The following is a 72,089-nucleotide window of genomic DNA, read 5'->3' on the forward strand; positions in this document are numbered from 1 at the left end:
ACCAATGACTCAACTACAGGCCAAGGACTCACAAGTTCCACAACAGACATTTCATAGTTATGAGGCCTCCAAAAGCTATTTCCTGGCATTACACATGCTTATTCTCCGACAAACAACTTAATGACTGCACTTAACATGCTCAGCCGAGAGTTTATCTACATGGGAACACATGGACTGTTTGAAATTTCAACTACTCTTACGCATGATCTGCTGATTTTAGTGTTAATGAGATACTTTCTTGCTGAGTGCTTTGTTTATTCACATGGAGGCCATACAGAGCTAACACTTGTCACTAGTTGTCATGGTGATTGGTGTGATAAATATGTTCACAGATGTTTCATCACCCACTTCTCATACAGCTGTTTGAACCCTAGCCACACGGTTTGACCTCAGATGTTATGTAAACACACACACACACACACACACACACACACACACACACACACACACACACACACACACACACACACACACACACACACACACACACACACACACACACGCGCGCGCACTCTCAATTTAATTAGCATTTTATGGGTTACCCCATTTGGAGTGTAATAAAGACAGAATCTAAATGCTAGAATACCAAGCAGTCTTCCTGAAGATACCAGCAAGGATCCTTCTGTACTTTGCCTTGAGGTAACACTGCTGTAGTGGCTGGTTGAGAGCAAAACACATGCGAGCAGCACCTCTAGTCAGACAACAATAAAGAGGTTAAAGCAAACACCTGGGGAAACTCCTGCACCGAGAAAAGAGGTCAGATCGGTTTATTTTCCCAACCTTACACCGGTTCCCCCAGTGGGGTCTGTGTGTTTGAAGATGTACCTCTTTGTGAAGTCTTTTCCTTAACCCCCTGGGTCATGACCTTTCGCCCCACCTCCCTTGCCCTGACCTGGCTGATCCTGTTTCCCGGGACAGGATCAACTGTTGGCCTGCAGCTGTGGGCCCCCCACTCCTTCCTACTCCTCCTCTCCACACACTTCACACACACACACCACAACCAGCACCGCCCACCTTCCTCCTCCCCCCTCTTCCGCTCCCGAGCAATACACTCAGGCCTTTCTTCTAATGTTTCATGTAAATATGACAAGCGGCAGCATGGCTTGTGTCCTTTCTTTTCTTTCTTGTCTGATAGCCTCTTGACCCTGACTGTTTCACATGGCCCCCTAGTCTATATACATGACTTGGTAATTATTCATTAAAGACTAATAGGCTCAATGTGCAGAAAGGGTGGAAACAAGAAGAGAAAAATACACACTTACTTCATGAGTACTGATCAATGATAACTATTTTTTAAAGCTAACCTACTGATGTCTATGTACAAGCATGTAAACAGGTCCAATGTAATATTCATGATGAGTGAGAGTCCCTGTAGTCCACAGAGCAGGCTGTCAGCTTGAGGGATCTTGGCTGACACTGAAAGAACATGGATGATATTTGCCATGTCAGATAAGCACAAGGGTAAATGTTTTACAAAGTGGCTAGGGAAAAGTAGCAGTGTCAGTCTCCTGCCTGCCAGTGTCTTCTAATGCCACTGATCATCTCCAAAGCTTTCTCTTGTGAATCTTTTTACGCAAGTTCTTGCTCACACATCTGGAGGTTTTGATTGGTGAAGAAAGGAGCTAATCCCCTCTGTTGATGTTTTCAGAGGCAATGAAGTTCACTCTTGACCCAACTGCTATGTTTTCTCAGTTTAGACCCTAAGACAGGCAAAGAATTAGCCACCATCTCACTATTTCCTGACCCTCTCATGTGAAAAATGTCACCATCAGGAAATGTATTTACCACTAATTTCCTGTATGTTTCGTTAGAAACGACGACACTGTGGTTGATCTGCAGGGTTGTGAACTTTTCAAGTAAACATTTCTGAAAATCCCCGGTAGAATGAGAGAGGGCAGTTCAGTGTCAACCAGTCTGGCTTAGACCAGCTTGGGATGTGAACTTTGTGCTGCGGGGGCTAAGGGCCATTTAGGACGAAGCATGCCAAATTTAACTCTGTGGAGTTTGCACTCTGATGTTCCGCTCAGTGTGAAGTCATACAGAAAAAATAATAAAGCTGCATCTGGCATTCAGGAGGGATTAGTTACTGCTCAGGAACTTAAGATGTTATGCTAAGGACATTTTACAGTTGGACAGTGGGATGCAACATTTAGAAGGACAAACAATCTGCAAAATATGAGGAAAAACAGAAATATGCTACTTTGCTATTGTTCGGTATTACACAGTACTAGATACAGTGTGATAGCTCCAAAGTGTAACTGCTGTCTGTCATCTAACTGCTGGCATCACTCAGATTTTAATCGTTAACTTCTGGTTATTTGTTGTTTTTAGCCATGCCAGCAGCATGTGTGTCTGTTGGTCGGTCCAGCATAAATATCTCAACAACTACTGGATGAACTGCTAGAAAACTTTGTACAGGGGTTGCATTTCCAAAAGGATGAATCCTCCTGATTTTGATGATCACCTGATTTTCCTGCTTGAGAAAGTTTTCACTTGTCCAGCTTAAGTCTTCTCCAGTCATTCATTAAACCCCTAAAAACTTGTCTGTGTATCAAAGTTAGATATTGGGTTTTTTTTTCCCTGTGATAACCACTACCTGCTCTAAAATGGCTGAGATGTAGCTCGACACAGATCTATGAGGCCTCCACCTCTTTCTCCATTCAGCGCTTTTTACTCACAGCACCATGAGCACACCAGCTCACCTATGACTCCGCTCAAACATTGTCAAAATACTCTGTGCTATGCTCATGGCAAGTTGTAATATTGGAGTAGTTTAGCCATACAAATTTGAATCACAAACTAATTCTGAATAGTAATTAAGATGCAAAAAGTCCCAACCTGCAAATTCACAATATTGTTTCTTTCAGTTTGTTGCATGTTAAACCCTGAAAATCTGAATGAATGTTTTTGAGCCAGTCATCAGTGCACCGATAGAATGGCTAAAAGGTGGAAATACTTAGCCATGAGGTGTTGACTGTTTTTTCAGTCATTTCCCATGGCCATGTTACAAGGTTAAGAAAATCTATTTTCACTGGAGTGAGTGTCAACATCTACTGGATGAACTGCGATGGAATTTTCAACAGAAATTCAGGGTTCATCCTGTTGTATCCTAATGACTTTAATGATTCATTTAGCAACACCATCAGGTCAAAATGTTGTTGGTTTGAAACCAAAAACCCGCAAAACTAATGGTAACCCTAAGCATACTCAATCTTGCTTAACATACAGTGCTTAAATGCTAAATTAAGAGGGTGAGCATGGTTACATCATTCATACTAAACGTTAACATCTTAGCATGCTGGTGTTGGACTATTATGGTTAAATATTGTAATGTGAGCGTACGTTGCCTTGATTTAAGGATGACTTTTTTCTCTATTTTAAAACCATTCAAAGGACACATGATACGCATTTTGAGTGATTATTATAGGTTAAATAATAATCAGATTCTGACATGTAGTTTATTACTGAAGAGGACTGATTAGTGGGAAGTGATGAATTTCAGGCATCATATGGGATAGAAAACACAGAAAATGTCTGAAATCCTCAGAAAACTAAGATCTTGTCAGGATGCCCTACATTGAGTCACGACTGGCTTTAACTGCTTCATTCTTTACACTGCCATAAAATCAATGCTCATATTACACTCTAAGGTAAAACAAACAGTAAAGGGACACAATCAGTGTTGTTTAAAATTAAATGTTGTATTATCGATGCCATGACTGTTTCCGACAAAATAACCAATACAGACATATATTCACTAACTATAACCCTTCCAGTGCTGTGATGTCTGCTTGTATTGTGTTCATATTATCTGTATCACATGTTAACATCTACAGGAGACCATTGCATCTGTATGTGATATTAAATATGAGAATCAGCCACCAGGATCTCTGTGCAGCACTGTAATTTCCCCTGACCGTAAAACACGTCTTATCTTGCTTATTTGAAGACCGAGACCTCTATATGGTTCCATGCTTTAGTCTGAAGAGAACTGCTTTCAGATGACCCATCAGTTTTTATGGTTTCATATCTTATAGCAGATAAATATTCTGTTGGGAAACAATAAGTCAGCATGTTGGAAATAACTACTAGGGTGTGAAAAAAGACTGCATTTGATTGATTTATTGATTAATTGGCTACTTTCCACTGCAACTTCTAAAGATGTAATGTTCTCAGTCTATTGTATTTTCTTTTCTAATTACAGACTAGAATCATGTGTAATTGGATAACTAGTATTAAGATTTACTAATTAGGCACTTTTACTCTCTATGCCTTTAACATTGTGAAAGATGCATGCTTTCAGAAACTGGACTCCTTACAGTTAGATCAAATTTCATGCTGACTGTGCCAGCTCATTTGGACTTAAAGCAAAAATGTGATAGAATACACTCATAAAAATGATCACAGTTCAGTGTCATATAGTGACCAGCACAGTGGCCTAATCTAGAGTGGGTGGATGATATCGGGTGATGCTTTGTCGGCCCAATTCAGAGACATGTAACTGCCTTCATAATATATACACACTAATATGACAATAACTCTGCAGTGTCAGTATCATTGTAGCCTTGGAGCCTGGCCTGTGTCTCAAACCCCTGAGTTTGAGACACGGACAGTGAGTAAAACCTGGCAGGTGCATAAACAGACTGAAGAGGGCAGCACATGGGGGATAGCCATGGATATATTTCAAAATGTTGTTTCCAAAACATTTTAGCAATATAGTGGGCATACAGAGAGACTGCTTGGAGTCAGCTCAACCTGGTCTGTTTGCAAAGGGTCTTATTTTAGCCATAGACCAGGCACCACGATTGGTATCATGTTTAAAGATGAGACATTTGAGGAAAATGGCCTCATGTCAAAACATTTTTATCCATCCATTTTCTACTCCTGCCTTTTCTTTTCCTGGGGGCTGGTATCTATCCAAAGCATCCATTGGTTATAATAAAGTCATACCCAAGCTAATAGCTTAAGAATTTAAAACACACACATTGATACATTTAAAAAGGAAAAAAATAAGTCAATTTAATCTTTTACTCTTTTATTCAGCTGAGATTCATCTGCAGGATTTATACAATTGACAGTAGTTTTTCCACCGCAAATGTGCCCTTTTATAAACAAACATAAAAAATCACATCACCTGAATTTGTGACTGAAATGTATCCGCTTGTATTGTGTATTACAAAATCAAGTACTACGTATTATTAGGTATAGCTAGTGTGCTCCTACATTCATAAATGCATACACTACCAGTCAAAAGTTTGGACACACCTTCTCATTCAATGGTTTTTATTTAATTATTTTATACATTGTAGAATAATACTGAAGACATCAAAACAATAAAAGAATACGTATGGAATTATGTTTTTACTCTTCAGTACAATGTAGAAAATAATGCAAATAAATAAACATTGAATGAGAAGGTGTGCTCAGATTTTTGACTGGTAGTGTATGTCATTTATTTGTTCAAAACAGCACTCCTGTAATAAACAAAGAATATTTGATGATGTTTACTTTCATTTATTTTCTAAATTTAAAATAAAGCGCAGTTGTGATACACTATATTTGTGCCGAATTACTGAATAAGATACAAAGAGGGATTTTAAATGTCCTGGTGTGAGTGACACTATCATCATACAGCCCTGAGGCTCGCTTTCAGGATCCGTTTTGATCTTCAACAAACAAGTCTGAGCTCTTTATATCAGCTTGTCAGTGAAGGATCTATTCAGACTGCAGCGGCAACTGTTTGACTTTGCCAATTGATTCATCAACTTCTTTTCTGATTGGTTTCCTGACAGCCTCCCAGATTCTTTGACTCTACTTCTTGCCTTGAGGTCAAACTGTGTGATGTGTCTGCCCAGACAAGAAGGCAGTTTAAAGAGGATGCTCCGAGTGTTTAAGGTAACCTTCACACACTCTGGTGGTCAGTCAGTATTTCAGTATGGTGCACATAGAAGTATAAAATATTAAATAAGACGCAGGGATGAAAATTGAAAACGGACTTTGTGATTTACAATGCTACTTGATTTACCAAGTGGAATCATTTTCATGATTCATTTCCTTTTGACTCTCCTGCTGCTTCTCTGAGGGTCTGTCATTATGCAAGCTGGTGCTCCAAAGGAGGATGTTGCCATCTGCTGGAAAAAAAGATGAAGGACTGGATTCACTGTACAGCTGAGCATTAGGGCAAAAATAATGTGTTGATGTCATCGATACGTTTATACGTATTAAAATCAAGTTACACGCATCGATATTTTAATACCATTATTATTATAATGAACTTGCAAAATCTCCACTGATGAAATCTTCCTATTTACACTACTGCTGCGAAATTCTCCTCCCAGTAACACCATAAAGTTCTGACTATTCCCATTAATATTTATATGTACTAGTTAGATGACACAGTTCATGTTAACAAAGCATGCTGACTGCTTCAGTTAGAACTATTACAACAGTGCTATTCCTGAACATCTAAAGGATGACCCAGTTCTGTGTGAGAGGACTGCTCTCTTCCATCTTGCACTGAATTAATAACAGCTGACAGCTCTGAATGCCCAGTGTTTGGATGTTGGTGTTATTTTCTCTCTCTGAATAATTAGGCCACAATTTGGACAAGTGAATTCAGTGCCTTTTTTACACAAATGACAAAACCCGTGTTGTTCAGCTAATGAGACTCTTGAGCTTACAATACGCTGTCAACAGGACACAGTGATGCTTCTAAGATACACGCTATGAAATAACAGAGAAGTAAAGCTGGTAGAGGTCAAGAGATGTGAACGTGACATACAGAATCAACCAAAAAAGTAGAAACGATTGGAATTTTGTCAGTTCTTGAACACATTGTGGTCAGTCATATCTATCTTGACAATGAAATGTGAATTGGATTCATTGTGAAATCACTAATGCCATTCATCCTTGATTGTGGGGAATCAATCTGCATATTTGCTTCAGAATTCAAAATTAAACCAAACCTGCTCAGTATTTGAGGTATGGAAGTTTCACCGTTATGTAATCATAAAGGTTTTGTGCTGTTGTTATAGCACCTCCTAGAGGCCAAATGTCTGCTCTCACCTTAAAGAATGTAAGGTTATAGGGCAAAAGAATTGCCTGACACGTCCACAACACTCTCAAGCATGTAAGTGAACATGTTTCCTTCTTTGCAATGGAGAGAAGACCAGAACCTCAGAAGATTCATCACACCATGCAATCCCTTGGTAAACCTAATAAACTGAGTGAAAAGACTGCAGTTAACAAAGCCATCCAGAAAGAAACCAGCAGAGTTGTGGAAGATGGTTCTATGGAGCAATGAAACAAATATCAACATCTATCAATATGATTGGAAGAATAGAAAAAAGGAACAGTTCATGACCCAGAATACGACATCATCTGTTAACCATAGCGTTGACATGTTAGAGCCGGAACACTGAAATTTAGTAATGATTTTCACACACTGGAATCACATTTCATCATGCAGCTGTTCAGCAATCATTAATATACAACCAAAGCAACCAAAGACCTTTAATAGACTGAAGACGTGAAACATCGTCACCTGAGCCGAGTCAGTCAATTCATCTCAAACGTTAACACTGATTTTAAAAAAGCAATAAACAAGGACTGAGTGAGTTAATGTGTTTTCATGTTGCTGGTTGTGTTTCCAATTCAGCCACTGTTTACATTCTCATTTACATATTTTGTGTTATCAGACAATAGAAGGAATGTCATAAAGCGACTAAAATGCAGCCCATTAAGACTACATATTAATCAGCAACCATATCAAGGGATTTCCATGCTGTGGCTCTTCACCACCAAAATACAGATATTATAACTTCAGCAATGTCTGACAAATTCACCAGACACGAGTTACAAGCAAAGGCTGTGCCATGAATTGGATGATACTGCCATGCAAAATGATCCCTCAGAGAGAAAGTGAGAAGTTATTCAAAGTCCTTGTCTTGCGTACTAACTTGCATTAAAAACAAAGAGAGTCTTCTTCCTGAAGGGGTGGCAAACAGCAGCAGCTCAGCTGTTATATGGGTCATTCCAGAATTAGAGGACATTTGGGCTTCAAAATTTTTGAAAAATAAACCTTCTCTTTTACAATTTTCTGCTACATATTCATCAATATTAGCTAATAAACTATCAAAGGCTTGATTAGCACAGCTTACACATCAATGGTACTATTTTTATTCCATTTTTATTTGTTGTTTGCTAACTAGGGTTGCCACCTTTCAGAAGTGAAAATAAAGGCCGCCCACCACGGCTCCTTGGGGCCACAGTTCAGTAAAATCGGAAAGATATTCACAGATTCAGAATTCCACCATCAATAACTCATTATAAATGATGCCTCTTTTCCATCGCTGTAAGGTAGACAATGTGCTACAAGCCTAGTTTTATCAACAGTAGCTGTCTTTCAAGCTGCAGAAATAACATTGGTGTCAACAGGAGCCAGTTGAAGGCTGCAGTGATTTTGGTGACACTACAGTGTATCAGAGAGAAGCTATTGAATATTTGTGTCTCTCTTTGCTGTTGCAGCAGTTTTGCAATTTGCAGACGGTCCCTGTTCACTCCATAGACATCAGCATCGGCATATGGGTTCTGTAAAGCGTCTTGAGACAATTTGACTGTAATTGGCGCTATATAAATAAAACTGAATTGAATTGAAACTGAATTGAAACCTACCTTTTAGGTCAACATTCAAAGATTTAAGGTGGAATATTCCTTTAAACCAACCTAAATTTCATGTTTTGATCATTATCAAGTGAGAAACCTCAATCCAGACTCCTCATAAAGACATTTGAGATTTATGCTGCTGTTATTTGTTTAGTCCAGACTAAATGACAGAAATCCACAACTGTAATTTTATTTCAGGACTCGGTTATTAAATGTCAAAACAATCCATGTGACTCTAAAAACTCAACAGCTTTACAAACTTTACAAAGATTAAACTCTCCACAAGGATCCAAAATAAGTTGGACTTCTACATGAGAGCTTTAATTATTCTTCATCTACTTCCTGAAAAGTTTGGTCAATAAAAAAGACAAAAACTAATATTTTCAGCTGAACTAAAGACAGACTTTGTGATTTTTCTGCTCACATGTGTTGTTATGAACTTCCTCTTTCAAATAAATAGCCGCCTAACCCCCTGGAAACCAGCATTTGTCCTGTTTTTGTGTTGCTCCTCTGCAACCCTAGACAGCTGGGTCCTAATGTTTTTTGAGCAACACACCATACTATGACGTTTTTACAATGATGGTTCTACTATAGAACCAGTTTGACACGTTCAGGTGTTCTTTGTGTGAAAACTCAGAGATTTCAGGTATCAGAAGGTGGTTTTCAACTTTCTTTGTTAACTTTCTGCTTCAACTTTAAATTAAATTTCCTTCACTAACCCAGCCCTCTGGACTTCCAGTAAGCTGTGTTCCTATTGGCTGTCCAGGTGGCTGCTAGGTGTTATCAGGAACACCTGAGCAGCTCAGTGTCTTCCTGCTTTATTTAGCTGCATTCAAACATTTCCTCTGCTTCTCTTCCCACTGAACCGGGTTTGGCTCCATTGCTTTAGTTTGTTTTTTAGGCGTTGGCTTGCAACTTCCAGCAGTAAAATCGTCTTTAATGTGTTTCTTGGTGTGTTTTAGGGCTTTGTACTGGATAGTTGTCTTGGTAGATGTGGTTCTTTAGCCACAGTTAGCACATGGTGCTAATGTGTGCAGTGATTAGTGGATTTGATACAGCTGAGTTGTGTCTGTATCTTGGCTGTAGTGAGTCTTTAGAGGTTTTTGGTCAGACACATTCTGTATTCTTGCTTCTGAACCAGCGTTGGTTGTCCAGAAGGTAAGAGTTCCTGTCCTGATTCTCTGTTCTCAGAGGTTCTCTGGTAGGCTGCAGGAGACTTTAGCGTTTGGGTTGTGCTAGTTTGGTTTTTGTATGGTTTCATTTGGACGACTATCTTGAGGCCCATCCATGTGGTTTAGTGAGGTTTTCTGCAACAGTTCTACAAAGCAACCTGCAGCAGAAGAGACTTTGAAAGTTTTTAGGAAGTTCTGGAGACCAGACTTTAGAGCAGCAGAAACATTTGTCAGCAGTCTGAGCAGGAGAAGGTGAGCTTCAGAGTAGAAATGAGATGGAAACCTTCTTGACCCGTGTGGTGAGGTCCTGTACCAAGAGTTTGAGCAGGTTGTGAAGAGTCTGTAGTTCTTTGGTCTGAAAGTACAAGAAGAGTCGACTCATTAAAGGAGAAAACAGGAGATATTGTTGGTTCTTCTGTCACTCTGCAGTTTCCTTAGACTGAATATCAAGTTTATATTTTAAATGATTTACCATGTGAGCCCAAGACTTCAATAAACTCCCTCCATCCCCTGGACACAATATATTTTATTACCATGTTAAATCTTTTTTTTTTTTTTATGTTTTTGAGTTTTAATCATAGTTTTAGCATAGTTTTTTTTCTCTTTGATTGTTTAGATTTGTCATCTGTGTGAAAGGTGCTGAACAAATAAAGTTGAATTGATAAACTGAATAATTGACTAACTCATGATTGTGATAACAGAAGTATTTTCGTTGTGATTTAAGGGTTTGTTTCTTTTTTAAGATTGGGGTTAAAATCTTGACAGAAAAAAAGATTAAAGAAATGCACTACATTTCAAAAAGCAATTAAATCAAAGAAAAATATTTAATACAATAAAACTTTTAAAAAGAAAATTAAACAATAAATACAATTAAATTATATTAAACACAAAATATTTAATTAGATAAACAGAAGATACAAAACATGTAATTATGAAATTAAACAAAAATTTTTAAACAATATTAAACATTAAAGATGCAATATTTCAGATTATTAAACATTTAAAAAATACAATTAAACAAGAAGAATATTAAACATTTAAAAAAATACAAAACATTTAATTAAATTATTAAACCTCTAAAAAGACAAAACATTAATTTAAAAAATAAATGTTTAATTAGAAAATTAAATCTTAAAGACAAAACTTTAAATAGAAATTAAACAGAAAATACAATGAATCATTTAAAAATAAAATTAAACATTAAAAGGTGGTAAAACATTTAAAAAGAAAAACTTTAAAGATTTAATTGAAAAATGAACCATTGGGAATGAAAAGGAAAATTTTCAAACAAGCCGACAATTAAACATTAAAAAGACAAAACATTTGGAAATCAAATCAGTGAGGTGAGAAAAGAGCAAAAGTAAACATTTAAGAAGAATCAAACTAAAGACAAAACATTTGAAAAGACACCAGTTAAACTTTACAAGATCAAATTAAACAGAAGAGACAATAAAATGTTCAAAAAGAGCAAAAACAGATCAAGGTCTTAAAGTGTTTTCTAGTCTGAAATGAAAACATCAAGTTGTTTCTTCAAACATTTCCTCTTTCTATGTTCTTGGTTTGATTGTGGACAGATTTACTAAGAACTCATTTCAGAAAACTGCTTTCCAGATAAAGTCTACTAGTAGTTAAAGGCATTGATCAAACTAATGTTACCTTCTGATCTCCACAAACTTTACTGTTCAGTGAAGAGAATCAAAGTTTGTTGAGGATTTCTAAAAAACCCACAGGTGAACGTCTGAGAAGAACTCAGATGGATGGTCTAAATGTGAAATCAAGACTCATGGTCACAAGTTTTAAGGCTTCAAACTAACAGAGAAGTACAGAGAAACTTTTAAAACTTCAGTCCTCAGACTGTCGGAAGGTTCAAACTAACAGAGAACTACTGTGGGACTTAGAAAATATCAGCCCTCAGACTGTCTAAAGGTTCAAACTAACAGAGAACTACTGTGGGACTTAGAAAATTTCAGCCCTCAGACTGTCTGAAAGCTCAGGTCCTGGGGACTCGGGAGGTCTGGAGGCTTTGGAAAGTCTTGGAACTAAGGGTTCAACCCTCCAGCACAAAGGCTGAAGTCCAACCCCCTGAGAAAAACGGTCGAGTTGAGACTCAAATTTAAAAAATAAAACGAAAATGGCAAAAAATAGATGATAAATGCGCAAAAAAAAGAAGAATTAGTATCTGAGCAGATAGCTCAGGGGATAAGAAGACAGACTACCAAGTGGAAGGTCGCAGGTTCAAGACCCACCACTGGCCTTTTCTTTGTTTGTCTTTGTCAGGATTTTGAGAAAATTTAAGAAGTGTCTGGTCTTGAACCAGCGACCTGCAGCTCCATAGGCAAATCCTTAACTCACTGAGCTACAGATCAGATAAAAAGAAATAATTTCGTCGTCCCTTTGGCATCGTAGTTCCAGAAGTGACCACATGGGCAGAGCCAAGGCGGAGTCTGGGTGGAGTCAGGGCGGAGAGTAGGCGGGGAGGTGGGTGGTGGCCTCCCCCCTCTACTCCCCCACCTCCCACCACCACCCACCACACCTTCCCCCGCCCGACAAGTTCTTCGAGTCTCCACGAGTTCTTCCAGTCTCCACGGGTTTCCCCGAGTTTCTGGAGTTTCCACCAGGTCTGAGGCAGAACAACTTGTCATGAAGAGGTGCTGAAGTCGGCCAGGATGGACTGACTTTTTACAGCGACTAGAAGGAAGATGACTAGAAGAGCAGGTCTTTAACCACCATCCATAAAATCCATGGAATCGCTCCAGAGAAATGAAGGAAGGTCAACTTTTATCAACCTCCATCCAGATGTTCAACTTGTTATCTTTACTTTGACATTTTTAGCACCACAAACCTTTAGTATCACACTTTATCATTTATTAGGACTTTTACGGAATCCACCAGCAGATTTAGTTTTTGTTGACAAACTTTATTCTTGTCATCATGGGACTGCAGTATTTAAAACTGTTCCTTCTATTTGACCTCATGTTTATTAGTTTTAGTGGAGAAAGTTATTTTAGTTGTCGATTAGTCTCTTAAAAACCAAATAATAAATTGGATTAGTCAAGAGGTTTAAATTTCTTACTTTGTCATATTTTAAACATGACAAAAAAAATATAAAAATAAAGCATCGTGAGACAATTTGACCTGTAATTGGCGTTATATAAATAAAATTGAATTAAAATTGTATCTATCTTGTAGTGTTGGAGTAATTCAGCCATATATGTTGGAAAACACATTTTCTTTGTCCATTAATCTGTTGATTGTTTTCTCCACTAATTTATTTCTTCTTTTGGTTTATAAAATGTCAAACCCGAATATATTCAGTTTACTGTCATAAAAACCAAAAAGATTTACATTCATGATGCAAGAATCAGGCGGTTTTTCACTTTTTATCTTAGTTTAGTCAGAAAGATAGTTGATAATGTGTGAATTGTTGCAACTTGTGAGCCGGAAAAGGTTTTAATCTTTGGAGCCGAGTGTCAAAAAACATTTAGAAACCAATATCCACGAAACACTCAAAGATTTGAACATCATTAAAGGGAAATCCAACTTTTGCATGACAATGTCTAATGAAAGGACATTTATTTCCAACGTAAATGTGTGATATCCATCCTCTGGAGCTTTCTCTTCACATCGTCTTCCACCTGGACTGGTTTGGTCAGGAGCATGTGCAACAAACATTTGAAAAACTGCACTTTAACATCAATTAATGACACTGAAGTTTAATCTCTACATAAATGAGACTGAGTCTGGATGTGCTGCTCTGTCATTAACTCCTAAGTTTAGGGAAAGTTCAAACAAAAGAGGATAATTCAGAGAAGACTTGAGCATGAGCTTATTTTGAACAAACATCTCAGACTTTCTGAGCTTCAGCACCTCTAGCAAGATATTTTAACAAGCAACTCAAGAGATCCAGAAGTTGGAGAGAGTTAGCTTTAGCTGAGCCAAAGAACATGTGGGACGCTAACCTAGCAAACATTTCAGACTTTTCTCTGTGAATTCTGAGAAATAATTTCCTATTTAATGACAGAGCTACACATCTTAACTCAGTCTCACTAAAACAGACTCTAATTCAGTGTCATCCATCCATATTAAAGTGCAGTTACCCAAAATGTTTGTTGCATGAGCTCCAACAAAACCTGTCCAGGTAGAAGGCCACTTTGACAAACAGGAAGTGGAAGATTCCAAGCAGATTTATAGAAGAGGGAACCAGACTGTACTAAGTGTGCTCGAGTATAGAGGGGTGTTTTGGGGGGTTTTAAAGCTGATAATGATTATTAGTGAAACATTTGGAGTAGATATTCATTTGCAGTAAATGAAAGTATTTAAAATCTTGGAGTTAAACTTAGAAGAACACAAACTCTAACAGAAAACTTTGTTGATACGTTTTTGTTTTGTTTACAGATGTTAAGTTAAAGGAGTTTTATTCGTGATGCATAACCAATCAAATCACTCCAGAAGACAGAGCGACCACAGGTAGATAAAGATTCAGAGCCAAAGTAGCACCATTTTTAAATTGATTTATTACCATAAATCAGTAAAAAATAAAATACTGATAATCAGTAAATCAGTCAGCCCACAATTACTACAATTCTACAATGTATGTCTCTTTCCTTTGACTTGTTATTTGTACAATATACGATGTATATTATGGTGTTTTTTCATACCAAAGGCTCTACTATGATGTTTTCTAAGAGACATACGATGCTACTCTGGTTGTTCTGGCCCTGGGCCACTGCTCTCCTCCTCTGTTGTTTTCTGGATTGTACTCAGCTGCATGCCTTCGTCCACCCGGCCTCCGTTGACTCGTCCCGCCTGCCGTCTCTGGAGCTGAAGTTGGATTGGAACAGACCAAAGTACAGTCCAATCACGATGCCAGCTGCCTCTCAAAAGGCTCCTTCATCTGGCAGGTGGCGGCACTTCTTCTGAGGGGAAGCTGAGCTGGCCCTGCAGAACTTTGGAGATGTGTTCCAGTGGTTGGTGGATGTGTGGGGAGATAGAGAGGGACCTTTGAATTGTTCAGAAAGGAAAACAGGGAACCCATTGGTAGTTTTAGTTTAGGGTGCTACTGTGGTGTGTTTTTGGGTTTTAAGAGGTGAACAGGAAGAGTTGTTTTTCGTATTGATTATCTTTTACTTTGTTCATGGTTGGAATGTCCATCAATGTCAACGTGAAGTTCACTTTTAGTTCTGTTTATTTATTTTTAATTTACTAACACCCATTTGCTTTTAACCCCCTCATATGTTGTGTTGTTGTAAACTTAGTCTTTCAAATAAATACTCATCTAACCCTCTGGAAACCAGTGTTTGGACTGTTTTTGTGTTGCTCCTCACTTACTTCAGACAGCAGGGACATAACAACGTTTTGTGGACTAAAGGCTTTTCTATGACATTTTCTGAGCGACATGCTATACTATGACGTTTTTAGACCAAAGGCTATACTATGACATTTTAAGAGCGACATACTATACTATGATGTTTTTTGGACGACATGCTATACTGTGACATTTTAAGAGCGACATGCTAAACTATGACAATTTTAGAGCGACATGCTATACTATGACGTTTTCTGAGCGACATGCTATACTGTGATGTTTGTTGGACGACATGCTATACTATGAGGTTTTAAGAGCAACATGCTAAACTATGACAATTTTAGAGTGACATGCTCTACTATGACGTTTGTTGGGCCAAAGGCTATACTATGATGTTTGTTGGGCCAAAGGCTATACTATGACGTTTTTTGGACCAAAGGCTATACTGTGACGTTTGTTGGACGACATGCTATAAAATGACGTTTTAGAGCGACATGCTATACTATGACATTTTTAGACCAAAGGCTATACTGTGAAGTTTTTAGAGCGACATGGGACACTATGACGTTTTAAGAGCGACATGCTATACTATGATGTTTTTTGGATGACATGCTATACTGTGAAGATTTAAGAGCGACATGCTAAACTATGACAATTTTAGAGCGACATGCTATACTATGACGTTTTCTGAGCGACATGCTATACTATGACATTTTTAGAGTGACATGCTATACTATGACGTTTGTTGGACGACATGCTATACTATTACGTTTTTAGAGCGACATGCTATACTATGACGTTTTTAGAGGGACATGCTATACTATGACGTTTTTAGAGCGACATGCTATACTATGACGTTTTTAGAGCAACATGCTATACTATGACATTTTTAGAGCGACATGCAATACTATGACGTTTTTAGAGCGACATGCTATACTATGACATTTTTAGACCAAAGACTATACTGTGACGTTTGTTGGACGACATGCTATACTATGACGTTTTTAGAGCAACATGTTATACTATGACGTTTTTAGAGTGACATGCAATACTATGACGTTTTTAGAGCGACATGCTATACTATGACGTTTTTAGACCAAAGGCTATACTGTGACGTTTTTAGAGCGACATGCGATACTATGACGTTTTAAGAGCAACATGCTATACTATGACGTTTTTTGGACGACATGCTATACTATGACGTTTTTAGAGCAACATGTTATACTATGACGTTTTTAGAGCATCATGCCATACTATGACGTTTTTAGAGCGACATGCTATACTATGACGTTTTTAGAGCAACATGTTATACTATGACGTTTTTAGAGTGACATGCAATACTATGACATTTTTAGACCAAAGGCTATACTGTGACGTTTTTAGAGCGACATGCGATACTATGACGTTTTAAGAGCAACATGCTATACTATGATGTTTTTTGGACGACATGCTATACTATGACGTTTTAAGAGCGACATGCTAAACTATGACAATTTTAGAGCGACATGCTATACTATGACGTTTTTAGAGCAAAGGCTATTCGATGGTGTTTTTTGGACGACATGCTATACTATGACATTTTAAGAGCAACATGCTATACTATGAGGTTTGTTGGACCAAAGGCTATACGATGACTTGTTTGAGCGACATGCTATACTATGATGTCTTTTGGACGACATCCTATACTATGGACATTTTCTGGACCAAAGGCTATACTATGACGTTTTTTGAGCGACATGCTATACTATGACGTTTTCTGAGCAACATGCTATAGTATGACATTTTTAGACCAAAGGCTACACTGTGACATTTTTTGAGTGACATGCTATACTATGACGTTTTTTGAGCGACATGCTATACTATGACATTTTTAGACCAAAGGCTATACTGTGACATTTTTAGAGCGACATGCGATACTATGACGTTTTAAGAGCAACATGCTATACTATGATGTTTTTTGGACGACATGCTATACTATGACGTTTTAAGAGCGACATGCTAAACTATGACAATTTTAGAGCGACATGCTATACTATGACGTTTTTAGAGCAAAGGCTATTCGATGGTGTTTTTTGGACGACATGCTATACTATGACGTTTTAAGAGCAACATGCTATACTATGACGTTTGTTGGACCAAAGGCTATACGATGACTTGTTTGAGCGACATGCTATATTATGATGTCTTTTGGACGACATCCTATACTATGGACATTTTCTGGACCAAAGGCTATACTATGACGTTTTTTGAGCGACATGCTATACTATGACGTTTTCTGAGCAACATGCTATAGTATGACATTTTTAGACCAAAGGCTACACTGTGACATTTTTTGAGTGACATGCTATACTATGACGTTTTTTGAACGACATGCTATACTGTGATGTTTGTTGGACGACATGCTATACTATGAGGTTTTAAGAGCAACATGCTAAACTATGACAATTTTAGAGTGACATGCTCTACTATGACGTTTGTTGGGCCAAAGGCTATACTATGATGTTTTTTGGACCAAAGGCTATACTGTGACGTTTGTTGGACGACATGCTATAAAATGACGTTTTAGAGCGACATGCTATACTATGACATTTTTAGACCAAAGGCTATACTGTGAAGTTTTTAGAGCGACATGGGACACTATGACGTTTTAAGAGCGACATGCTATACTATGACAATTTTAGAGCGACATGCTATACTATGACGTTTTCTGAGCGACATGCTATAGTATGACATTTTTAGACCAAAGGCTACACTGTGACATTTTTTGAGTGGCATGCTATACTAAGACGTTTTTTGAACGACATGCTATACTATGACGTTTGTTGGGCCAAAGGCTATACTGTGACGTTTTTAGAGCGACATGCTATACTATGACATTTTTAGAGCGACATGCTATACTATGATGTTTGTTGGACGACATGCTATACTATTACGTTTTTAGAGCGACATGCTATACTATGACGTTTTTAGAGGGACATGCTATACTATGACATTTTTAGAGCGACATGCAATACTATGACGTTTTTAGAGCGACATGCTATACTATGACGTTTTTAGAGCAACATGCTATACTATGATGTTTTTAGAGCATCATGCCATACTATGACGTTTTTAGAGCGACATGCTATACTATGACGTTTTTAGAGCATCATGCCATACTATGACGTTTTTAGAGCGACATGCTATACTATGACGTTTTTAGAGCAACATGTTATACTATGACGTTTTTAGAGTGACATGCAATACTATGACGTTTTTAGAGCGACATGCTATACTATGACGTTTTAAGAGCAACATGCTATACTATGATGTTTTTTGGACGACATGCTATACTATGACGTTTTAAGAGCGACATGCTAAAGTATGACAATTTTAGAGCGACATGCTATACTATGACGTTTTTAGAGCAAAGGCTATTCGATGGTGTTTTTTGGACGACATGCTATACTATGACATTTTAAGAGCATCATGCTATACTATGACATTTGTTGGACCAAAGGCTATACGATGACTTTTTTGAGCGACATGCTATACTATGACGTTTTTTGGGCGACATGCTATACTATGACGTTTTAAGAGCAACATGCTATACTATGACGTTTGTTGGACCAAAGGCTATACGATGACTTGTTTGAGCGACATGCTATACTATGATGTCTTTTGGATGACATCCTATACTATGGACATTTTCTGGATCAAAGGCTATACTATGACGTTTTTTGAGCGACATGCTATACTATGGATGGTTGTTGGATGACATGCTATAATATGGACATTTTCTGGACCAAAGGCTATACTATGACGTTTTTTGAGCGACATGCTATACTATGGACATTTTCTGGACCAAAGGCCATACTATGACGTTTGTTGGGTGACATGCTATACTATGACGTTTGTTGGGCAACATGCTATAATATAGGCTTTTTTAATTGACATATTACTATGATGTGTTTTTTTGTTTGTTTGTTTTTTAGCAACATATAATAATTTGAACAGTTTTAAAAATTACTATACTTTTACTTGTGCAATGAAATATTATTCTTTTTAGGCAAAGGCCATGTTTGATTACATATAGGCTATTAAATAAATGTTTATTAAAAACTAAAAAGTATTTTAAAAAAATAAACAACTTAGGCATTTACTGAGTCACTAAAATAGTGTAGAGTGTACGGCCACATCAGCATTATTATAAGCATCCTCTGGTAAAGTCACAGCCATATACTGTAGGAAATCTAGCTGATCTCATCATGATGTCTCTTACCATATGGACTTCAGGAGATGATTAGATGATGATAAACTGTGACCTGCTGGTTGGGTTCTCTCTGTTCTCATATTTCCTCCATGTTTGTCTCCTGATGCTGCCTTACTTCAGCCAGTCCATGAGCAACAGAAAACACAGTTTGCCTTGTATCCATTGCCAGGGGTTCCACTCTTCCCACTCCAGTCTGTACATTTGCAAACGTTTTTGCTTCTTTAGACGTGGTGGAGTTTCAGGTGTAGACATTTTTAAACGTGCGGGTTCAGCAGCGTCTTTAACCAGGCAACCAGAGACAGGACCGGACACACAGAGACGTCTGAAGTCTGTCCACTGGACCTGGCATCGGGTCCTCGCTACATGGGTCCTACGAAGATGAAATTGGCTGCCCTTAATATTTCCTGTGTTTTATTTTATTCATTATGCAGTTTTGATGAGCGTGTGACAGACGTGTACGGGGCATTTATGAAAATACGGAACAATTTGCGTCCCGTATTGACTCAATACGGGACGCAACAATTAATTGTCAAATAAAGGACGTTTCCGTATTTTAAGGGACGGGTGGTAACCCTATTGCTAACCCTACTCTAATCACAGGTTGCTAATCCACGCTAATGTTAGCTTTTTCTCAGGAGTAGAAGCTAGATACTTAGCTGGCTGTTACTGCTGACCAAGAGGACAAACTTACTGATGAAAAAAAGTAAAGAAAAAAGGTAAAAAGAGTTTGTCTTATCCTGATAATATGCATAACAGGGCTGCATGAGGTAGACTGAGACATTCAATCAAGGCTGACAATGTTATGAAAATATTAAAAATAGAAGAGAGGACATAGCTTTGCTCTACCCATTCTTCTGGACAACTGTTTGATGATGTTAATTCCAGCGTATCATGTGATTCACTGTTTTCTTCTTCTTCTACCAGCTAAAAAGTTTATACTAACAGGGTTGTGTGCATGTTGTGGGACACATTATCCATGCATAATAATAATTATTTAAAATATTATGTTGATTACAAAAAATCCAAAAATGACAAGAGACATCAATGAAAAAAAAATACCAAAAAAGGATATTTAAATTTCATTTTTTCTGTTTTATTTGAGATTCAATTTGGTCATCAGGGGGGTGGGACAAGAGAAAAATGGCATTTTAGGGGAACTCCAGATTTATTTGGTATTTAGAAAAATATTTTCAAACATTCTTTTCCCCTAGTTTTTTTTTTTTTTTTTTTTTTTAATAAATTTGGTCTCAGGACAAATGAATTTACCCAACTGCATGCTTTAGTATTTTGCACATAGATTATTTGAAATTTGATGGATGGGATGGAAAATTCTGGAATGACCCATATATCTAGTTGGCAAGATATTCACAGATTCGGACTTAGGTAAAGTTGGCAAGATATTCACAGATTCGGACTTCCTCTTGCCAACTTTACCTAAGTCCGAATCTGTGAATATCTTGCCAACTTTACCTAACTCATATATCTCCTGACACTGAAGCAGACTGTTTAGAATAGAAGTTATACAGCAATGGTGTAATCAACCATCTTTGCGGTGTTTAGAGATAAAAATTGAAAGATGCATTATGGTCACGTGAGACTTTCATTAATTTGCTGAAAAGGTGCCCAATGTGGGACCTCTACATTTACGTTATTATGCGTTACAAGGCCTGTATCTTCCACACACATCTTCCTATATTGATGTAAACCCATTTTAAATCAAAGCTGAGAGTTGGTAATTTGGTGCAATATGTGTTAGTTTTATTAGAAATTGCTGAGACGTTGAATTACGAATCTTCAGGAGAAATTTTGTTCTCTGGAAAGTGACAGTCAAGTAAAGTACAATAAACTAAATACTGAAAAGTGAAGATACTACAAAGACACAGTGGCAGGACAAATGTGCACATAAATATATCACAATTCTGAGGGTAAGATTTGCTTTTCTTATTTATAAATCCGTTTCTCCAAAAGTCTGCTCTGTGACGTAAATGCAGTTCAGACAGACGTGAGTAATCGATCCCAGCTCTGAGGCAGGGCAGAGCAATGTTTTCATGCCTGCTGACGACTTGCGCTAGTCACTCTGCCATGGCGTCCGTAATGTCGCTGATTAAGGAGGGGACATCGTAGCATCTTGTTTCAGTTCGCTTTGGTGATAAGTGTCCAGTGCGTTTTGCTACTCCTGGTTTGAATTTAATTACGTTCACCTCCGAACCGGCCATGACCGTGGAGCAGAATGTCCTCCAGCAGCATTCTCAGAAGGTAAGCTTACAGAAGATAACTTGGTGGCTAGCTAACTTTAGCATAACTGCATAGCTACATAGTTTTAAGGCTCAAAAAAGTCACAGCGTCGGCTAACCAGCTCCGCGGTTTGTTGGATTAACCTTGACCAGTTGTTTAATAGAGTTGTGGGTCATCTGCCCGCAACGAACCGTTTGTAAATCCAAAGTAATTGTGTTTAAGCTAGGCCTAACGTTATCCTAGCTTAAAACGTTATCCAATATTTTGCTAGCTGTTTGCTAGCTGACGTTAGCTAACGGTTCTACGTAAAGTTGAGTTAAACAGTAGCGTCGTTTGCCCAATTTGGTTAATAAAATCTAGCAATTTCTACGTATTTATACGATACTCTTCTTGGGAACGTTAGCATCCCGAGCTGTGTCGTCAACTGAAATAAACAAGGCCAAGTGACAGGGACAGATTTCACATTAGCGCGTCGTCAACTTCGTAGTAAGTAAAGCTTGCGTTTCTACGGGGTTTGTAGCTGAAGACTGATCATAGTCTAGGTCAGCGATAAGTATAATGTTTAGTTTGAAGAAGTAGTTACTCCGTTTTTGTGTGAGCAAATGTTTCCCCGGTTGCTCATCACATATCCGATAGCTTTGTTTACAAAGCATGGCCAGCGGCGAAGGTGGAAACACACCCGAACCGTGACGCTTGGCGGGGATTGAGTAGTCAGATAGTAAGCCAAGCGGGTGACGGATCATAAGCGAGAAGGCAGATGATTATGTTACATTTGACAACACTCCCGTTTAACGAAAGTGCGTGAAGACTCGACTCCACTGCTAAGGCTCGTAGTTGTGGGATTTACTCTATGGCCACCATACCCAGCATTGCATAGCTCTGGTTAGTTATGTAACTACATGACTGATGTTGCACAAACGTAGGTTAGATGTTTGCTCCGCTTGTCCACATAAAAAGACATCATATTTTTGCATAAGGGTTATATAATCACGGTGATGGTTTACTACACTGCATGCAGTTCGGTACTTCTGTTCTGCCCTGAGTTAAACTAAATCTAAAGAATAATTTTCCTAAAAATATGACCACGAAGTGTGAGGCAAATGATAGACTAATGACAGAAGTGTGGTGCATAGGTACAAATACATACTTAGGCTTCTGTAGATGACTCAGATTTAAGTAGCTGTGTAACACAAACCGTATTATGCAGTCTGACCTTTTCAGTGTCTGAAATTAAACCAAGATTAACAACACCACAACCGTTAGGATGGGCTAAAAGAGTCTATTGCGTTTTAGGGCGTTTCAGTCCACTATACATAACCCAGTTTTGTAAACACATGCAAGTAACTGTTTTAGAGTTCATGCTAATCCTTATTGTGATTCGTAGCATGCAAAGAGCAATGTTCAGGTCTCATTTGCTTTGATAATGGATTAGCCTGTTTTAGTATCGCTATAGTCGTAAGTGCAGGGTGTGGTGCTGGTTTTCGTGTAGTGACCTGTAACTAGTGAGATGAGGTCAGATTGAATGACTTCAACCCTGTCTGTGCAATGTGTTTTTTGTTCCAAGCTCACTGACGTACAGTCCAGCATTAAGAACCTGTTCACAGATTTACTCCAAATGTTCCTGTTTGTAACCACTTGCAGAGCCTCTAAATTGTTCCCTGTGCCATGCAAAGCATTCCATGGGGTTCTTCACAAGCAGCCACTTAAAGGCTGATGACCAGTGTGTCAAACAGCTATTCCAGACATGTCACATGGAGATGAGATGTATGTGTGTGCATGTCTGACTAACCGCTCTTGTGGTTGACTTGTCCCAAATCTGTCAGAGGTCTAGCTTCCCTCTCACTTCACTGATGCTGGCATCCTATGTGCAAACATACCTGCATCCATCAGTCTGTCTGGCCAAAGCACAGTGTCAAGTCAATATGTAGCCCAATATCACAAATTTGCCACTGGAGGCTTTATAAATTGTACACCATACCACACCCTCTATCTTCAAATCCTTGATTCAGATCAGGAGATAACTCCTTTAATCACTTTATCACAGGAGAAATGCAAAAAAGAACACCTGAGTAGGAGTTGCAGAGGGGTGATTGTCTTCCTGGATGGACAGGCATACAATATTCAGTATGCGTGCAGAATAGCGCAGCATAGTTAAATTAAAGTATGAATAACCAGAATAACAAACTATAGATCTTACTGATTGCAAACCTGTAGTAGTGGATCTGTGCTCAGTTCTCATCTTAATGTTTGTTTGTCCCCTTTAGTTGAAGCATACCAAACACATGAGCCACAGTGCTCTGATTACCTTAGTGATGGAGCTCTTTTGCATCTTCAAAACACAGGCAGCCATCATAACTACTGGCCTGCAAAGCTGTATTTGTTTCAGTGATAATTCACTGTTACAAGTATTGTTCAGAAATGTTTGAAGAGCAGAATAATGTAAATCAAGTTGTAAATGAACATATTCTGACGTAAGGTTTCATTTAAGACATGGGGTTTCTCGTAACTTAATTCTCATATTTTTCCATTGTAGTATTTGTCATACTTTACAGTGATGCGGCACTAGATAGAGTAGTACTTCCCCTGTGATGGTTGTAGAGAACATGAGTATTGGCCTCAACTGCTGAGTTGTGTAAACTGGGAGCACTGCTGAAAATGAGTTGGATTTAAAGCATATGTTGCTAAGGCATTAAGTTTTTTCTGGTTCTCAACAGCGACTGTAAAAAAAAAAACAAAAAAAAAAAAACAACTTGCCCCTTGGGTTTAAATGAAGCACACAGAAAGTCTTGTAACTGGCAGCAGAATAGGACTTTGTTCTCAAACCAGGCACAGACAAGCTTCTGCAGGAACTGAGTACTTAAGGATAGTACATTTATTTGTAAATGCAAGTTTTTCCAATGCTTTGTTTGTTCTGAAGATAATTTGATTGTAATGACACATACAGTTTTGAACCAAAGCTTTCAAATGCTTGTAGGGTATTAGTGTATGTAAATATATAGTATGGATATCATGACAGCCTTGAGTTCCTAATGACTCCTAAGACTCCTAATTTTCTGTGATGGAGTGATTGAAACACATATTTCTGGTCATTGTCAAATCATTAAACTTTTGCTTTATCTGACCACAGAACTTTCCTCCAAAAGGCCTTTTCTTTGTCAGTGTGATCAGCAGCAAACTTCAGTTCGATGTTAAAATGCTGCTTCTAGAGGGAGCGTGTCCTTCTCGCATGGCAGCCTCTCGGCCTACGGCGATGCAAAACATACTTGACTGTGGACACTGACTTCCGTGTTGCAGCAGCTTCTAATTCAGTGTAGACCCACTTTTCGGAGATTCTTAGTTGACTCTTTACCATCATGACCAGTTGTCTTTCAGCAGCAGGTGATAGCTTGTGTTTTCTCTGCCATGCACTTGTTTGCACAGTGGATTTTTTTATCTATAGCTGCTTGAAATGACTTCAAGTGACTTTCTCTACTTGTTCAAGTCAGTGATTTGCTTTTTCAGATCTGTATTAAACTCCTTAAACTTCCCCAAACTAGTTTTTATGTCTGAGTCTAGTGAGTGTATCAGATGGGCCTTATTTAAATTGGCTCAGAGAAACCAGCCAGCCAGCTGTAGTCAATTGTAAGAACTCACAAAAAGTTAGGACCATGCCCCTAAGAAAATGTGACTAACACAACTGTCTACAACAACAAAATTCATAATTGAAATTATGGTATGTATATTTTTGACCAAGCAAATTTCTTGAAGACCTATAAAACAGTTATAAAGGAACCAAAATTTATGATTGTTTTTTTGTGACAAAGTGTGTGCTTCAGTGATTCCATTATAGAAAATTAGGAGTTATTGGAGTCAGTGTATGTAAACTTTTGTTGACATCTATACATGACATGATGTGTATTCTTTAGTAAGCTAATCTGTTTTTAAAATTCACATTCACTAGTTTAAAACATGTTTTATTGAGCTAGTATCTTCAAAGAATTACTGTAAAATAGTTTGGATTAGTTTGTGTTCACAATAATTTAATTTTCTCTATTACATATGTAAAAATCAATAATGTTTCAAGACATTATCACACCATTCAATTGTAACCATATTAAAAGGGACACTGCTGTTTATTTCCAAGACACATATCAGTCTGAAAATACTTGCTTGGCACAGTGTTTTGGTAACATGAATGATTGCTCTGCATAACTGTAATTTACTTAACTCTGTAAACAACAGTCAAGATGCTACATGAAGATTCTCTAGGTATGTAGTATGAGGACAGACAGTTCAGTGTCTGCACTGCAAAAATATTCCATCACTGTAATGTCACCAGGATGGCAAGCTCCTTCCTTGCCACTCTCAAATTTATTCCTGTCACCCCAAATAGTCTGAAAGCCATCATTGTTAATAGTGGAATCCAGGGTATTTTCCTGTAGCCATAACTCGGTGACAATCAACGCTAGAATCTATTTTGTAAATCATTGTTACACTGCTACTTTGCATTTTGTCAACTGTTAATGTGTTGTAACGCTGCAGAAAGTGGGTGAGGGTAATAAAGAGGATTCATTTTATATCAGTGCAAGCCATGTTCAGGTTTAGTTCATTTTCCTAGATCTGAGAGTTGAGATTTCAGAACGTGTGCTGAATTGTGATATCTGATTTATAATCAAGGTGAAGCCCGGGTTTGTTTATTTGCATAGAATGGTCAAACAAAGCATAGTATAAAACACATGTGGGATGAAAGCCCATGTTGTTTGGTCGTTTTGGTGATGCTACTTTTGACATATCATGTTTCCTAGTATAATTGTTTTTCGTTGTCTGTTGTGTAGAGGCTGAAACAACCCCATTAAGTATTTCAAAATGTTGGTGGCATAGAGTATATAGAATGTAGAGTAGAAGAGCCATTTGAACTGATTTTCTTGTCTGTTGCCTGCTGCACCTGTGTAAGCTACAGTCCGTGTTCCTCTCACTCAAGACTTAAAACTTCTGCCTTGGTTACAGACACTAAGTGCACTCCCCCATTGTTTATAGTGCATTTATTCAAGCAGTTGCATTGCGGGTTAAGTGTGTGTGGTAAGGCCATGCTGTCCAGCTGGCTTTGACATCAGTAGTTCATCAGACTTTGGTGAACTCATTTATAGGGTTGAAAATTGACAGGCACACTACGATTAGGTACTGTATCATTTCCTCTAGTACAAATAAGATATGTATGGCAATTTTTAAGATTGTGTTAAAGATTTTTTCCTGATTGATGGCTATTTTAATGCAGTTGATGCAGATGGCTGATACAGCAAAGTTTCCACAGTCTGCAGAATATAGCAGCAAATAGAATTATTTTTCCCTTTCCACATTCCCTGTGGATGGTGTGGATCCAGATACAGCCTAATGTTCTGTGCACATCTGACTATGCTCTGATTTAAGATATTGATAGTTAATCAGTTTTAAGTTCAACACTGTTGAGAATGTTATTCAATCAAGAACATACACTACCAGTCAAAAGTTTGGATGCACCTTCTCATTCAATGCTTTTTATTTTTTGTATTTTTTCTACATTGTAGGTTAATACTGAAGATTAACACTTTTTGTTTACACCGTGATTTCATATGTATTCTTTAGGAGTTTTGATGTCTTCAGTATTAATCTACAATTAATAAAACTGCTAAATAAAAACCATTGAATGAGAAGGCGTGTCCAAACTTTTGACTGGTAGTGTATTCAGAGTGCAAAGTTGGTGTGACACTGTGTGGTGCATTCCCACATTATTTTCATTGTCACTTAATCTGCTGATTCTTTTCTGTATTGTTTTGTCCACACATGTTGCAAAATAATGAAATGTGTCAGCACTGATTTTACAAAGTCCAAGATGATGTGTCCACATTGCTTGTTTCATTGAACCATCTAACAGGCCAAATAATAGTTTACAAAGACGAGGAACAATCCCCACCCTGGTTTCAGAAAAGGCAGCAAATGTTTGGAATATTTGTTCAAAAATAATTGTAACAATGACCGCTATTATTAAAACAGTGGCAAATTAAATAACTAATTATCGCCAATTTTTACGACTTAAAATTATTACAAAGGAATTCTACATAAGAAGTATCACAACTAAAGAAATTATTACACCTTCTGATGTAGCCTTGGATAGAGATAGTTAACTTACTGTGCTGCTAATACATCAGGCTGCCACGATAACAGTGTATAAAAGCTTTATGACTAAGTATATTATTGATTTAGTGGAATTGTTAGCTTTTTCACCCACAAAATTGTGGTCCACGTATGTCCACAGCATTTTTCTTTTTTTAGGAACCTGTATTACATTACTTCCTTCACTTCCACAGATTGTGATCGGAACTGCATTTTTATCTTTTCTCCCCTTCCACAGCACCAGCAGACGCTACTAAACCAGTTGAAGGAGGTCACAGGCACAACAGACGTTCAGCTGCTTCAGCAGGCACTGCAGGTACAGCATGAAACACATAGGTTACAAACTCTAATACCCGACACATAGTGTGTATATGCACAATGTTTGCTTGCATTAAAAGACAACAGGGGATTTTCTATCTCAAACCCACGTTTAACTCATCTATAAAAAACTGGTGGCAGAGATTATCCTGTGCTTATCACTGTGGACTAATAGTGTACAATTTGTTCAACATATGTACCTACAAAACCATACAATGACATAATTTTACATTAGACTAGACAATAAGAGTTTTTTGGGTTTTTTTTTTTTAAATTGCATACACTTAGTTGTTTCTACTGGCTTCTCCAGTCTATTATTTCCACTTGTCATTTTTTGTGTGTTGATACCCTATCATCAGCCTAAACAAACACATTGTTGCTGCAGGTGAGCAATGGAGACCTGGCTGAGGCTGTGGCCTTTCTGACCGAGAAGAACGCTAAAGTTCCTCAGCAAGATGAAACTACCTACTACCAGACGTCCCAGGTGGCCAGTGACAGATATATCAGTGTGGGCAGCCAAGCAGACACAAGTGAGCAGCGCACTTGAACATTCAGCAAAGTTTTATAGACCTCACCTTGATGATTAAAAGGGAAAAAAAAACATCCGCTCGGTTTCCAATTTAATAACATTCTCAATCTGCATTACAGTTCCTTATGTACATATTAATGCATAGAAAAATAATTCTTCCATGTTTTACATTTGTTATTGTTCTGTTGTGTAACTCATGGCATGAATAATTCACAATACATTTTAGCTTTGAATACTAAATTTCCTACATATAAACCATGAAGGTAAATTTGGTGTTCAATCAAATAATGACCTGCGCGTGTTTTCTTCTTGCAGACGTGATCGATCTGACTGGGGATGATAAAGATGACCTGCAGAGGGCTATCGCCCTCAGCCTGGAGGAGTCCAACCGGGCATTCAGGGAGACGGGCATCACTGATGAAGAGCAGGCCATCAGCAGGTGAGCTTAGGGCTATGACTGATCCCTGTTGGAATAAATACCATCGGACCATATCTTAACAGTATATGTTATGTATCTCGTTGTCCTGTCTAACAGTAACTCTTTTCTGCCAAATAAAGTAATTTATGTTAAACAACCTATCTAACACTCTTGAAAGAAACTTCGTTTTGAAAACTGATCTTCTGATATTTCCAGCATTTCCAGTCTAGATTTAATGTCGTGTCCTCCCCCCAAAAATGAAATTAACAAGTGAAATTAAAATCTTTAAAAAAAAAAAAATAAATAAAAATCATATCTTAAGAACTAGAATTGTACATGAAGGCAGATCTGGCAATGCTGAGATCTTGTGGAAGAAAAACAAAGTGCATTCTCTTTATTTAAATTAGTTTGTGTTATGCTTCCCTCTCTTTTCTTGTGGGTTTTTAGAGTTTTGGAGGCCAGCATAGCAGAGAACAAGGCAAGTCTGAAGCGTACCCACACAGAAGTATGGAGTGATTCACCCAACCCACATGACAGGAAGAGGATAGACAACTGCCCTGTGGGTCTGAAAAATGTTGGCAATACCTGCTGGTTCAGTGCTGTCATACAGGTGGGCACACACAAATACACCAACTTACTAAGGGTCCCAAACCAAATGAAATGGATTATTTAAAACTCAGTCTACTGTATCCTGCATATTTTGTAAAATCCCTTTTTGTTTGTCAGCGTTGCTGTTTGCAGTTGTGCTTAGTCTTATGAAAGCATGGAGGCCTTGACTTTTGCATTCCTCAGTGCATCCCTATTTCGTTCCATGTGATTGTAATATTGCAGAAATTATTACTTTAATCTGCTGCAGTCACCCTAAGCAGCTGTAGATGGGAGTCACTGAAATGCTTATATACTAGCAAATGGTAGAAATGCTTGACAATTTCTGCACAGCTTTCACAAAGACCTCATTTCTTGTTTGCTAGCGGAGTTAGTGATAGAATGTGACCTAAGCTGAAATATGCCAGATGAACACTGGATACACCATCACATGGCACTTGGCTCCTGTGTGAAATGTTACCCCCACCCAGGAAAAGATGGCACTGCTTGAACCAGCTCCAATTGGCTGAACAGGAGTAAACAACATTAGTTTTTCTAAATAAAATGTCCAAATCTTGACCAAGTCTATGTTCACATTCATGTAGAAAGTGGAAGCTAAACATCATGGCTTCAAGTTAAAGCGATGAGCACAAGTAGCTCCTCTTTATTAGAACATTATTGGCCTCATTATGTGCACTTTTTCTAGTCTTCTGACAATTAAGTGTTATTTTTCTTGCTATATATATTTTTAAAACAATCCATTACCCATGGAGGAGTTTGTGCTCCTTTTTCTATCTCTTCAGGTTGTTTTTTTTATTACTTTTTATCATGATACCTATTTCTGAATCATTTTGCTTTGATTAGTGCTGGTAAAATAATGTGACACTGGTTGAAGGGGGTTATGGTCACCAGAAGAGAAGTAATGATGTAATTGCAGAGAACATAAGCTTTCTATGAAAAAAAATGTTATTATTTAGGGAAATATAGCAGCAGAGACAAAGTGACTGAGAAGCATGCATGTGAAATGTACCAAGTAGTATGACTAGTTCAAAAAAGTTGAAACCTTATGAGAGTTGTAAGAGCTTCCATGTTTAAATAGTCTAACATCACACCTTGTGGGAGGTCTTGAGGAATGTTATGACTGTTACTGAGAAGTGCTTTGTACATTAAGCCTCTAGACACTTTTCAATCCATTTAGTTGTGTTTTTTTTCTGTCATGAAATGATGTATGTGGCGCACGCAGGTTTTTTTTTTTTTCCAGTTAATGTTAATAATGTGTCTTCGTCCCTCTTCAACCTCAAGTCTCTGTTTAACCTGCTGGAGTTCCAGAGGCTTGTGCTCAACTACTCACCGCCAGCCAGAGTCCATGACCTGCCTCGCAACCAGAAGGTGAGACTCCTACGTATCCTTCTAGGTCCTCAACAGAGGAAAGTGAAAAGGCAATAATGAAGCCGATGTGTGATGTTGTTTAAGGCTTTTTACTTCAGTCATCTGTGTGCAACCTCACATCTGCCCTGTCTACATCCCATTTATATCATAGCAGCGCTTCTACAGTCTATCACAGCTAGAAGTGTTTTAGCTCTGAGGGTTTGACCTTCTTAGAGACATGTGCCATCAGTCAGCAGCTGTGCAGTTGTGCCCTATGGTCACAGCAGCTTATCATTTTTGCCCCGGTATGTTCACTTAACTCACTGCTTGTAAGCTACAAGGAGTACCAACTAGTGTGAAACATGTGATGAAGCTTTGGTTTTTATCCACCAGGACTGAGATCAACATGCAGAGAGTGCTTGGTATGATTGATCGTTCAGTTTTTGAAATTCAGATACTCAGATTTGTCTGACCACAGTCACCACTACACTGGCAGCATACTTCTCGGCATATTTTTGCAGTGCCATCGTTTCCCTACAGAGTGCTCACCATAGGGTTAGCAGCCTGCCGCTAATCTGTTCTAAGCCTCTGCTGTGGAAGTGTGGTATGGGGTAGTCATCTTTTCATCTCAGTTCCCTCACTTCTAATCACTGACCTTTTACTTTAGCAGTGTGAGACTGCTAGAGCTTGGAATCTAATCTTTACATCTACATCCCCGACTCACCAGCACAGAAAAACAAGTGCGTTTTTATTATATGCTACTAAGTTATAGTCCCTGTGTATCTCACTGTTGCAGTGTCACTGTGACAACAGGTGCAATCTAAAGATGAAGGCTACAGAAAAACTTCAGTTTCGAAAATAAAAAAATTCTCAAATGACCACTATGAAATACATCTAAGTAAAGGAAATATACACTGTCCAAATCAGAGATTTGTTCAAGATCCAGTGGTTTTAAAACATATTGCTCAGCTGGTAGTCAAGAGATGTCTGTAGGGAGGTTCTGTAGCTGATACTGCACATCCTCCATGACTCTTGAGTTTGGTTTGTATGCAAAAATTTAGAAATTGCTTTAAACCCTAAAAAATTAGAAGTGATTCAATGATGTATTATGAAATAACGCAAACTCAATGAGGAAAAAATGAGTTACTCAACATTTAAAAACTAAAGAACAGCTTTTTTACAAGTGGCTGGATTGTTATTGATATACTTCTAAACACACAGTGACTTAACCGTTTGGTCCTTTACAGCACATCAGCAGCATCACTACTTAATTGCCTTTACTAATGGACCATTACTGGCAACATCAATATATCTGGAAGGGTGAACAAATTTTCACTGCAGGACCTCACCTGTACTAAGACAAATATTGGAAGAATATCAGATGCTGGAGTGGTTTTCAGTGAAGCACTGGTGCATAACTGCAGTTTCTCTCTGAGATGATGACCTTTGATTTGTCACTAAATTGTTAACTTTGATTGTGCTTTCCTTATCAGGAGCACAGAAACCTGCCCTTCATGCAGGAGCTTCGGAACCTCTTCTCCCTCATGGTGGGTTCTAAGAGAAAATATGTGGATCCATCACGAGCTGTGGAAATCCTGAAAGACGCCTTCAAGTCCAGCGAGTCACAGCAGGTAAGCCTCTTTCTGTCATAACCCGGTGGACACAATAACTTTGACTTGAAATGGGTAATGTTCAGTGAAAACACATGATTATTGCAAGCACGTGCCAGGTAGAAAGCATGTTATTTAATTGTTTTTGTGTCTCGCTGATGAAATTAAAGGAACAGCAAACATTTTGCACCAGATCTAGATTGTAGATTTGATCCAGTAGATGTTGAGAGGCTCGGGAACATTGACATCAGTGCTCAGCCTCAGTCACTGATGTCAAAGACAACAAATCAAGCCAGAAATTTTAGTGTAGTCATGGATACGGACCTAAATTTTAACTTCCATATGAAGACAGTGACAAATACCACTGCAAAATTAAGTTAAATGTGGGCTGTTTATTCATGTCTTGCACTGCACTGTAATTTTTGTTGTGTAGTTTTATTGTATATTTTTCTGTTTTAGCTGTTTTTTAGCCCTCTATTTGATTGATTTTTTTTTTTTTTTTTTTAAGAGATGCACAATTATATTGGCACGTCATCAGTATCAGCCAATAAAGACTTTAAAATTAAATATTGCCATCAACCCAAAATGAACACTGGCGGACAGACAATAACACCAGTCAGGCTAAGCCTTTGCAATTTAGTTTGAGAATATTTTAAATTAGGTTGAAGTAGTTTTATTATTTTGCGTAGTAGACTTCTAAATTTAAAAAGCATTGTATTTTTTGTCTACACCATGCCAATACGCCATCATAATGCAAGTAGAAAAAATAATATGGTTAATCCAGTGTAGGAGAGACTTGATGTTTTCTGTAGTTAGCTAGAACAAATAAATCCATATATTTGTATTGGGAATAGGCCAAAATGAGTTACGAAGTTGTTTTATTTTTATGTCTTTATTTCTTTATAAACTATTCTTTGCTACACAAGTGTTGCAATCACTTTTGCAGTTTTGCTATTAAACTGAAGGAATGTGCCTCATTCCTAAGAACCTGTGTGGGTTGATATCATTCATTCTTCTTTTGTTACGTCGAAAGTAAGCACACTGTTGTTTGCACATACTTGAAATATTTAATACCCTTTGTCCCTTCTTTGTGTTTGGCCCATTTAACCACAGGCTTGGCTGCTCACTTTCATTGTTGTTCGACTGCCTCGGTGTTATTGAATCCAAGACACTTAACCTCTCTTATCTATTGACTATTAATCCTCAAACATGTTATCCCACCCTGATTTTTGCAGAAAAATTCTATTGACCATTGATTAGCTGTTTTGTATTTTCATCATTTAATGTAACACACGTGTTAAATGTACAAAGCTATTTTCCTTCCATTAGGCATTCACACTAAGCCAGTGTCTCTGCACAGGTTAACTGAGGTCAGCCTCCTGGCCTGTGTACCCCACAGTCATGTCTCTCCTCTGTGTATTAGTCAGGTTGGATAGGCATTGACCTGAATTACAGAGCGACATTGATATGGGTGAGAGAGGCCTCAGGGCATGTAGGTTGCCTTTCAAGTTCACCAATCTGTGAACTTCTCCTCTAAGACGAGTCATCCCATATCTGGATTTCGTGTTTATCAGGAGACATGACCCTGATTTGATTGATAGGACTTTTCTTACTTGTAGTTAAGCCCTGTAGTTTGATTCTGTGACCTCCCTGCCATAAAGGTAGTCCCATAATTGGTTATTTTTATGGATTTCTGTGCTTTGTTCAGCAGCAGGACGTAAGTGAGTTCACTCACAAGCTCCTGGACTGGCTGGAGGATGCCTTCCAGATGAAGGCTGAGGAAGACAGGTAAGCTCTGCTGTTTAAATCCCGAGGTCACATTGCTAAATAAGACATGCAGGAGGACATAGATACATGCTTCTTGGTTTCACTAGACAATATAGTTTAAAGAAAAGAATCAAATATATGTTTTTTGCATGGAGCTTAAACAGCTGTGGTCTGTAATTTGTTTTATGTTTTTCCAGGGAGGGCGAGAAGCCAAAGAACCCCATGGTGGAGCTTTTCTACGGTCGCTTCCTTGCTGTGGGTGTCCTGGAAGGTGAGATGTGGTGTTAAATTTAAACCGATAAAGAGAAAAGGCGAGGAGTCGCTAGAGAATCAAAGAGAAATAAAGCGTTAGCACGGTCTGATTGCAGCCGCCGGAAAGCAAGCAAGACCTTGCCCCTCGTAATGAAAGGTGACCTTGTCTTAATGAGATGTGTTTCATGTAAAAGAGGAGAGCGGTTGCATTGATTTTGGAAGACCTTGACGGCTGATTGACATTGCGCTTATTATGCATGACAATACTGGCCCAGAGCCACCGAAAGCTGGGCCAGTGGACTCTGCAGCTCATAAAATGACCTTAATGCCTCATCTGCATGTCCGCTAGCAATTCCTCTCCTCCTCCTCCTTTTTGGGTGATGGCGGGGTTCTCATCAGTATTTGGTGCAGAGTGCTCAGTGCAGTTTTTTAAGTAGTTGTGATGAGTGAATGACTGCTGAACAAGTGAAGATCAGCTTGGATGTAGACAAGTGTGAAATTTGGCCTGTTTCTGTTTTTTTTCTCAAGCTCTCTGCCTTTTCTACACCTGTCTACCTTTGACATATGTTTGATAGGACGTATGTAATGTTCCCTCCCTTTGTCTTTCCCATATGATGATAACACAGCTTTAAAAATTCTTTCTCTTAGTAGCCACTCTGCTTTCTGTCAGTTACACTTCAAATTAAGTGAACAGTAATGTCTGTGACACTATTCATCTATTTATGTTTATTGCATGGTATTTATGTGTAATTCCACAGGTAAAAAATTTGAAAACACAGAGATGTTTGGACAGTACCCCCTGCAGGTGAACGGCTTCAAGGACCTCCACGAGTGTCTCGAAGCAGCAATGATCGAGGGGGAGATTGAGTCCCTGCACTCAGCAGAGAACTCTGCCAGGTCTGGACAAGAGGTCAGTGCCAAGATTGTTGTTCCCATTGAACTCTTGCTGAACTTGAGTAGAAACGAAATAAAGTTCAGTGTCATCTTTTGCTTCCATCCTGCAATATTTGCCAGGCACCAGTGTGACAGCAACGTTAACTCTTCACGATGGTCAAATAGCCTTTAGGCATTACTAATAGACTCTACATTTCATTTGAAGATGAAAACAAAATTGAATCATCTTACTGTATATTTTACCAGGATCTCCATCAGAGGTTGTAGTGGTGATTTCTGAGTTATTACACTCATGAATTTCTTTGGTATTTGTTTCATTTCATATCCAGTAAGTATAATAGTAAATGTATTTATATAGCACTTTTCAAAACCAGTGCTAAAAAGTGTTTTACACACAGCAAACACCAAAGATGAGAAAAAACATCCAACATTGTCTTCACTTTAAGTAAATATGGAATCTTTCTTCTGTTAATATTGAACTGTATTGAACTAATCTAATTAATTTAGAACACAAAATTAAAATACTTACTGCATTAATATATAGATATGGTCTGTGCTTCAGATAAAGAATTTGCTAAAATCGCTTTAGCAAATCAAATTCTTTTTATTGTAGTCCAAGTCAAAAGCATCCAGGACTCTAAACAATTGCCACCTGTCAGTAACACAGAGAAGAAAATCATTTTAGATAATTTGAGATTATGTGGTGGATCCTCTCCAAAGGGGTGACCTCTTTGCCCTTATGTGACACCTGTGCTATTTTAAGTTTGACCTCTGCTTAGCTGTAGCCTAGACTACACTGTCCCACAGCAGCTGGGAGCAGTTAATTGCCAGGCCAGTACACAGATGGGTATGGCTCCCAGCCTTCTGGAAGAGCACAAGCCATCAGCACAGGAAATGGAGGGAGGCAGCATTAGCAACGACTCTATTCTCCTTACATAGGATTACAGGGTTTCCCCTGGTACACTGATTAGCAGAGGCGATGAGTGCAGAATCACAAAATTTATTCCATGATGACGTCACAGTGTATATATTTAATTTGAGACTAATATACAGAATTCAGGGCATCTGTTTAATTGTTTAATATCCTCAAATCTGCATGTTTCCAGTATAACCTGAATATTGACAAAAATGATTCAGGTATACAGTATATTACAGTACAAGAGAGTTAGGGAGAAAAATAGATATTTTATGTCCAATAATTGACATTAGTCATGTTATATTTATATGTAAAAATAAGTCGAGAGTATAGGTAGAAATTTTTCTGATTTAAAAAAAAAAATGCCCAAAATTCACTATTGTCAACGGTGAGAATGTGTTCCTTCTCATTTCTCAATACGAAGTGGTTTTTACTGATCGGGGTTTATAATTCAGAAAATAGTCTGAAGATTAATCAATGGTTTAGGCTCGTTGTTTATCCATTTGTCAAAAATGAAAGGAAAAAATAGGCTTAAACGGTTTGATTAAAACAGAAATACATGTGTTGTGCCTGGTTCATTATTCCAATAAATCCATATAGTAGTATGACATTATACACTGAGGAGCCACAACATTATGACCACTGACAGGTGAAGTGAATAGCATCGATCATGTTGTTATAATGCAATGTTCTGCTGGGAAACCTTGAGTCCTGACAATCATGTGGATGTTTGACATGTACCACCCACCTAAACACTGCAGGTCAAGTAACCTCCCGCCTTGACTGGACTTGGTCTTTACTGGGCTCATTCTATTCTTGTAAGAAGAAAATCTTAATATCATCCCATTTTTGTTTTAGCACTGGTTCACAGAACTCCCTCCTGTGTTGACCTTTGAGCTGTCAAGATTTGAGTTCAACCAGGCACTAGGACGACCTGAGAAGATCCACAACAAGCTTGAGTTCCCCTCCATGCTCTACATGGACAGGTGAAAGAAGTATTAACACTCGTTATTATAGAATCTCTTTATCTCTGTGGTAAATGACATCAATCGCTAGTATATTTTACACTGAAGCCTCTGCTGTGACATATGTGTTGTTAGGTACATGGACAGGAACAGGGAAATAACCAGGATCAAGAGAGAGGAGATCAGGAGGCTGAAAGAGCATCTGACACTGCTCCAACAGCGACTGGAGAGGTACACTTTGCCCATCAATATGTGTTTATTTAGCCAAGGTCAATAGAGCTCTCTGGACAGCTGTGGAGAGTAATTTCTCACTCTGACTTTGTCCTTTCTTCAGCTACCTTTGTACCCTCTCCACTTTTCATTCTGCTTCTTTTATCCTCCATTTCTGTAACATCCACTCTTTCTTCTTTGTTTTCTCTCAGGTATCTGAGTTATGGCTCAGGCCCCAAGAGGTTTCCTCTGGCAGATGTCCTCCAGTATGCCATGGAGTTTGCCTCCAGTAAACCTGTGTGTACATCCCCAGTGGAAGACATTGACACATCAGCGCCTCCTGGAGGCACAACAGGGCAACAACTGCCCCCACCAAGGTAAGTTGATTAGCAGATAACCAGCAGTGTGTATTTTTTTTTCTTCATTAGTTTCAGGAGCAGTAATCCAGTGAAGATCAAAGAGATGAAAAAAGGGAGGTTCCAAACAGGGAAAGAATGGATCTGTTGCAAGAACATTTTCATATTCGTATCCCCTTAATTTTTTTAGGTTTGCTAATACATGTATTGCAAATCAGATGAGATAAACCCTCTCAACTACACAGACTTGTCATGAAGAAAAGCAGCCTGTTCATGAGTAGATTTAGTTTTGTGTTAATATAACAAATAACATTCATAGTATCAGTCCACCTAGAAATGTGTCCAGACTGATATATCTCAACAGCTATTGAATTTATAGCCAGTTGACTTTCTTGGCATTCAGTGAAATATCTCAACAATTATAAGATGGGTGTCTGTGAAATGTTTCATGCAGTCCATGGACTTTTCATGTGGATAAAAAAAATGATCACAATGCACAAGCACATTCAGAGGAACACACAAGCAATATTCAGCGTGGAGAGACTTCACATCTGTTTGCTGAAAATTGTGATCAAAACACGACTCATTCAGAGGACCTGTTGCTTCCAAGCTACTGCTCTGCATGAGTTAATGAATGCAGTGCAGCCAATTCGAAGATTTTTAAAACAAATTTGCTTTAGCTGTTTTGTGTTTGAAAAACATCAACTGTGTCAGTGTTTCATTGTATTTAATATACAGAAGGAACATTTTTGCTATTTTAAGATTTTTAATAGAAGATTAAATTTAAAATTTTTCGAGTTGAACTACTGACTTAAATAATATTCCCTCTTGTTTATATTTTTAGCATGTTGAAGTTTCTCGTGTAATTGTACAGTTTTTCACTTTAATACATAAACTGTTCTGTCTGTGCTTCAATGTGCAATAACATACAGTTTGTCAAAATAGAGTAGCTTAAATCAAATGGTTATTTTCCTTTTTTAGAGGGAAACTATTCATTTAAATAAGTCAGTGAATTAATAAAATAGTCTATACGCTGAATATCAAGAAGAGCACTCAGAGCGCAGTGCTCTACCAAAGCTGCTCAGTCGTTGTATAAATCCATTATTCCGGTTTTTGAGTAAAGTTGCGCACAGACAGACAAAGGTACACCGATCATTACATAACTTCACCGCGTTCCTTGGCGGAGTAATTAATAGACAAATAGTCACTAGTGGCAGATTTATTTTTATGTTTGGAGGACCAGGCTACATTCTGTCTCTGGGCCCCTGACACCGAGACACATTTGTCTGTTTAATTTTAAAGAATGATTCTGCAACAAGGAGTAATTTTGAAAGAGTGATTTGAACAATTTAATTTGAATCAGACTTCTACTGTATCCTAACATCAGAGCAGACTCATTATTACGAATACAGTGCCTATGAAAGTATTCATACCCCTCTTCTCCTTTTACTGCTCTTCAGCATTGAATCTTGGTCAGTTTAATTTGGCTTTTTGACATGAATGTAAAAAAAATACTTGAAAGATAAAACAAACTTCTCCAAAGTAACATCATTAAATTCAAAATCTGAAATAAAAAACAAGTTATTGCATAGGTAAGTTACTCTCTTCAAGTCAGTATTTAGTAGATGCATCGTTGGCTGCAGTTATTGCTAACTGTGTGACTTCTAGCACCAGTTGGCTGCATCTGTAGTGAATTAGGTGAGTCACTTTAAAGGGGGTGAATATTTATGCCATCACAGTTTGTATTTTTTTATCTTCAATTTATTAATATTACTTTCTTTAAAAAGCCAAAATAATTTACCATGATTCAATGTTGGAAATTGCCCAAAGGAGTGATCCTTTTAATAGGCACTGTAGAGGTTCTGTAAACCACTAAGTTTCATACCTTTCAAACAGCAGCAAGGTTCTATGAGCTGCCTTGATAAGAGCCCATGCTGCAGCTGAACTGTCTTTCATTGACTTCACTCAACACATTTTGTTGATTTGACCTCCCCAAGCCTGAATGAGGTTTTGTTTTTCATTCCTGTCTTACTAAGTTACAAAATTGCTGATATCCAGGCATTTAATCAAACAGTGTCTTGTAGATATATTTTTTTCTTTTCAGTTTACATTTTATATGTTTCTCACCTTGCAGCACAGCTGAGCAGGACTCCTTACCTCCCTTAGAGAGCTCAGGCCCTGCTTCAGGTCCCACCACAGCTACCACTGCACCCCAGCAGCAGAGAGTACCCATTCATAAGCCCTTCACCCAGTCCCGACTACCTCCCGACATCCCTATGCACCCTGCTCCCCGCCATATCACAGAAGAAGAGTTGAGGGTGCTCGAGGGCTGCTTGCATCGCTGGAGGAGTGAAGTGGAAAACGATACCCGTGGTAGGGCTACCTACCTCCCATTAGCATTCATTTATAAATGTCATGTGATTCTTTCTGATTTAGCTGTTTTCAACTTCCTCTGTAATGTTACAAAAACAAACTTTAGATTGATACATGCTAATAGATTGCATATGATGTCTTCCCACTAGATCTGCAGGGCAGTATAACCAGAATCCAAAGAACCATTGAACTAATGTACTCTGACAAATCTATGATGCAGGTGAGCAGCATTTTCTGTAATCAGTCTTTTCTGGAATACAGAAAGCCCATCAACTGCTCCCTTTTGATTATCACTATTTAATTTCTGTTTTTTACAGGTTCCATACCGGCTTCACGCAGTGCTGGTCCATGAAGGCCAGGCCAATGCAGGTCACTACTGGGCTTACATCTACGACCCACATCAGCGTTGCTGGATGAAGTACAATGACATTTCGGTCACTAAGTCGTCCTGGGAGGAGCTGGTCAGGGATTCTTTTGGAGGCTACCGCAACGCCAGTGCCTATTGTCTCATGTACATCAACGACAAGAAGCCATTTCTCATAGAAGGTAAAAATGAGTCCAGTCTTGCTGTGGTGTCCATGTGTATCCTTTGGTGGTCATCATTTCAAGTTTATTCCTTTGAAAAGTGATACTTCATATCAGAGCTTCTGCAACATTGTCATGGCACTGTTTTCACATTAATGCTGGCAGTTTTTTTCATAACTGTTAACTGTACAGTTAACATTAGGTGACATAGTTAGTGATGAAGGTTTTGCTCAGAGCTCATCTACTCATCACCCACAGCTCATGAGCCACAAGAGGGTGCAGAGGCAGCGAGATGTGGGAGACTGGTAAAATTAAAAGAAAGAACAGTTAAAACCCATTTGTCTCTGATATTAGATTTGCACTATGCTTCATCCAACACTGTTGGCCTTTATCTCATATATGTCTCTTCCTCATAATTTCTTCCCACATATGTTCATATTTGATGGTAAAGGAGGTTAAACATTTTCTACAACAACACATAGCCATTCTGATGCCATCATCTGAAAGACTTGATGGCACTTGGTGGAGAAATTTTGATTACCACGTCCACACTACTGATGGAGAATTGGAACTGTGTAGTATTTGTAAGCATCTGTCTCTCTTTGACAATTCATCCACTTTCCTCAAACTTGGCTAATTCGGGTAATGGATGACACCTGATATTTATGTCTCTGGAAAATAAGTAATTCAGAAACACACATCTCTCACTCTATTTCAGAGGAGTTTGATAAAGAAACAGGGCAGATACTTAGCGGGATGGACAAACTGCCTCCAGACCTGAAGCACTACGTGAAGGAGGACAATGAACAGTTTGACAAGGAGATTGAAGAGTGGGACACCCTGCAGGCTCGCAAGGCCCAACAGGAGAAGCTGGCCTTGGCCACAGCAGCAGCAGCAGCTGCTGCCTCAGCAGCATCCAGCACCTCTACTTCTTCTTCTTCCCCTCAGCCCATGAGTATTGAGTCCAGCCCTCCAGACAATGCAGGTCAGGGTCATGACAACCAGAATACAGAGTAGAATACTTAATTGAGAATCAATACTTGGTAGGAAGATAAATACAGAAAATTTCTTGTTCCCTAGAGACTTACAATAGAACAAGGAAATGACCGTGAAATATTGGCGTGCAGCTGTTTGACATACAGACTTTATACAACACATATAGTCTATCACAAGAAACTATACTGGTTGTATAAAAATCAGTTAGCCCACAGCACCCAGTGTATTTCTGTTTATGATGGACACAGTATGGAGATTGGATAAATTAGTAGTTGATATTTAGCTGTTTTTAGATGTAAATCAATCAAACATTTGAACCTAATTGAGCTTTAATGTCAGCACTGTTATTGCCATTCCAATTTAATTTAGGCACCTGTCCAGAGAACTTTCTTATTATCTGTACATAGGTAAATGAAACTGATCATTTCTGCAGTTATGTTCATTACTCTTTTAGATTTTAGAAAGTGTTTGTGATGAAGGAGTGCTTTTGAAATACCAAAATTCATGCTTTTCTGTATTTGTGTGATGGTGGTGTTTCCCTCTTGCAGTCCCCCAGCAGGACCCAGAGTACATGGAGCAGCCGTCGCCCACAAATGACTCCAAGCACCTGCAGGAGGACACGGAGAGGGCCATCTCTCGGGCTGCAGCTGAACAGGAGGAGCGGAGTCCTGAAGCATTGTTAAACGCTGTATGTTCAACATTCAGAGACACACAGTACAGCAGCTCACAGTAGGGAGTCATTACCACTGATCTTCTGATTCCTGACTTTAGATATGTCAGCTTGATACTATTAATTAGCAAAGTGAAGTGTACCTTTTTTTGGTCTTTTAATATTTACATAATTTTCCCATGACTAAACAATATTAGGAATAATAATTTTATGAGGGTCCAATTTTATTCCTTATATTTAATTACGGCTTATAAAATGTAATACAGAAGTGTCAACACAAGAGGGCTGTATTATTATATCAACAGTGGCTCACGAGTGCTTTTCAGTGAAAGATGTTGCTCATGGTGATGAATTTACAGAATTCCCCTTAGCTTGAACTTGTTGTTGTTTTAATATTAAGGTCCATCACTTAATTGCTTCGGTTCTCTCTCACCACTTCCATAGTGACATTTTCAGCCTCAGCGGAGTCTATGGAGTGTTTTTTTTCTGAGATAAAGCTCTAAAATCCCAATGTACCCAACCTGCTCTGCAGCAAACAGCAGGAAGACAAAGTCAGCTACCAGCTGGTGAACTTAGTGGAGCTTTTAGCTGCCAGACAGTCAGATATTTTTCTAAAGAATTGCTAGGGAGCAAAAACCACTAAGAGTGTGGGCATTGGGCTTCAGTTCATCAAGTAATATGACTCCGAATTACTGGTAATGTTGCTGCTTGTGTAAATAGTTTTGCTTAACGGGTAATAATATGCCTGTGCTGGTTACAGTATGTTTCCACTGCCCAAGGTATTCAACATGAATCGGTTAGAATTTTTTCAAAACCATTGTGTGTTTGCTCTCGTAGAGATAATAACACAGAGGGAATTTCCTACTAAAAATATTATAGCTTTGGTTGATACCATATATTACAACTCACCCTTCCAAAACCTCACGATATGTTCTGCTGAACATTTAGAATGCTTATTTTCACAGAGCAAGAGCTATGATCTATATAGCCGACATATTCCACTGATATTATGTTAGAAAGGAATCTTTATACAACCAGTATGGACATGAGCAACAATTACAGCCACCAAAATTTGAAAAATTGATGATCTGTCAAACCCAGTTTTGAAAAGTTCTGTAGTGTTAAAATATAAATTGAGTTTATTTAATGAGTGCTATTTCTCTTAATATCTCACAGTTTCCTCTACATTTAATGTTCCTTGTCTTTCCATCAGTCCATCCTTCCTGTTTCATGTGTCCCATTTTCTCTACAGTCTCTTCCCCCTCCCACCTCCCTTCAGCCTGAGGTCCAGATGGGCACTGCCCCTACCCCTCCTCCTGACCTGGTCACAGAGGATGAGTCCCCTGGCCAGCGCACCGTAGAGGTGGCCATTCCTAACGTGGGGACCTTTGTTATTGAGTCAGAGGAGGGGGGTTATGATGACGAGGTAGCCCTGGCCCCAACAAATCTTCTCTCCCCTTTTTTGTGCTAAGAATAGTCTGAGCCTGTTTGATATATGGAGTGAAAGGGTCATTGCCTATTCACATGAGGCTCTCCATAAGGTTTTTCACACTTGAGAGAATCTGACACTGTCTGCTGACTGATTTCAGGATTGGCGTCAGGCTGAAAATGCCATGAAATAAGACTGACCTCTTTGTTGGCCTTTCTGCATTACTCTTGTGTGAAAAGTCTCTTCTTGAGCCAGTCTGCATCTTGGCACAAAGGCAGGTTGACCTTTTGCATAAAGCTGATGTCTGCCTCTTCACATGAGTCACTTTTAAGCGAAAAAAATTCAAGACAACAGTCTCATGTTGTGATATGAATAAGCTGTTGTATATATACTTAAACCAATTTAAAGACACAAAGCACACGTCATGCACTTATCATGGAATCATAGTTTCTGTTAAGCTCGGCCTCATGTCAAAAGGAGGTCTTGGTCAGTGTTTATTGAGTGTCAAATTCTCCTTTATAGAGCAGTATTCCAGCCTCTTTCCATGCACTGTTAGCTGTCTGTCACACACAGCTGTCATATGGCTGGCTCGGTTTCTCACATTATCCTTGTGAGGATTGTGCATTTTGCCATTGAACTGACTGGCCGTGTCTCTCACAGTTGTGTCATTCTAACCGGTGCATGGTCTGTGAGTGATGTCTGGCATGCCCTGAGTGCGGTATGCTTTATTGTAGCTCCTCAGAGCACATAACACAGTGGATGACCTTGCTCAGTTCATCACAAGGACCTGTTGTTTTGTTTAACATGGTTCCTGCTTCCTGGGCAGACAATGATGACCCCCAACATGCAGGGTATAATTATGGCCATTGGCAAATCCGGCAGCGTGTATGAAAAGAATGGGCCTGAGGCAGCCTTTTTTAAGGTACAACCTCTCTCCTTTACCTTTCATCATTCCACTCTCACTCATTTGCTTCACCCCCATCCACCTTTTCTTTCATGTGTATGAGTTTCTTAGTGTCCTGTCTTCTCGCAGTGCAGTAACGGTTAAAAGCATTTAACTATCGTAACTCAACACAACACCAAACTTTGCAACATAGAACAGTGTTTGAGGGGAACATTATCTAAGTAGTATGCTGCACAGGTGTTCAGCATTAAAAGCTTCAATATCTGAAATCAGCTACATTTTTCAAACACCTCTGAGGTTGCCAAAATCATTGTGCATGTAACGTTGCCTGCAGCCCATCCCTTTAAATAAAGCACTTGTGACAAATTAAGCAGTTCTAAAAGTAAAATCAGAAAACCTGACAGTTTTATATGCAACTTCTCAACAGTGACAATTTATAGTAAAACAAATAAGATGCATTTGTATGGTGAAAAAAGTGAGAAATGCAGTCATAGTTGCTAATGGTGTATTAAGATTTTCATAGACGATCTCAATAACGGTTATATCACATATGGAGCATAAAACAGATGGAGTGAATGTGGGTGCCTACAAAAAAAAATACTCCATGGAATACTCACTGAAACGAAGACTTTTTTTTTAGGAAAGATAGTGTATGCCCTTTGTTTTGTGACATGCTAATCCGAGCTTTGAAATACAGATGACAGAAGTACGAATCACAGTTATCTTTCCAAATGTAAATTGTGTAATTACAATAATCACATTCAAAACTCATTTAGTTGCAAAGTAAAATCCCTTACAGGTTGCCTTTAAGTTCTCGACTGAAGAGGAGCTGCATAAGAAGTATTATTGCTGCGCGTTCACCTCAAAGTAGAGTTTTAACCATGACCTATTCCTACTTTATCTCTCTGGTCAGGCCATCAAGTTGGAGTACGGTCGTCTTCTGAGATTCGCCCAAGAAGACACACCACCTGAGAATGACTACCGTCTGCAGCACATCATTGTCTACTTCATTCAAAACCAGGCACCCAAGAAGATCCTGGAGAGGACTTTGCTTACACAGTTTGCAGACAGGAACCTGGCTTTTGATGAGAGGTAAACTCTTCCCTCTGTCACCAGCTTGTATTTTTAGAAAATCACATTTACCATTTAGTGTATTTGGTTCTTTTCCTCTGGTTGTCCTGGTCACTTAAAAAGAATCCAGTTAGATTAATCGCTTGAAGCAGTTTTTTGTATTGACCAACAGAGGGTAGCAGAGACCTTAACTTTGATCTACAGTATCTAAGGCAGCCCTCCTGGTTTACTGTCAGCACAGACTCACTGTCTCATCTGGACATTGCTTTCACGCTGCAAATCCTTTGTGATGAGTCTTCCTCTTGTCTTTTGTTCAAACACAAATCTTAAGGGACACATGTCCAATAATGACTTTTTTAATACAACAGACAAATACCAAAATTCCCTCCCTATTAGCTGTGATGCTCGCGTCATTAGGGTGTGTAATGCCCCTTACTATCTCTTAAAACTTTTCAACTGCGCTTGTTGGCCTCAATCCATATTCATGAGTGAAAAATTGATTTCTCCCTTCTCCTCTATTTTGAGCAAGATAATTAGATTTATGTGTGCATGTGGCCTCAATAGGAGCCTCCGGAGGAGTGTTTCACTTCTCCTCTCAGCACTAAAGAGTGATTCATTAGGCCATGTTAAGGCCTAGGGGCAGGGTGGACCGTTTCATCTCCACGAGTACCGCACAATGACTCACCATATCATTTCTAACACCGGTTCCCCTTCCTGTCTCCCCACCTCTCCCACAGATGTAAGAGTATTATGAATGTGGCACGTGCCAAACTGGACCTAATTAAGCCGGAAGAGGTCAACATGGATGAATATGAGGTCAGACACAATGTTTTCTTAGTTTTATTTATCTAAAACAACAGATCAGAGACCTTTCAAACAGTTTTTAATGCAGTATTGTATATTGACTGTTGTAGCCTTTGCTGTAACCTAGTCAATCATTTAAAAACTGTACTCTTCAGTCAATATTACTTTGACTTTTTGGTTTTGAGTTTCACTGACCTTGCCCGAGGTAATTTGTGTTTATCTTAATCAGATGTGGCATCAGGACTACAGGAATTTCCGTGAGACAACCATCTTCATGATGACTGGCTTGGAGCTCTTCCAGAAAACAAAGTACGCTAACACGTCTCCAGCACAACTTCTAATATCAAATGCTGCAAGCAAAAAAGCTAATAAACCCCACTATCCCTTAGAGCTTTAACTTAAACAAGTTTAATGTCAGATATTATCATTTATTTTCAGATAATTTCCCATTCCAGTATCACCTGCAGGGGGCAGCAACTTACAGTCTGTGTAGTTCTAAGTTGTATAGTTGTGCATTGGGTTCATCGAGTTTATTTCTAGTGTGAGAAGGTTTATAAGTTCTCAGTGCATCTTTGATACAACTTTATCTAAATGTAATGTCTATTTATCTCTTCCTTTGCAGTTATGTGGAGGCTCTGATGTATCTGGTTTACGCATACCAGTACAACAAGGAGCTTTTGTTGAAAGGGCTGTACAGAGGGCACGATGACGAGCTTCTTGGACATTACCGTCGAGAGTGTTTGCTGGTGAGGCAATGCATGCAGTTAACTCGCTGATACTGACTCTCTGACTGTTCAAGTTTTTCAGTGTTTGTTTCTGTATGGCGTATTTCTTGAATTTAACAGTGATTACAAAGAGGGCATGACCTCGGTACAGAGTCTGTTTTGGAACGGAAACCTTTGTGTCAAGCAGTTCTTCCCTGTGATCCCCGTCTCTTCTTTGTCACTCCCTTTCCTCTGTATCAAACTTCCTCTGCTAAAGTGACTCAGCAAAACTTGCACGGCTAGACATTTCCCCTTCAATTCTGAGCTGGGGTACTATAATCAAATTGCTTTTGCTGAGATATTGCTTTGGCTTGCTTGCAGCCCGCAAAAGATTCCACTGAAGGTTTTTCATCTGATAATCCTTTCAGCGTTGTGATGTGAGCCCCTTTTCATTTCATCCCACCAAGCTCCAGGCTGTGCTCTGGTATTATTGGTTAGAGCTGGGGGTATTTTGGTCTGATCAGCCTCATACTAGTCTTTAGCAGCCCTCTTACTGCTGCACTCAGTAACCTTACACCAGCATTGTGTTCATAATGTAATCATTGGAGTGGGAATAGGAAGCAGGAGGGCCAGCAAGTGTAAACACATTACCATGAGACACAAGCGTGTCCTCAGCTAACCTCAAACCTCAGCTCTGCACAGCCTCATCGGTCATCTTAGATCTCTGGCCAGAACCTCTGGCTCCGTCCACTCAGCTGTTTACCTTCAGCTCTTGTTTTAATTGAAAACACTGCTAACATTGACACAGTTAATGTACTTGGATGCTTTGCAAATCCAGCCTCACGGTCCCCGATTCCAAACTGGCTTGCAAAAAATGGGTCGTTTCCTCAGAGTGGAGGTCAGGGAGTTTGTCTGTGACAGCAAGGTGGTTTTGGCCAAGAACCGGAAAAAAAAAAGCTTGTATCCACATTCATGCAAGAATGTCAAGACCCAGTTTAGTTCCAAGGGCTGTTGGATATCTTCTGACATTAATGATGTCTGTGGAATTACTGAACTTTTGCTGTCGAGTACTTTCTTACTAGAGGAAATGGAAAACTTTTCTAAGAGGATACTAGAATAGTGACGTGATTGCCGCAATAAAATCACTCAAGAATATTACTTAGAATAAAACTAATTACAGAAGTTAACTGAAATAAAAAAATTAAGATCAGACAAGTCTGTCCTTGGTAAAGTTATATAAGTTATTTATTAGTGATGTTCATTTCCACAGTGCAGAGATTTAACCTGTAAGAGGCACAGGAGAGTTGAAGGGGGGGTGTGGAGGGACAGGCATGAGACAGATACTGGGGGAGGTCAAAGGAACAGGTGAGCGCTAGTGTTGTTAGTTGTTGTACTTTAGCCCACTTATCAACTCAGTCAGCAATTGTCTCTGTGGCAGTGGTAGTGTCACAGCTTCTGGAGGCAGCTAGAGGAACCCTGTGGAGTTTTTAACCTCTAGTAGCACTGTAGAGCAGTTTTCTACAAACAGTCTGTTATTCTTGTGCATGTACACAAGGATGCACGTGTGCTTAATCAGTTGCACCGAAGGTGACAGTATTTTATTCATCAAAAGGTCAGAGTAATGGGCTGAGAAGCGCAGCAATGTGGCCGGAAAAGCAGGACACAAGAAGACTAGTTGCTAATAATCATGAATGTAAACAATGCAAGATTCAAGAATCTGCTTTCCCAAATGTTTGAGAGAAATGATTTCATAGCATTCGTTAACCCCTATGGATACATCCAGAGCATTTTGATGAACAAGTGAGTACACCACAATATCACTGAAATGTCAAATAATATAAATTGCATCACTTCTCAATAATTGCATTTTTACTAACCTGACAACTTTTCTCTAATAAACAATAAAGAACATATAATTTAGAAACATTATATTGAAAACTGTGAACATAACTATGATCACTGGCAGAGCAAACATGTGATCATTGAAATTAAATTGAGTACAACTGTGGTTTCTCATCAGCCTAACTGCATGAACATGATTGCAAAATGAACTGTGAACAGTAGATCTTTGTCAGTTTTGAACCTTTGGGCTGTGTCTATCTACATCATGGCTCCACATGGAAAAGAACTACCACAGGTTTTGAAAAACTTATAAATATGGATAAGGATACGGGAAGATCAGTGACCAAAAAAAGAGCAGCTGAAAATAACAGTCTCTGAAGAGTGGCAGAACATCTGTCCCACTATTTGTGCAACACTGGAGGATTGATTATGTCAGCATGGAAAGGTGGACTTGTGAAATATTGAAAAAACAAAGATTTGAATCTCAGTAATGAACAAGAAAAGCACTCAGAGAGCACAGTACTCCTCCAAGGCTGCGCAGTGGTATCATTTCCGACGGATAAGTCCGCAGTGGTCATTTTGCAGTAGGATCGCAATCATGTGGTCGTCAGCAGGCAGCTGACGTAGTGTCCACTTGTTGTCACCCACCTTAGGCTGGTGGGCAAATGTATAAGACAAAACATTAAATGTACAGGAAATGTACACTGATGAATGAATGTTTTAGTAACTTGTCAAATCTTGCATATTACCAACTCATAAGTGCCTCTGTTGCACCCCACAGAAATTGAATGAGCAAGCAGCCGCCATGTTTGAGTCAGGAGAAGAACCCGAGGTGACCACAGGCCTCGGCATCATGAATGAGCTGGTGGTGCCCTGCATCCCTCTGCTGCTGCTCCACGACACAGAGAGAGACCTGCTGGCAGTGGAGGACATGAGGAACCGCTGGTGCTCCTACCTGGGTCAAGAGATGGAATGTGAGTCCTTGAGGGAGAAGGAACACGCCCAGCCTATTAGATATTTCTGGAGAGTTGAAGGCTTAGGTTACTAGTACATTCCCCGGTACCCCTGCCAAAGATCACCATAATCGGGTCATGCATCAGAAAGGTTGTGCAGCACTTCCACTTATCTTCCCAAAACATGACATTCTATATATTAGATGTTTTTCTTTTATCTATAAAATCGCATGATAACACATTTTATAAAGTAGATGCTAGAAGAGCTTTTAGAACAACTTTTCTGTCACTGAATGTTACAGACTCAGACATAAAAAGAGGTCATAAATGCATTTTGGTTCCACTTTTGCAAACAAATTGTTAAAGACTCCTCTGTGTTGTTTTCTGGTTGTATGAAGTGTTACAGAAGGCTTAACTTGTGTATTAAAATCGCCAAACATTTATTCCAGGTTAGAATACTACCAGCCCCCCATACCTGGTTTAAGTTTCATATCTTGTGACTCTTCATGTCTCTGTTTGCAGATCTGATTTGACCCGGAGACTTATTCAAAATGTCCGATTGCACTGAAAAAAAGTTCAGAAAATGCCTCTGGAAAAAATTTCCTGGTGGTAGAACATGACTGAAGAAGAAATAAGTTTTATCTGTATCAGTCCACAGAAACCTTCTTGTTAGAGTTCCTGGCCTTTGTACAGGAAAGCCAGAGTAGTATCAGCCAGACCCCAATTCACTTGAGTTTTACAATCTGTTTCAGTTCCAGAACATGCTTTGTAACTCGTTGCGATATCTCACTAACAATATTTACCTTGTGATTTATATGTTGAGGAATCTGTGATGAACACCGAAGCCTGTGCAGTTATTCATTCATTGTCTTCTGTCTGTCCTCTCCCTGCTGGCAGCTAACCTCCAGGAAAAGCTGACAGACTTCCTTCCCAAGTTACTGGACTGCTCTACGGAGATCAAAAGCTTCCACGACCCTCCCAAGCTGCCATCCTACTCCACCCTGGAGCTGTGTGAACGATTCAGCCGCGTCATGGCCGCCCTCGGCAGGGTGCCCTCCGATGGAAGATGAGCTTGGAGGGTCAAAGAGGCAGCTCTCCCCTATCACAAGCCCGACCCTGGGCAGAAATCCATGGACCTCTCTTAACCCATGCCTTCCTTATCAATCCAGGGGTCACTCGCTTCTAGCTGTTATTCCTCTGTTACACTTTTGCTGCTATAGGTTTTATCATTATGAGTATAATTTCACTTTTACTTTGAGCAAAACACAACTGAGGATAGAGGAGGACGTGTTGGACTGTTGGGGGGGGAGAGAAATGTGAGAGGAGCAGTTGGTGGATAAACAATGGCAATCCTGCAGTGGTTGAGAGCCAAGCACATCCTGCTTCAGCTTTGCAAAAACATGAGTTTGAGGAGTTTTTATAGTTTATTATTGTTGTTGTTGCTGTTTGATTCAAGCTTCCCCAACCACGCTCATAGCCCTTTCTAAAGCACCCTTCTCTGCGTGAAAAGGATCACCCTGCTGCTCTGCCTCCAGTTTGGTACAGTATTACCACGTTTTGTTTTATTTTTCTAAGGAAGTAAGGAAGAGAGCCTTCAGATTTATCAGTGGCTCCAAGTATCTCAAATGGGTCTCATGTCTTTGTGGACTGCGCCAGAATGAGATGTTTTAAGTGCTGTGGTAGACAGCCATGGACTTCCTGTGGCTTGTTAATAAATCGAGAGAATAAAATTTTATTTATGGCCCTTTTAGGCCAAGTAAACAAATGTTTTGTCTGATGTTGATTTTTCTTTTGGTTGCACAAACAAGGATTTGATTATTGAGACTTTGCACCTCATTGTGACTGGTAGTTGGCGAGGTAAATAGCAGTTGAAGCAAAGTCTGGCTTAAGGTATGAATGAAAGCTAAGATGTGAGCTAATAACAAACCTGCACTTTAACCATGCTGTGCTGCTTCAGCTGCTGTTATGCAACCTTTTAGAGGCAGGCTTTCATTAATGAGGTAATACAAGCGCCAAACTGTACAGAATGTTGCCAAAACAATAAAAATACAAACAGAGACTCAGGTTTAGCTGATTTAAAATGGAGCCTTTTAATGATGTGATTGATTGATTGATTGATGTAATTTCCTGGGCAAATAAAAATTTCCAGGAACACAGATCGCTACAAACAATCCATATGATGACAGCACAAAACATTTTCTGAAGTCTTAAACAAATGTTGCTCCTAGTATTGTAGATATACACTGCCTGTCCAAAAAAAAAGTCATCACCTGGATTTAACTAAGCAAACAGGTAGGAGCCTTCCATTGGATAATTACTGCAGTGATGAATATGTTTCAGCTGCAACAACTTATTTAACACTAGCTGATGTAGTGAGGAGCTTCTCATTTCTTAAACCATGTTGGAAGACATGTCCTGTGGTCATGGAAAGGATGTTAATCTGCCTCAGAAGGGTCAAATTATTGGCCTGAATCAAGCAAAGAAAACTAAGGAGATTTCTAAAAGTACTAAAATTGGGTTAAGAACCATCCAATGCATTATTAACACTTGAAGGATAGTGGTGAACCATCATCTTCAAAGAACAAATGTGGTCGGAGGAAATCAACAGTAGAAGTCACGGCTGTGTTTAATAGTGAAAATACGAGCATTTCCACACACAATGTGAAGGGAACTCCAAGGATTGGGACTAAACAGCTGTGTAGCTCTAAGAAAACCACTGATCAGTGAGGCTAAATGGGGAAAAATGCTTCAGTTTGCTAGGTAGCATAAAGACTGGACTCTGGAGCAATGAAAGAAGGTCATGTGGTCTGATGAGTCCAGATTTACCCTGTTCCAATGTGATGGGTGCATCAGGGTAAGAAGAGAGGTGGATTAAGTGATACACTCATCTTGGCTAGTGTCTACAAGCCTGTGGGAGTTATGATCTGGAGTTGGTCAGGTTCACAACATTATATTTCCAAAGGATGAGGTCAGCTGACTACCTAAGTATACTAAAAATACCAGGTATTTCCATCAATGGAGTTTTTCTTCCCTGATGGCATGGGAATGTTCCAAGATGACGATGCCAGGATTCATGGGGCTCACATTGTGAATGAGTGGATCAGGGATCATGAGACGTCATTTTCACACATGGATTAGCCTCCACAGTGTCCAGACCTCAGCCACAAGGAGAATCTTTGGGATGTTCTGGAGAAGACTTGGTAGAAAATTATTGGATCTCTGGACAGAAATAAATGCTGTGACTTTGCAGAAGCTTATCAAAACGATGCCATGGAGAATGTGTGTCATTCTCAAAGCTAAAGGTGGGCCAATGAAATATCAGTGTGCGAATTGTAATTTTTTAGTAGAGTATTTTCAAATCTCAGAGTATTTAAAACATTTTTCTGCTATTGTACAATTTAAGCTGTATACACGCATTACTTAGCTATCTCATTTTTTCATGACAAAAGTCTATAAATTATGTTTTAGTTGTCAGCCCCTCTTTAAAACCTGTTAAGTAATACAAAAGAATGCAGAAAGATTAGTAACAGCACCTTACTGGTCAATAAACAATTCCACTGCAAAATGTAGAACAACCCGTAGCAAGTCAAGTATACAAGAATATTTTCATGTATTTAATTCCACTTTGACAACCCTGAAATGACTTCTTGATTAAACAAGATGTCTCTCTCAGCCTACAAAATTAGATGTACATTATGCACTGCATGTAAGGTTTGTCTGTTGATTCAAGGCAACTGTTCTCAGATCACAAATAATAACCCAAACTTTCACACACAGTCAAATAAGTTGCCTGACAAACACTCTCTGATAGTTTGCATTACAGCGCGTCTGTCATTGACCTGGACTGAACCTCTATTGACAAGTAGCAATTGCTTGTGCATTCCTTCACGTCTGTCGAACCAGCGCTGGGCTGGCAGTTGACAGCTTGTCTGCCACAACTGTGTTTGCCTCCTCTGGCCTCAGCGAACCACTCTCTCAGCCACACGCCTGACATGTCGTTGGCTGAAGGTTCTTCAAGGGGAGGACCAGTGTTGCTGTACATAAGCTGTTCAGCATGAAAAACCTAGTGGCGCTAACAGACTGTCAGCCCTGGCATGTATTGACATGTTTGATCCTGCAGAAGAGAAGAGAGCAAGCTGTTTAATGTGAATGTGTCTGTCTAAAGTTTTTTCATTCTTTACTTAAGTAAACGTATCAGTACATTAATGTAGAAAAAGTCCTGCAGCTGAAGTCCTAGTCATGGTCATTAAAATGTACTTCAGTTACTTTTTTGCCATTATTTGCGTGTAGTTAACCACTGAAACCATAAAGCATTTCAAACAATTAAATCAAAGGATTTTTTTAAAATTTATTTATACTTTATCTTTGCTTCTCCCCTGCGATTGAACCCTCTCTGACCAGACCCGCCACCATTCATCCTGACTGCTGTCAAGGTGAGCCCCTGACAATGGATCTATCTTGCCACCAGCCCCTCTTCTTTTTTGCCTGGTGCATGTGCAAAAGGCCAGACACAGCAACAACGTCATCAGGGATAAACCTCAATGACTGGTGCTAGATTGCATCAGTCCTGCTGTCTGACCCAACCTACCCTAAACTTAACCACAAATCAAAGCAGAGCAGCTCTCCAGCTGATAAAGTCTAGCATCCATGTTCCTGAAGGTAGCCTGACGAAGAATCACCATGGCTGTATTTAAGAAAATACATCCATAACATGGGAATAACTATGAATAACCTGGAGGTCTGAGTGACTGTGACAGGGGCCAAATTGTAATAACTGGGTTAAAGCATCTCTGAAATAACAGGCCTAGTGCGGTGTTCTGGGTATGCAGTGGTTAGTACGTAGCAAAAGTGGTCCAGCAACAAGGTCATGGGTGGCCAAGGCTCACTGATACATGTGGAGAGTGAATGCTGGCCTGCATGGTTCAATCCCACAGAAGAGATACTGTAGCACAAATTGCTGTGTGTGGAGCTGAGTACCGGTAGCTGTAGGCCTGTCAGAGAGTCCATGCTGACCCCTGTCCACCACCAAAAGCACTGACGATGGGCGTGTGAGAGTCAACACTGGTTCGTGAAGCATGAAGAACAAGGTGACCTGACCTAAAGATTCACATTTTCTTTCTGTCACATGGATGTCTGGGTGCTGGCGTGTCTCTTACCTGAGGAAGCGATCACAGCAGAACACACTGTGGGAAGAGGGCAAGTTGACAGAGGTAGTGGGATGTTCTGCTGGGAAACTTGGATTTTGCATTCATGAGGATGTTACTTTGTCAGGCAGCACCTCTCTAAGCACTGCTGCAGACCACATACACCCCTTCATGACAACAGTATCCATAGCAACACTCCCGGATGCCAGAGGCCTCTTTCAGCAGCGAAACACATTCTGGCTGTCAGACTGCAAACATTGCTCAGGAATGTTTAGAGGAACATGAAAAAGAGTTCAAGGTGTTGATTTCATGTTTTAATTCCCCAGATCTCAATCCAGTTGAGCATCTGTGGAAAAACAAGGCTGACTGATGGAGGCTTAACCTCACAGCTTCCAGGACTTAAAGGTTATGCTGCTAACATGTTCCTTCCTGATACCACAGGACACCTTGAGAGGTCTGTGGAGTCGAGGCCTCCATAGATTAGAGCTATTTTGGGGGCATGAAGGCAACCAATGAGATGGTTTTAATGCTGTGGCTGAGTAGTGTGCATGATAACGACCAGTTACACTGACAAAATCTATGCTTTTACTGGTGGTAAATACGTCTCTGATACACTAAACACAAGTCTAAGAACATGTATAAACACACGTGAAGTGAATGCATTAACATTGACTTTTTAATTATTACTTTGTCTGACAATAGTAATTTCTGTCAAAAAGGAACATGTTGCTAACTTGTTAATGTCGGGTTTGCTGACAATATAAATCTGAAGGTTGTTAGATGATTGATGGGGAAGGAAATTAACCAGGAACTGTCGTTGTGAATAAATATAGTGGAGCAAAAATACATAGTATGAGCAGTATGTGAGTGTAAGGTAGCATGTTATAATTGTGATCCCAAATTCTTCATGGAGGACCTAGAAACGAAAGCCATCCACACACTGCAGACCCACACACTGCAGACCCACACTCTGGAAACGATATGTTGATGACATCCTGGAAATAATAAAATCTGGACACACACAAGAACTTACCGATCATCTGAACAACATGGACGACACAGGAAATACACAATTCACGCACGAAGAAGAAATAAACCGGACCATTTCATTTTTGGACTTAAACATACACCACAGAGAAGATGGCAGCATTAAGATCACAGTTTACAGAAAACCTACACACACAGACCAGAACCTCCTCTGGACATCAGAACATCCCACAGTTTACAAACATATGAAGGGACCAGTATCATAACAGACGATAAAAACAAACAGGAGGAGGAAAAACACATCAAGAACGCACTCACACACTGCCAATACCCGACATGGGCCATCAACAAAGGAAAACAACAAGCTAAAAACAAAGTAAATAAACAAAAGGAAACACAAACAAAACGCACACAACAACCGGACAATAAAAACAAAGACACAATCACCATCCCATATATCCGTGGGATAACAGAACCCATACAGCGCATAATGAAAAAACACAACATCAACACAGCAGTAAAACCACATACAAAACTCCGGCAGCTATTAGTCCATCCCAAAGACAAAATAGAACCGGACAAGAAATGCAGCATCATTTATGAAATTCCCTGCAAATCTTGCGAGAAAACATACATTGGAGAAACAGGCAGAACATTCAACACAAGACGAAGAGAACACCAGACAGAATGCGAAAAGGAAACAATCGGACGACTCACAAGAACACAGAAAGAAAAAGCCGAACAAGAAAACAAAAAATCAGCCATCACGGATCACTGCAAAAGAAATAATCATATCATGGACTGGGACAAGGGGAGGATTGTAACATCGGAGACCAACAAGCATAAACGATGGATCAAGGAGGCCATCGAGATCAGGAAGCGGGCGAGCTGCTCCATGAACCGGGACGAGGGGGACTACACCCTCTAATACCTGGGACTCCATCCTCCAGAGAGCACCGGGCGGCGGGGGGCGTGGCCTGTCTGACAGATTCTGACAGGTCTGTCAGACCGGTCACCTGATTAAGAGGACACGTCATCACACGTCAGATGACGCTCTGAAGAAGACTGCAGTTGAAACATGTCAGCTAAGGTAAAACCATCTTATCTTTGATTTGTCGGTGAAAAAGAAATAACGTTATCCTATGATAGTCAACGACAAAATGAACATCATCCAAATAGTTATCCCAAAATGAATGTCTGACCCTGCACCCACACTAAGCAAGAGACAAAGAAACCAAACTAAAACACTGCGTAAGTAGCAAAGCATGTCTCATGTGTTTGGTTTTATCTGGTTTCCTCGACTGCAGTATTTTTTTTCTCTGATTCATATTAATGTCATGCCTTCATTCTTCCAGAAAAGCTCAGAGCCACACAGTCTTTGTGTAGGTGCCTGTGTCCTTCCTTTCATCTAGTCAGACTAAGCAGAATCAAACAAGGAAACTTTCAGTTTAACACGGCCTTTCAGTCTATTGTTAGACAGCGTGGTAATGCCTCAACAACACATCCCAATCACTGTCAGATAAACTATTCACTTTTAATCCCTGTATGGAGCCTTCTCTGTAATGACGTGGCTTTAAGAAACTGGACAGAATGTATTCACTCTTGTTGAGTGATCCTTCTTGTCTGAGCATCTAGACTCTTTGTAAAACCTGATACTCATCACTCCCCATGGTGGTCCACATCTATCTGAAGATCAATAATCTACCTCTCTGTTTCTGGGTCTTTAACCCTTGTCATAAGACCCAACAAGTAATATGAGTTGGCCATCTCCTGCATGTCGTCCTTGTTTCACCCTTGTATTAAAAGTACCACGGCAGGAGTCTTCTTCTGTATTACTGTGTGTGTGCGTGTGTGTGTGTGGTTTGTGTGTAACCACCTCTGGGCTGGCCTTTTGATAGACCCATCTAAATGGACCTCGTTGGGTTGCAAATGTTTATGGGGCATTAATTATAATTATTGGCAGCAGCATCCGCTAATTTTGCTCATTATTTCTATTGACTTGAAGTGGGGAATGAAGCCAAGCTCTGCGATGATTATAGAGTGAAAACGGTGGCAGTTTATACCGTTCATGATACTGATGGACAGACTTAATTAGCGGTTTGAACTGGTTTTCCAGCTGCATCCAAATTTAAACCCCCACAGACCCAATTCATGACCTGCAGTTGTTAAGAGAGAAAACAGCTGAGACAATATTCACACCTCTGCCAAGACCATCTAATTATACATTCAGTGCGTATTGTGCTGATTTTAAACAGGAGTCAAACATTTTGTCAAAGTTTGTTTGCTGACTGGTCGAAAAAAAGGATTTTACATAAAACACCGTCCAACATTTTCTTTTTTAATCGGAGTCGGTTTAGTCTAGATGGCAACAGACACACAAAGACAAGGACAAAACACATACGAGTGGAGATTGAGATGTAGATTAGAGCCGCAAACCAGAGACTCCCACACTCAGCTGAAAAAGAACAAGTGCACATAAATCGAGTAAAAAATGCCAATAAAATGCTCAATTTTTAATTTCTTCTGTTTTTTGCAGAGCTTGACTCTCTGCAAATAAAATGACAAACAACTACATCATTTTAGCTACTTGTAATTTTTGTGACGAGTGACAATTTTTATTCTGAATATCTAGAGCATCATTGTGACCACACAAAAACGACAGTTAAAGATATGAGGGCTGCAGATGTTACTGATACGGAATTGTTACTCCACCAAGGAATGTGGCAGAGTTATGTGACGATTGGTGTTGGTCTGTCTGTCTGTTAGCAACATTACTCAAAAACAGACTAACGGATTTAGATGAAATTTTCAGGGAAGGTCAGAAATGACAGAAGAAACAATTGATTAGATTTTGGTAGTGATGCGGCTTATAGTCTGGATCCACGGATTTGTGAAAGATTTGTGTATCATTGCAAGATAGCATCATGGCGTCACTGTAACTACAACTACAAGTGAGCACTACGTCAGCTGCCTGCTGACGATCACATGATTACAATCCTACTACAAACTGACCGCTGCGGACCACAAATTTTTTAAAGATTTCATCCGTCGGAAATCGTACAATGACTGAGCAGCCTTGGCAGAGTACTGTGATCTCTGAGTGCTTTTCTAGTGTTTATGAAATACATATCCAGTCTGGCTATTATATGTTGAAACAGCCTGTCATACTAATATGCACACGTTGCCAGACTGGCTGCAAAAACATAGAACAGAGAAGCTCCAATTACAACTTACAGAGAGTGTAACTTTATTCTCTGCTACTGACACCGTTACTCCACTATATCTATACACAGCAAACAGGGATTTGCTGCTATATCAATGGTGTATTTACATTTAAAATTGCTTTTAACAATTTATTCATTATTAGGTCTTTTCTGATTGATTCTTGACATGTTTGTGTAATGTATTTTAAAATGTTACCAAATACTCTGCATATTACAAACACAAACCTAGCAGCACCAACTCAAATTAACTTTGGGTGAAATTGATTAGTGAATCATTACAAAATCTGGTCTCATTTCACTACTTCACCATTGGTGTCACCCATGTCCCCAATACCTGATTGCTTGCCGGTATGGGAGAGAGCGTCCTACAGATGCACACATTCTTCTCTCAAGTTTATTTTTATAAATCCCTTTTCTACGGGAAGTGGCAGAAAAATATATCGGGCCTTATTTTGTCCTAATGCAACCATCCTGGTCATTTTGGGCAAGATTCATTTCACAAATCTGATTTGACCATTAAGTGTTCGTTCACACTTGGCTTTATAATTTGATATTTTAGTTGTCATATCATCGTTTAGTGTTTAATGTGTGCAGGTTAGACTTAATGAGTTGTAACCAACTTCTGTGGTTCTCATGCTAAAAATCCAAGAAGATAGCATCATGGCCCCCACCCTGACACGTACACACACACACACACACACACACACACACACACACACACACACACACACACACACACACACACACACACACACACACACCAGTGCGCTAATGCAGCGACAGTCAGGGAAGTACTGGAAGTCAATAGATGGCAGAAGAAACGCTGCATGGTTTCAACTTTGCAGCTAATAAGTGTTACACAATTTTCTCTTCCAAACAAAGTTAAATGACTCACCTTCCAGATGAGTCAGCATTTTGTGTTCATCAAAGAATTCATACTTGAAAAATGTGCAAAAATTAAATAAATAAATGTGCGAGAGGAGCTCAGCCATCTGCAGCTGCAGTGGCTGATTCAGGCAAAAGCCTTTCAGAGCACAGACTGTTCCAAGTTCTCTCTGATGGCAATTTGCAGCCGTTGCATGAATAGAAAGCAGCAGAGAGCATTCTTCACATAGCCATTCTGAACACATATTTAACATCTTTGTCCATGCGGGTCTTTAATCCCCCTTGAACTGAATATCAATTAACAGGCACCTCTTTATGGTCAGGTTTGAGAATAGCTGATGGTAAAAAAGGGATTTCAAATTGCTGCCTGTTCACTTAGCATTTAATGGTGCTTTCTGAGAGCCCTGCCCTTGTTGAGCTGTGTTTTATGGTCAGATGAAAGTTGTGCAGGGAGAAAAATGCCATCTGGGCTCGGTGCCAGGGGCTGGTGTTTCACAGCAGCTACTGCCTCACAACGGGATGTAATGAGAAACTTGGTGGGAGTGGAGGACTGAGGTGAGGAGGGGGAGCGTCTTAAGGTGCCACTACCATGGAGACGTAGCTGGGCCAAACAAGACTTCCATCAGTGGACAAACAAAAGGTGAGATGGCTGTCTGACTGCCTCATTACTGAAAGCCCTGCAGCCGCCACCAAACTGCTGAGATCTGCTTCTTTGGGCCATCAGCGAGGGCAACGCTAATCAACATCTCGTGGTAATGAGTGATGTTGAGCATAAATCTTTTCTCCTGGGATCGGCTGTGTTGTTGCTGTTGGCCCTGTTGCCTAGGAAATCAGCATCTCACTGTAGGCAGCAGGCTGCTGTCTGTCTGCACTTTTCTAAATCATTTTTTTTTCAACGGTGAGCATGCTTTCCATCATTGCTTTTGCTCTGTTTAAACGCATATTCTTGGCTTGATTGGAGTCGGTCAGCCCAGAATTGATAGAGAGCTCTGTTTTCAGCATTCCTTCCTTTGACAAGTTTGAAGACCAGGGGACGAAAAACAAGACAGCGAAGTCAGCTTATGTTCAACCATCCATGTTCTTAGTCTTTTCTCTAATCGTAGAATGTTGGCTAAAAAAGTGCCACCAGTCTTGTTCCCAAACAGCATTGGCTGGAGCTGCATTCGGTTGGCACATGTGGACAGGACAGAGCATCTGTTTGCTCTGATAAGACTGCAACAGGATGAAGGTCTGACATCACAAGGTGGCCACAGGGGAGAACTGTAGGAAAATGTTAGATATGACCTGTTGTCGCTCTTAAATTGAAACAAGGATATGATGTGGAGAGATATGAACCAATCAGCCACAATAAAACAAGAGTACTCCACCAAGGCTGCTCAGTCGTTGTATGATTTCTGACGCTAAAGTCCCGATAAGTCCGCAGCAGTCAGTTTGTAGTAGGATCACAATCATGTGATCGTCAGCAGACAGCTGATGTAGTTTTCACTTGTTGTCATAGCTACAGTGACGACGTGCCACTATCTCACAATGATACAGGAATCTTTAACAATTCCGTGGATCCAGACTATAAGCCACATCACTGCCAAAATCTAATGAGGTGGTCCTTGTGTCATTTCTGACCTTCCCTGAAAATTTCATCCAAATCCGTTAGTTCTGTTTTTGAGTAATGTTGCGAACAGACAAACAGACAGACGGACAAACCAATCGTGCCAATCGTCACATAACTCCGCCGCGTTCCTTGGTGGAGTAATAGCCTTCTTAACATTACCTCTGGAGGTGTGTAAACACTGAGACATTGGCAGTGGATCCTTTGGATCCTGTGGGTTGCAGAGTGGGGTCTCCATGCAGTGTGCTTATTGCAGTGCATCCCGTGGACACAATCAGATTGAGAACTGAGGAGTTTGGAGGCCAAGTCGATGCCTGAGCTCTCTGTTGTGTTCTTCTAGCATTCCCAAACAGTTTTTGTGAAGTGGCGGGACATATTGTAACTGTTATCAGTGAGTGCTGATGTCGAACTTACATGAATACCAGGACCTAAGGTTTCCCAAGGAGAGGATCAATGTTTATTACTTCATAGTGGTGTTATAAGAGAGAAAATAACAGCACTGACATCAAGGAACGTAGTCCACCAGCCACAAGAGGAGCCTGTAAAAATAGCTGTACTAAGGAGGTGTTGGGTGAGAATGGCAGGTCACTCTGCAGGATAAACTGTTTATACCAACCGTAAAGCAAGAAAGCTGGGAAGAGATAAAACATTTTCTAGAACAGCACGCAAAAGTTGTAACTGTAGTTGTTTTCTAAAATGTTGCTTTATCACTGATTCTTGTAAAAAATTACCTTGAGAACAACTTTGAATAGTGGCAGCTTTGGTATAATTTTAATGATCGTAATTTGTCACTTTTCAGTGTGGTTTTATATCTGCAATAAAACACATTACTGCCTCTGGTTAATCTTTTCTACTAAGTTCTTAATTAGTCTTGAGCAGGAAACTCTGAAGTGCTATTGAATACTTTTCTCTCAGAAGCAGCCAATAAGAAATGAAGTCACGAATGCAGAGTGAAGGAAACGGAGCGGTGGCAGTAAGCACTCCCACGAAAAGCACTCCAGACAGTCAGCATTCAATTTTCCATTTAGGCAAAGTCACAATCAGCAAAAAGAGTGCCTTGGCTTCCAGTCAGTGAAGAAAGGGACTGATGCATTTAATATATGATGAAACATTCACTGAAACCCAGGGCCATAAATCATTACCTTAAGCCCTTTCAGTCCAGAGTTTTCTTCTTTAATTTGCCCTCCCTCCCCCACCTCATGGCCCAGATCACTGAGGGACTCACTAAGAGCATTGTTCCTCCTGCCAGCTCACTTGGCATATCTAGTTTTATTTAGAACCCTGTGGCTGTTTGGCAGGAGGAGGGAATAAGCCGTGTTAAAGGTATTTATGAGGCTGTCCTTAAAGAACCTTTCTTTCTATCAGCAGTTTGACTAATGCATGTGACAGGAAACTTGATGTTGGCAGCGGCTATGAAGAAGTTGTCTGCATGACTGATGCTGGTTGTGATAGCCGCCAAGCCAAAATGTATTAATTATAGTAGCTTTTAAACAGACTGATTTCCACGGAAGACACAATGTTTGGAAATCATCTAAATGACCAGGCTGTTAATGATTACAATCCCCCGAGACAGCTACAATTAAAGCAAAATCCATATTCTTATCATGGTTAATATGTATCAGCCATGAGCAGATGGTTGAACCATTCTGAAATGTAAGGAGGATATTCCTGCAATGTCCCTGTTTTGAATTCTGCTGCTATTCTTTGTTGTATACTTCTCCCTTTTTAAATAGTATTTAATTATTTGTACGCTGTATTTTTAAATTCCTGCCTTCTTGTTACTCTTTTCGCCAGCCCATGATGGGGCTAACTTAAAGACACCAGACTAACAAGAAAAGCACTCAGAGAGCGCAGTACTCCACCAAGGCTGCTCAATTGTATCATTTCCGATGGATGAAATCTTTAATAAAAAATGACCTTGCGCTGAGCACAGGTGTGTGCTATGCATGTGTATGTTATGTTCAGATACCAAATCGTGTGACCGAAATAATAATTATTATTTAAAATAATGTGTTGATTAAACAAATGTTCCTACAACTACAAGATACATCAGTTTAAAAAAAAAGTTTTTTAGGTTTCATTTTAACTGTTTTATTTGAGATTCAATTAGGTCATCAGGAAGGTGGAACAAGAGAAAAATAGCATTTTAGGGGGAACTCCAGACTTATATGCTATTTAAGAAGATATTTTCAAACATTCTTTTCTCCTATTTTTTCATGTTTAGTCTTAGGACAAATAAATTTACACAACAACTGCATGTATTTTTCTTTCGTATTTTGCGCATGGATTATTTAAAAATTTGATGGGTGGGACCTAAAATGTCCTCCAATTCTGGAATGACCCATAAAATGATACAGTAGATACTGAAGAAATTCAAATGGATTTGCTCTAAGTGCCGTTTGGGTGTATTAAAACTGTTAAAACATTTCGCTACTTTTTTTTTTTTTTTTTAAGAATTCATACATGAATGTTTATGTCGGCATTAAAATGAAATAATGATAACTGCCTGGTTAATATCACACATAGGTGCTTTCATTATGAACTTCCTCCTGTAGCTCCCTCATCGTTTCCTCCTGCTGCAGAAGACCTCCACACTGATGCTACGCCTGGAAGAGTCTGCTTCAACTTCCTTTTTGCCTTATTTTCCTGCGTACATACCGACTTTCACTGCCTCACTGCTACGTATCTTAAGTATGTGTTGTTCAATTTAAGTGCAATTCATACCAAACATCATTAATTCTTCCAACAAAGGTTAAGAGTTTTCTTCTCCCTCCTTTGGACTTGACATTCCACTAAAACAACAGAGGAATCCACAGGGTGAGTCCAGTCAAGCAAACATTTGCAACCAAACCTCATTTTCATCAGAGGACTTTTTAAAACTCAGCTGTCCTTTAGTTTTCTGCCATTCGTTACTGTCTTAAAAGCCCATAAGTGGATTTCTCCTCATTGAAAGCAGTATTCTTGTGCCATCAAGCAAAAGAAATGCAGAAATCTGTCATAGAAAAATTGTGTTTTGCAATAACCTTCATCTCTCTTGAGGCTGCAGTAGCTACTGGCTTCTTAAATTTACTGAGTGACTGAATGGAGAAGTGGATAGTCTATTCTATAACTCACGTAGGCTGGAAATAATCTTTTCATTTCACAGTTTTCTCTTCATTCTTCCTTCCTTCTCTAGTGATTTTACATTAGAATTATTCACTGACTGGCTGTTATGTGTGGATTAGATTAGTGTAAATGATTTCTAAGCTACAGTCTTTTATGTTTTTGACCAAGACACAAAAAAATTATGCCGTCAGAGGTTTATGGTGGGGTGTGTGTTTTGTCTAAAGAGTTGTCAGTTATTTTCATGTTATATCGCCTATTTGGCTTTGGTCTCAAAAGTCCATGTGATCAGTAAATCTGAGATTGTTTTGCAGTTTTTACTGGGAGTGACCTGTAGATATTAAATTAGGGTTAAATTAAAATGAATTTGCCAGGAATCCTCTTTGAATCTGACCATGGCCTTTTTTGCTTAATTGACATTTAATATTGTCAGTGCTATGATTAAAACACCAACACTGTTTTCATACTGTGACATACATTCATAATTTAATAATGAATTAACTGTACTGTGGTACTACGTCAACCTACATGTGCACTCAATGACACTCTTTTACTTGTGGTCACGCTTTCATTTCTTGTTTTTTTCTTCTATCCACAGAAAAAGCATAGCAAGGAGCGTGATATTGGTAAGTAAACCATACCCCTGCTGTTTCATAATGAATAATTTATCACTCAGACAGACAAGGAGGATTTTAATTTTTAGTGACATTGGGATATTTTTCCATAGCTCAGACTTTAATGAACTAATATCCTGCAGCACTCAATTTATTCAAATGCCCTTTCGAACTTAGGAATATTGTTGATATTGATATATCACAATGTGTGTAGTGTTTCTGTGTATTTTTGAGATAATAAGAAACAGAGAAACATGTTGAATCTGTGCTCTGTCTCTGCTGCAGTATACACTATCGTTCAAAAGTTTGGGGTCACTTATAAATATCTTTTTTTTTTTTAAAATGAAGATGATATTAAATTAATCAGAAATACAGTCCAGACATTGTTAATGTGGTAAATGACTATTCTAGCTGGAAACGGCTGATTTTTGATGGAATATCTACATAGGTAGTGTATGGTGTATAGTGTGTGTCTCCATGTTCCATTGACTGCTTATGAATCTAGTCTCACTGTGCATGTAGTAGTAAAACATCCAGTGTTCCCATAAAGAGAAGGTCTATCAAAGGTTTAAAGATCTATAATCTGTTGTGAAATCTAGCCGTGAAGGCGTCACACATCGAGGATCAAACAAACAGATGCCGTAAGACCTTTCCTGTCCACTGAGGCACAGGAAGTGCTGTAGGTTCCACATAAAAAAAAAAACTAAACAAAAACATAATAATAATAAAATGTGCCCTTTCTGATCTTGAAAATAAGCACAAGATTTAGCTTCTAGTGTACTGTCGGGAAACCTCCAGTATGTGTTATATTTCTTGAAAATTCATGCTCAGACTCTTGTGATGTATGTTTCATTATTCCTTGTAACTTTAATTCATCTGCAGACGCAAACATGCGAATGGGACTGGCACTATTTTTTGTTGTGTTTTATGAGATCTGCAGGCGAAAACCCACTGATGTTGAGTGCACTGTGTTTAGTAACATGGCTTCCACTCAACAGTATGTCTCTCCATAACCTGTGGAGGGCAGCAGCAGGCTAGAGATGTGTCTCGGATACCTGCAGTTTCAAAAGAAGAATAAGAAGGAGAAGGAGAGCAACACAACAGCTCATTTGGACGTTGCTAAAGCTGAAAATCCCGTTGGAGATCTATCTCAGACGTTAGGTTCTTTTAAAACCACATTCAGTGGTTGTTCAGTGACAGAGGTGGTGCAGATTCAGTCCGAGCTGATTCATGAGACCACATGGAGATTCAACAGTGGGCTGAAGATCTACATGCATTTCAGTAGAATCAGCACTTTGTAAGAAGCTGTGTAAACATGAAGAGAAAAAGCTTAAGTATTTTAAAATTATTTTTGCAGCCATTTTTAGTTTAGGTATTGAAGAACTGCCTCATGGTAGTAAACATGCATAAAAGTGAATTCATGCTATTGTTATTGAGGGTAAAACTGATGTATATATAATTCTGCTTACATAATCCTAAACAGTTCAACTGGTGCTTTTATCGTTTTAACCAGTAAGCAGAAATATGCTAATATCTGTAACCAATTTATTTCATGGTAGACATTTGGACACGCCACAGTAAGAAGGTGTAATGGGGCTTGGAATAAGCTCAATACCAAAAAATGCCTTCCTTAATGTTATTTTTCCTACCTTTTTTCTATTCTAAACAAAATTTCAGTTATAAAATGATAAAATGATCTGTAGCTAACAATAGGTAAACAAGCTAAACTACAGTTACCCTGAAATGGACTTTCATGGTCTATTAATATAGTACAGTTTATCTGTATTGGCATTACAGTAGTAATAGAATTGGACACACATCATCCGCAGACCAGACTATGAATTGCTCACAAACTGAAACAATAAGGAATGAAATACTGAAGGTGATGTGAATAACTTGATTAATAAGCTGGACTGTCTGTGATTCGGACTGAAGGGAGTTTTCCTTTACATCAGATTTCCGATAAGAACATTTTCACTGTAACAAACAAATGTGTTTCCAAGGAAGTTTACATCTGTGGTGAAGTCCAAAGCCTTTTACCGGGTAAGAATGGAGAGCTTTGTTGTTTCTAATATAGGTATGAGAATCTAGCCATTCAGTCAGTGTCCATGGTTCATGGTTGTCAGTTTGGTCTATAGGTGAATAGAAGGGCCTGTCAGCAGAACAATACTGGAAAAAACACATGCTTTTTTGAATAAAATAAGCTAGGAGAAGCAGTGAAAAGTCAGGACAGAAAAGAGGACCTAGATGAAACCCTGAGGCATTTCACCACTCTACAAACATGGTTTTCTAATTGAATTTTTAATAGCTAGTAAGAGAGATTCACCAAATTGGACATGCTATCCAAAGTACTCCAGTTAATCTTTCCTGGTCAAAAATGCATTAGCTACTATTAAATATGAATGATTTAATATGGAAGTTTAAATGAGATGCAGATATTTCTGTGAAGAATTAAAGCACTTTTTACATACTCAACAGTGCAGTCAACAAACCATTAACAGTGTAGTTTCTATTCAAATCATGCCTATAGATTTCCACAGAATAACAGAGTTTTAGAAGAAGACACTGACTACTGTGTCTGGGATTTCATAAAAACATATTTGTGAGACTTATTAGAACATTTACAGTGTGTTTATTATCTGTTTTCTGTTCTAATGACTGCACAGGTGTAAGACATGATCGGATTAGCTTGGTCATTGTGACTAAAGTGGTCTTCCAGACAGTAATGAGATATTAGAAATGATTTTACTGTGACTCTTCTTGTCAGTAACTAGCAAAGTGGGAAATGTTTAAATTCTTATATGTTTTTAATTTTTAAAGTAGTCATTGTTTACCTGGGAGGTGCAAAGGCATTAAAAACACATTACAGTAATAATGATATTGTTCATTGTCACAAGCACTACAAGGCAACAGGTTCCAGTGATCCTGTTTTATATTTTTGTTGCACAAAAAAAAAAAAACACATCTAAACAGTTATTTTGTCTCAACCTATCGACAACATGTTACTCATTGTGTTATGCAAGCCTCATCAAAAATGCAAATATATGGAACCTGAATGTTATGTAAGCATGTGAGTGTCCAATTGGGAAAGGTATCTCCTTTTATGTGGGGTCCATGACCTCATTATTCCTCACTTCATGATATAAGCACAGCTGAGTCCTGGAAGTGAATGCATAATGTATAATATTCCTTTTAACAGGATTTTCCTGTCAGCACTGCCCTGGTGGATTGAGTCTGAGGCAGAAATATGAATTACCAACTGGTAAGTGATCTGATCCATTGCTTTACTTTTACTGTTATACCACTGAATTGTTGATGAGTATGTCAGAAGGTGCTTTTGTCTTGTTCATGCTGTTATTTCTCTATTTCAAAAGCTCATCTATTTCATTTTTTAAAAATCCATGACTGTCCACATTGGGATGGGATTTTAAACTTAAAACATAATGTAAATATTTATTATGTGTTTTTTTTTTTTTTAAGCTCATGCTTGCAAAGAAATTACATAATGTGCAAATTCAGAAGAATCTATGATTCAAATATAGGTAATAAGAAAGGGTTTATTAAAGCCCATTCTTCTTTCCATTAGTCTGACGACAACTGAATGTTTCGCTTCATCTCTGAATGAGCATCATGGTCATTTTTCTGTGAAAGTTGCAACGGCAGTCTTCCATCCTTCCATCTGTTATCGATACATTGCTTAGTCCTCATTAGGGTTGGTGACTGGACTCTATCCCAGCTGACTTACGGTGAAGGCAGGGGACACCCTGGACAGGTCACCAGTCTATCACAGGGCTACATATAGAGACAAACAATCACACTCACATTCACACCTACGGATAACTTCAGCATGTTTTTGGACTGTGGGAGGAAGCCGGAGTACCCGGAGAAAACCCACGCATGCACAGGGAGAACATGCAAACTCCATGCAGAAAGATCCTGGGGAAGGCTGGGGCGTGAACTGGGGATCTTGTAGCTGCACGGCGACAGTGCTTACTTAGGGTGAAGGCGCAATAGCAATCTTACTAGGTGGAATTTGCAACATTCTCTGTTTCCTCTTTCAACCCGGCACAAGTCTGAAGTGCATGCAGTCACATTAACCATGCACAAGCTATCTGCTTCGAGTTGTGCAAAGCAATTGAGGAAAGACTTTTTCCACATTTCATTGTGATTTTAACATTTTTTCTTATTTACTTTGGTGAACAAATTCACATCCATTACAAACAGCAATGTCCCAAAAGGTAAAACTTATCTGCTGTGAAGACAGAAAAGGACAGATTAATGAGAATCATCAATAGTAAATGTAATGTAGGTTTTGACAAAACATTAGCACAAGCTGAAATTGAGTTAGTTGCTTCCAGCTGTTTTTAGGAGTCTTTCACTTGAGTTTATGAAATACCTGCAACATCAAACAGCAGCAGAATCCATGAGTATCTGCAAAGTGAGAAAGTTGGGCAGTCGCTCTTTATAAGAGACAGACGCCCTCAGGTTGACCCGAGTTCCATTACAGATGTCAGGATGTTTTTTTATTTTGCTTATTGGTAAAATGGTGGCCAGATCAGCTACCCACATGGACAGAATTTTCACTGCAGAAAATCATACAGAAACAATAGTAGTTATTTCAACAGTTTAGTGGTTATTAGTTTAGATTTAGCCTTTTGTTTATTAGTTATTATCATGCATTATATATCACTTGATGCTCTGTCTGATCTTGCAAGTATGACACATATCACAGCATAAAGTGTGAAGACATGAGGAACACTAATGTAAAAGTGACATACAGTGTGTCTCAGTGACAGATTTCTGTCAGTTTAACTGATTGATGAAGCTGAAGTGTTTTGTATCCCATGTCAGAAAAAGGTTTAAGACAGTATGTAGTGTTTTACCTCGCCATAACTGTTGGTAAAAGAGTTTTTGCTGGATAGATGTGTACTGCTGGAGAATTTGTCTGTGTGAGAGGGAGAGAGGCAGACTGCAAGAGGGCAGGAGGGACTTGCATTTGCAGGGACACTTGAATGAATTTGAAGAATAGGTTTTTACAGGCAGAACAGCCACAATACTGGGCCCTGACTGGCAGACTGTACCAGCTTCTCTCATTCAAATGATGCAGGCCTGCCTGATTGGAGGGATTTAAACGCTTGTTTCGGCAGACCGTCCAAACAAAACCCAGTCCAGTTCTGTGTGTGTCGCTTTAACTGCAACTAATCTGAAATTGGAAGTAAAGAAAAAAAGAGGAAAAAAAAACAGGGCTAAATGATTGAAAACTTCAGCTCCGGCTGTCTCACAGCATGTTCGTATTCCTAAAATTAGAACCCCCTTAAAATATTTTCTTTCATTTGTAATGATTATTATTATGGATCATGACATTTTTCCTTTTGAAAGTAGAGATATAAAGAAAATCTGTCTCTACAACACAGCAAAGAAAATGTTGTAAAGGAGTGTAATTGAACATGATTTTATTATCTGACAAACAATGCAAACTGTCACTGTGTCTCCAGTACTGTGACACACTTCTTGGAATTCATTCAGTCTAACATCTGATTAAGCAAACCACCACGAATGTATGATGTAACTTGATTTATTCAGTTAGTTGAAAAGAGAGGAGTTAGGGTCAGTTAATGCAATATTCTTTTGACAGACAGAGCAGTTTATTACAGCTACTCTTACAGAGTGAAGGCAGCTATTGTGTGCGTTTTACACCAGTCACTATTACACTGACATTGTGACAGTGGTGCAAGTGTACAACAGTGTTATCTCTGCCAAGTGGCTGTTCGGGTTTGGTTAAGTGATCTCGTGAGGCAAAGATGGCCCCACAAATCTAAGTATACGCAGACACAGCTAAAACTTCCTGCCCCTTCTGCACACAGACACACACACACACACACACACACACACACACACACACACTACGTCTGACCTGGGGGTCAAGGTGCAGTGACTCTGAGGTTTGTCTAACTGGGCCTCTTGAAACTCTTGCTTTGCATTCCAGCACCCAGAGGAGGGGGTTGTTGCAGCCAGGCTTATTACTAGAGAGAGACTGAGAGAAAGAATGGTAGAGAGTGAGAGAAAAGAGGGAGGGAGGGAGAAGTGGGGGTTGAAAGAAGCTGGAAGGTATTATGGACTATTTCCTTGCCTTCCTAGAAGCTCCCGCTTGTTCCCTCCCACTCGGCCAGCAGAGTTCTACGACAAAGTAAAGGAAACGCTCAAGTTGAACCTGCTATTCTCCAGCCGCCTCGGCCTTCTAACTAGCTCACTTGTTTTTTTAGCCTGCCGTTCCATGTGCGTGTTCCTCGTGCTCTCTTTCTCGCTCCCTC

General features: G+C 39.2%; 1 protein-coding gene and 2 long non-coding RNA genes across 6 annotated transcripts; 2 read left to right on the forward strand and 1 right to left on the reverse strand.

Annotated features, from left to right (window-relative positions):
• Positions 1-8,838: 8,838 nt before the first annotated feature.
• LOC129350476 (uncharacterized) lies at positions 8,839-19,734 on the reverse strand. Its single transcript, XR_008603887.1, has 2 exons — positions 19,403-19,734; positions 8,839-10,191 (listed from the first exon to the last, which is right to left on the reverse strand). It is a non-coding gene; the product is annotated as an uncharacterized LOC129350476 (long non-coding RNA).
• A 1,686-nt stretch (positions 19,735-21,420) lies between these two features.
• Positions 21,421-51,981, forward strand: usp25 (ubiquitin specific peptidase 25). 4 transcript variants are annotated; one of them, XM_023281522.3, is made up of 26 exons: positions 21,421-21,649; positions 27,996-28,073; positions 28,461-28,605; positions 28,920-29,043; positions 29,470-29,632; positions 30,910-30,996; positions 32,469-32,606; positions 34,294-34,373; positions 34,550-34,623; positions 35,363-35,514; positions 37,273-37,400; positions 37,515-37,610; positions 37,802-37,966; positions 40,080-40,318; positions 40,468-40,538; positions 40,636-40,864; positions 41,562-41,828; positions 42,388-42,527; positions 43,762-43,935; positions 44,765-44,860; positions 45,756-45,934; positions 46,651-46,729; positions 46,947-47,026; positions 47,340-47,463; positions 50,045-50,237; positions 51,114-51,981. In XM_023281522.3, the coding sequence occupies exons 1-26, from the start codon at positions 21,608-21,610 to the stop codon at positions 51,284-51,286; spliced, it is 3,516 nt and encodes a 1,171-aa protein (XP_023137290.1). In that variant the 5' UTR covers positions 21,421-21,607; the 3' UTR covers positions 51,287-51,981. The 4 variants fall into 4 exon arrangements, with proteins under 4 accessions (XP_023137290.1, XP_023137291.1, XP_023137292.1 ...); XM_023281523.3 differs by having other exon boundaries at positions 34,297-34,373; XM_023281524.3 differs by lacking the exons at positions 43,762-43,935; positions 44,765-44,860 and having other exon boundaries at positions 21,422-21,649.
• Positions 51,982-64,502: 12,521 nt separating this feature from the next.
• On the forward strand, positions 64,503-69,041 carry LOC129350572 (uncharacterized). Its single transcript, XR_008604018.1, has 3 exons — positions 64,503-64,879; positions 65,763-65,790; positions 68,978-69,041. It is a non-coding gene; the product is annotated as an uncharacterized LOC129350572 (long non-coding RNA).
• Positions 69,042-72,089: the final 3,048 nt, after the last annotated feature.

The sequence above is a fragment of the Amphiprion ocellaris genome, chromosome 14, assembly GCF_022539595.1.
Source record: "Amphiprion ocellaris isolate individual 3 ecotype Okinawa chromosome 14, ASM2253959v1, whole genome shotgun sequence".
NCBI lineage: Eukaryota > Metazoa > Chordata > Actinopteri > Pomacentridae > Amphiprion > Amphiprion ocellaris.

What these genes read in the sequence shown, in the direction of transcription:
- usp25 (XM_023281522.3), top strand. Translation starts at nt 21,608, where the DNA reads ATGACCGTGGAGCAGAATGTCCTCCAGCAGCATTCTCAGAAG. An exon ending in AGTCCAGCGAGTCACAGCAG is followed by an intron (nt 32,607 to 34,293) that starts GTAAGCCTCTTT and finishes TGCTTTGTTCAG; the next exon opens with CAGCAGGACGTAAGTGAGTT. An exon ending in ATGAAGGCTGAGGAAGACAG is followed by an intron (nt 34,374 to 34,549) that starts GTAAGCTCTGCT and finishes ATGTTTTTCCAG; the next exon opens with GGAGGGCGAGAAGCCAAAGA.